This window comes from Equus caballus, chromosome 2, assembly GCF_041296265.1.
Source record: "Equus caballus isolate H_3958 breed thoroughbred chromosome 2, TB-T2T, whole genome shotgun sequence".
Lineage (NCBI taxonomy): Eukaryota > Metazoa > Chordata > Mammalia > Perissodactyla > Equidae > Equus > Equus caballus.
Genome location: NC_091685.1, coordinates 83,399,003 through 83,471,091, shown reverse-complemented (window position 1 = coordinate 83,471,091; position 72,089 = coordinate 83,399,003). Strand labels below are relative to the sequence as shown.

Genomic DNA, 72,089 nt, shown 5'->3' with positions numbered 1-72,089 from the left:
TAATCTGTTACACTCTCTCTTTGTCTTTTTCATGTCCCCTTTAGGTCTAAATATTGTACTCACTTCTTCAGTCAGCTTACTCGAGGTCAAACTACATTTTGCTCTGTCCCCAGTTAACTTATTTTTTCTTTTTAAGTATGTGTATATGTGAGTGACTGTGAAGGTATAACTATGTGTGCCTCCCTCTTTGGAGACATGAATAGTAACAAGACTTCATCCTTGAATTCCCTCCCCACCTCTCAACTCAATTTTACCCCTTACATTAAATTAGGCAGGATTTTTGTTCTATACTTCAAGGAGAAGTTCCAAAAATCACACAAAAAAATTTAATGTTGTCAAGAGATATTTGATTTCTACCTCATTCCATGCACAAAATATTAGTTTGAGATAGACGATATGCCTAAACATAATAGCCAAAGCTATAAAATTTCTAGAAGAGAATCTAGGAGAATATCTTCATGACCTTGGGTTGACACAGATTTCTTAGACAGAACACACAAAAATTCTAACAATAAATGAAAAACTGATAAATTAGACTTCATCAAAATTTATAGTTCTGTGTATTAAAAAACATCATTAGAAAATCAATAGGCAAGATAGACTCGTGAAATATTCACAATACATATATTAGAAAAAGGAATTTTGCCCAGAATATACAAATAACTTAAAAATAAGTCAAACAATATAGTAAAAATGGACAAAATACAAGAACAGAGGATATAAAAATGGAAAATAAGCATATTAAAATATGTTGAATATTATTGGTCAGTAGGGAAATGCAAATTAAAACCACCATGAGATATCTCTTCATATTCTTTAGGAATAAAATTAAGAAGACTGACAACACAAAATATTAAGATTATGAAGAAACTGGAACTCTCACATGTTACTTACTGGAAATTTGTTAGACCCAACAATTCCATTTGTAAATAAAAACTTGCCCAAAGAACTGAAAACATATGTCCAGAAAAATCCTGCCCATATGTTCATAGCATCTTTATTTATAATAGTCCAAAGTGAAAATGACCCAAATGTCCACCATCAGGAGTGTAAAACTTACTAATACAATATTGAACAAAATAAGAAAGACAAAAATAGATTCTGCGTCAAAGCAAAATTTATTGGGGTAACACATAGGCAAGGAAAAGGAGAGCAGCAAGACTGAGCAAAGAGTGTCCTCAGAGCACGATGCCTATGTGGCAAACTTTCTGCCCGCCCATTGGGGAGCTCTGGGATAAAGACTGACAAGTAGTGCAATGTCCTTTGGGTAGAAATGGTTGGGCCCTTGTGCAAGCAGCTGTGAATTAATTGCCTGAGGGCTACTCCAAGGAGATCATGTCCTTAAGTTACTGTCACATGATTTAGTCATCAGCTGAGCATCCCCCAAAATAGTGTGGCCTTGGCCCAAAAGCTTAGACAGATCATGCAAACTGGTCTGTCTCAGAGACACAGGCTGTCAGCTAACCGCGTTCCTGGCAGCTGGCAAGTGGTCCTTTCTGGAGGGCTATTTCAGCAGTTCATCTCCATGATTTTCACCCCAAGGCTGAAATCACGTAAATTTCAAAACTACCCTATAGTATGAGATGTCATGATGGTGGTTATCTTTAGGGACCAGAAAGACATTAGTGGCTAAGGAGGATTATGCGAGTGGTTCCTGTGGTGCTGGTAATGTCCCATTTCTTAACCTAAGTGCAGTTATGTGGGTGTGTTTATTTCATGATATTTCATCAGGCTATATACTTATGATTTGTGTACTTTCACATATATATGCATGTATATGGGTTTATTTAATTAAAAGAAGAGCAATTTCAGTAAGAAGAATGTAAACTACATGATGTTTTAAGGAATGAGTGAGTACTGGAAAAATTTAGGATATATATTCACACACACACATACACACATATACTGTTTTGAAAGAAGCGTGATGTATAGAAAATAGGTTCTGTTGTCCTGTACTGAAAGACAAGATACTCACGAAAATATAGATGACTACAATATCTAGATACTTATTACTAAAGTGTCAGATTAGAAGTCTAATGAGCTAAATTTAATCTAATATCTAATAGAATTTGTAATTTAATAGACTGAAATACAGAAATAGCTTATAAATGTAATCTAAATTCTTACAACGTATTCATCTTTCCTGAAGCAAATCTCATTTCTCTTTCTCGAATTTCTATTTTTAAAACTAATATGTATGACATGTTACTAATTAAATGTTACCACACAATAAATATTTGTTGAATTGAATTAAATCCATCTGAAGTAGATTGACACTAGAAATTTCATTTCTCCTGTCACTAGGAGCCATAATATGAAAGATCTGATGCTTGTCTTATTTCCAATCCATATATAATATACATGCAAAAACATATTTTGATAAGCCATCCTCTGTTAGGCACTATTCCAGTTCCTAGGGATAAAAGATGAACACAACAGAGCTCTTATCAGAAGGAACTAAAACTGTGGCATAGGAAAATATTCTCCTGTAATTAACCATCATACAATATAACGAGCACTATTCCAGTAGTAAAGGAAAGAGGATGTGGAGCCACAGAGAACAAAATACTACATTTCTTTCTTTAGTATTAGGGAAAAGGGCCTCCTGCTAAAAAGCCTGGAAAAGTTTTCCTTAATGTGTAAATAAGAATTCACCAAGCAGATAGGTAAAGCATGGACACCTCAGGCAGGAGGAAAACATAATAAAAGGCAGAAAGGAGTGAAGGTGAAATCTTGTGGTACTTTGAGAATTGCTGAAAATTGTAAAGTGGCATAATTTAGTCCCAGTGCTGGAGAAAGAAATGTATAGAGGAGAACTGGTGGACATAAGCTGTGAAGTGTAGACTGGGGACAAAGAACAAAGCTTTACCATAGGGGATGGAGTTTAGGAAAGTAATATAAAATAATGCTTGAGGACAGAGGATGGGATGCTGGACAAGAGTGGTTTATAAAGGCAGAGAAGCCAGTGAAAGAGACAGGAAGAGAAAAGCCGATAGAGAAGGGAAGGAAAACAAATGATAAACCCCGTGTGTATAACCCAAAGTCAGAGGAAGAGGAGGCTTCAAAGAAGATAACCAGCAGGGTAGAAAGTTGTACAGAAGTCATGTGGGATGAGATATGAAAAGGAAACCCTGGATTTGGCAGGTAGGAGGTGGTGTTAATAGACTGGGGTGGAATGTACTCACAATGCAGTGGACCTTGGCGTGATGAGAGGTGAGGAGTGCAGCAGGAAGCCTGTGCTTAGTTCTAGAATAGTTGTTGTTGTGCATTTGAGAAAGGGAAGAAACAGGTGATGCGTTAGTTTGAAAAGACAAGAGAATTTTTCATTTCTAAAAAATAGAAAGACAGTGGCTAGCCTGGTGGCATAGTGGTTGGGTTCGCGCACTCCACTTCAGCAGCCCGGGGTTTGCAGTTTCAGATCCAGGGCACGGACCTATATGCTGCTCATTAAGCCATGCTGTGGTGGCGTCCCACAAGCAAAGTGGAGGAAGATTGGCATAGATGATAACTCAGGGACAATCTTCCTCAAGCAAAAAGAGAAAGATTGGCAACAGATGTTAGCTCAGGGCCAATCATCCTCACCAAAAAAAAAAAGAAAGACAGACGAAAGTATAGTTGTAGGCTGAGTGGAATAAGCCTATAAAGAAGGGATAATTGAAAATATAAGAGAGGAGGTAAGAAGACTATTGGAAAGAAATATCTTTTGTTTGAAATAGGATGCAAGTAAGGAAGAATGAATACACACCTAGGTGTATTTAGAAGTAGAGGTATTGATTTAACAAGTAAACTTGGTTAAGGACTGTAATGAGACCAAAGCAGAGAGGATACACTAACATTTTGTAGGAACAGGTTATAGCTAGAGTCTCAGGAACAACACCTCCTATATTAAACCCATCAATGCCAGAACTTGACGGATGGTCCTACCTGGAAAATTTGGTCCTGCCTCGAAATATCTTACAATGACTCAATTTACCTTGTGCGCGTGTCCCATTTCTAATTCCTTCCCTTCCCTGTCTCTTCCTCCCTCTTATTCTCAAGACAAATAACACATTTTGTATTCTTCTAGAGCTGGCATATGGGCAGACTCTGCCCCAGCAGTACAGACCTGAAAGGAATCTTCTGGGAAAGGAAATCCCCTTCGCCAGCCCCCACCATCCTTTACTGCTCTTTTCTCCTTCCTGGACAATTTGCACAGGATTTGACAACTCTTATGTTTGGTCAGACTTAATATATTAATAGTTATGATAAAAAAAACGAGGAGAATATGATAATCACAGCAGCCATCTTGGAAGCTGTAATACTGAGGCACACAGAGTTTAAGTAAGTTAACTTGTACAAAGTTTCACAGGCAGTAAGTGGTACTGAAAGTGCCAAACCCAGGCACAATTATTCTGAAGTCTCCACTTTTACCGTGACCTCTTTAATCCCATCAAGAATGGGTTGAGAGACCAACCTGAAAAAATAGCGTTCATGTTTCAGATATGCTTCTCTGAGCAAAATTGAGCGAAAGGCTTTGGAGATTTAGCCCTGAATTTTCAAAAGACCTCTAGTGGGCTTGTGTTTTAAGCATTTGCAACTGAAGAGTTCATGATTAATTCTAAAACACTTCAAACTGTTCTCCAAAGAAGACTGAGTGAAGTTGAGCTGCATTCAACACCTTCCAATATGACTAAGCTCCTTTCCTCTTCAGAAATCTGCACCATTGTACACAGGATTTACTCTCTTAAACTCTCTAAATATGGAGCAAGTAACAAATGCAAGTGGAAATGAATTTTACTACTTAAGTTTATCTCTGTAAAGTTCAAGTGCATCAAAGAAAGCCAAGGATTTTACTTTAATTTTTATAGTTTTATTATATTCTTCCTTTTTTTTTGAGGAAGATTAGCCCTGAGCTAACATCCGCCACCAATCCTCCTCTTTTTGCTGAGAAAGACTGGCCCTGAGCTAACATCTGTGCCCATCTTCCTCTACTTTCTATGTGGGACACCTACCACAGCACGGCTTGCCAAGTGGTGCCATGTCCACACCCAGGTTCTGAACCAGCAAATCCTGGGCCACTGAAGCAGAACGTGTGAACTTAACCGCTGCCCCTATTATATTCTTAAACGTTGTGCATATTTTATCATTGGGGTAATTTAGAAACCTCAAACTAAAACAGAGTAGACAAAAATGAAATCTCCTTTATCAGGGAAAAATGTATGTAAATATATATGAATAATCACAGTTTTTAATTGTAATACAGAGTATAGCGGCACCAAGTATGCTCTATAAAACTATCCTGGTAGGATTTGGTTTTCATTAATAATACATCTACGGGTGGTTAGTAAGATAGTTATGCCTTCTGAAAAATCCTACACAATAACTTGCACTATGAAATAATAATAGCTAAATCCTTAGACTCTACCTCTTTTTTTTTAAGTTACCTGGCTGTTGAAAGGTTGTGTGAGATAAATCTTCCCCAAGTTCTCTAGAGTTTGAAGGAGAAGGACTTCAAGACAAGAGAGTCTTTAGGCAAAATAACTAGTTGATCAAGCAACTGTTATTCTAGAAGGCATGCATGATAGATGAGCAGCTCTCCAGTACTCTCCGCATCCAAATTGGTTCTACGATAGAAGTTTCTACCAAGTTCTGTTTATATCAACAACTCTTAAACTGTGTATCAGGCTCACATGGGAAGTTTGTTTAAAATTCAGCTTTTGTACAATATCTTAAAAATTTGTATTTCAATAAAACTAAGTAGGACACAGAAATTTGCATTTACATCTCTTCCGGTGATTCTGTTACAGCTGATTTAGGCACAGCACTTTGGAAAGTGTGTGTTTCCATCATCGATCCAGAATAAGAAAATATCACAGCTTAGAATTCTAAACCTAGCTTTTTCTTAGCTGTTTTACCAGGTCAAAACAATGATGATCTAATCAAATTTGACAAGGAATCAGAAAAAATTTGAAATTATCTATTATGATTATTATTAATGAACTTCAGCTTAAACACACATTGGGTCTTGAGATATTGGCCAATAAAGCACAGTTATGTAATTTACAAATCAATATATTTAAATGATTTGGAGGGAGGTGTTCAAAATTTCATCCTGACAAAGGTCAATGATCAAAATGCTTGGTCATTCAGCTGTTTGGTCTGTACTCTGATCAGACTGACCCTAGTAAAACACTGATCACTTCACCTTCACTTTAGTGGCATCTGGCCACCTTTAATGTAATTTACAAAGCCTTTCTACACCAGCATCTCACTAGTAGTCTCTTCTTGGGTTGCTCTCCAGACACACTGGACCTGCTTAGTTCCAAGCCTTGCCAGCCTCTCTCCAGTCTGGGCTTCCCCACACTGTCACCTCTCTGCCTGTAACTCTCTTTCTCTTACTCCTTTCTCAATTTGCTGGCGGCATTCTACTCAACAATCTCCCTTCAGATTATACCTAGAAAAAGTAATTCCTTTAGTAGAACTTTCCAACACATTTAGACTAGCTTAGACTCCTCCCCTCTTCATATGTCTTACCAGAATACTCTGCACTTTCACTATTAAAACAACCACACTTAACTGCAATTATTAGTTAAATTCTTTGTTTTCCCCAATGGTTAGTATAAACTGAGATCAGGGGTCAGCACTCTCCTTCTCACTGCTACATGCTCTCCACTGCCTAACATCTTTCCTGTTTACTTAATTCTTTCAAAACAGAAGTTTAAGAGTACCTTTTAGGCAAATACAGGCAAAAGCAAATTCATATGTCTTCAATTATCTCCCTAAAAACTTAGGTCACCAGGAAGTATGACAGAAGTGCCTGTGGTTTAAGTGGGGCCAATAATCTGGGTTACTCAGTAAAGTAACTCCTAAGACTAAATCAGTAATTTTACTTCTGGCCGTTGGGAAACATATAGATCCAATGCTCTCGGGGAGCTTTGAGAATTTTAAATTCTATATAATTATTTTTTTCCTCGAAATGCCTCTTATAAAACAAATTAAAAAGACAAACAAACAAAATCACGCTGAATTCCTTATAGAAAATGAAAGCACTGCAGAAAAAGTAATAGATTATTGTCATTTTGCCAATAAATATATTGACATTCTGACTTTCATTTGACCTTTCAAATATGCTATATAAAGAGCTGCAGGTTTGGGGATGAGCCAATTGGTTTTAAAAGAAGGAAATTATGCCAAAAATAAAGTTCCTGTGACTGAACCCTCAAAGTAAGCATTGTAGGGAGACATCAACAGGGCAAGGGCATACACTTAGGCATTTTGAACCTAAAGAAATTTCTCTGTTTCCGTAATCGACTATAGTGCTTAAATAACTAGAATGATTTTCATCCTCGTGGTGAAGTTTGTAATGATTTATTATAATTAAGACATAAGAAATAATGAACTACAACAAAAGCAAAATACCTAGATTTTGTTGAACATTCTATTTCCTATTTAGTGAATTAAGAAAGCCTACCCAATAGAATGAGGGATAGAAAAAGGTAAAAGCAAATTGTAAGGTGAGGAATCTTTAAAAAAAAAGTTAGCCTTCCTTGTCCATACATTTTCTTTCACTTATACCGATTAATCACTGTCAATAGGTACAAGTGACTTTTTCTTTAATTAAATATACTATATTCACTTTCTAGATTTTTCCTATTGATATTGTTAGCATCTGACATTCATTTTTGGGTGATTTAGTACCAAGGTATATGATGTAGTGGAATTATATTTATATAGATTTTTTAATGTACTACTGTAACAGCAGACATAGTAAAAAGAATGATTCCTCTAGCAATCATGTAATTGCTCCATTGTGAATATAATGAAAGAGCCATGCGACTTTTGTTACAATTTCATTTTCTAATATGCTTTACGAACTTTGATGTGTTTGAGACACAGCTCCTCAACAGTTACTGTAATAGATTGGTTTATGCTAACGATTTGGTCTTTTATTTTTAATGAAATTGTTCCTCGGAATTGGAAAATGCGGTTTATTTTAAGAAGGATCTTGTTTAATATTTTAGCCTAAGAAAGGTTTGAGTGAAATTAATTGTTCTGTGGTTCATGAATTATTTCTGGCCTCTATCACCATCTCTCATAAAGAATGTCAAAGGGAAAACAAGCTATAGAACCCCACTGGTGAGCACTATGAAATACAATAGGTAGCATTATTGAAATAAAAAAGACTTGCCTATTTCTCTCTCCGTCATTGCATTCTCCAATTTGTCACTAGGAACCCTGAAAAGTTGAGTGAGAGATTTATACCGGTGATGACTGGATCCCAAATGACAATACAGTCCTTTACATTTATATGGTCTATCGTCTCAGAACATCCAAACACTTTGAATATTACTGAAGTATTTTAAAGGTTTTTAGTTGACACTGCTAAGATAATAAGAAATGTAGCATGAGTATCATTATGTGTCATATTTAAGAAATAGCTTTTATAAAAACAAAAACACCCTGTATATGAGTGAAGATATGCAGAAGGGAATCAGTGTTCTCATTTCCACTTAAATGCTAGAAAGTGCACTGAAGGGTGTACTCTTACTGCTAATGGTCAGTTCTTTCTACAGCTGTGATTTATTTTACTAGAAGCTGGAACAGGTGTGGTCTATCTTTGCCAAAGTCTTCCAGAAGTTCATACCTGCCCCAGGTTTCGGGTTTCAGATCTGTTTAGTGAGATTGTTGAAAGGCATGCAATCCAAGATCTTCTATCTTATTACACAGACAGAATACTAACTTACTATGAAAGCTTTTATCTGAAAATCCAGTTTTGCATTTTGAATTTGGAGAAATTGAATTTACAGGATTGAAAGGATCTTGGTAAGGAGTCTTGTCTTAAGGAAATTTTCTTCATTGAAAAAGTTTTGACAAAATGAACATTAAAGTTCCTGCATATGCATGAACTGAATAATTTTTTTAATTGCCCCAAACAAATGTCAATGTTGGCAAAGGACCAAACATGGTACTTTTCAAAAGTTGAAATAATTATTATTAAAGTTAATAGGAAGAAAAGAAAGAGGTCAAAGGAAAATGTGTTTTTGCTGCTTGGAATACATTACTGCCATGAGCTCTATGAAAAAATAAATATAAGTAGGGCAAAGGGGGAAAAAATGAAAAGTTTCTATACTTCAATTAGATATAAAGTTTTCACCTTAGGTCAAATACCACTTACTGAAAATACCTAACTTTATAAAAGAAGCCTTATAATTGCCTTATTTCCTTTGAAAAACATACAGCATTGTGCCAGCAGGTACATTTGTGTTAATGTCCATATGACCAGTTCATCTGAGGTGCTGTTGCATGTCACGCACGCTGCTTAGGAGAAATCGCATTTTCAAGATGGCAGGAAAGTAATTGCGGCAGATCAGTTTGCTGACCCCGACTGCTATAAATGGCTACATGTAATGAGGATAGGTAGATCCACATAGCTCAAGTTTTGAAGTGAAATTTTATCTTATTTCTGGCACCACAAATGCTAACCTGATCCTTATCTGTCTAAGAAAAAACATTCCTCCTTAACAGGCCAGCATAACTCTTTACGATTTCCACATACCTCTTGAAAGTTATGAAAGGCCCATTGTATTAAACTCGGGATAAACAGAATATTTAAGGCCTGTTAGTATGCTCAGGTTAATCTGTAAATTTCACTTCGTTTTAGAAATACCTGAAGAAAAAAGATTACTCAATGTCCTTTATATTTTTCAAGTCCCCCCCACCCGCCTCCAGGCATACAAAACTATGAAATAGAACAAAAATGAAGACAATATTATTAAAACACATTTAGTCTATTTCTGTGTATTAAAAAGTCGTAGACTGGGAGTCTAGAGATTTTGTTGTTAGTCTACTTTGTGCCACTACTGAGCTGTGCATTCTTGGCCGTTGTCCTTGAGAAAGATACCGGCCTTCTCTTGGGCTTCCATTGACCACGCGATCATTGAATCCCATTTAATTCTAAACTTCCTCATAAAAACTTCTTGAAACTTTCTCCATTTTCCAGTTTTCTTAATTTAAAAAATGCTAAATATTAGCCTATTTGCAGGCACTCTAATTTCAGAGGTTTCCTGAAATCAGAAATTTCAGAAGGTTTCCCAAAATTAGAAATTCAGGGGCACTGTGTATAGTGGAAACACCATCAGCTCTGGAGTTATAAAACCCTGTCATTATACACTATATCTTGAACCAGTTATTTATCTTCTCAAAGTATATACCCACATGGAAAATGAAGATTTATGATACTTCAAAGTAGTATCCTTAGGATTACAGGAGATAAATTAAGAACTTATTTTATATTTTACATATTGCCTGATGAATAATAAAACAAACACCCCTGGACCCACCATCAGCTTAGGAAATGGGACCTTTCGAATGCCCATGAGGCCCCTGTGTGCCCTTGCACAATTACAGCACTCTCCCTCCACTACAAGGGTAGACACTACTATGAATACTTTTTTGTTTATGACTCCCTTTTGGTTATGTTTTCATTACATATATGGATCGTCAAAAATGTTTGACGTCAAAATATGTTTTTAAGTTCTGTATCTATGAGGAGTTTATATAAGCAGTATTATACCAAATGCATTCCTCTGCAACTTACTTTGCTCTGCTTTGTCTTTGAAATTTGCTTTTGCTGATCCAGTGATATAAAATAATAATGATAATAGTAATATTTCTAGTCCCTTATTGATAGATATTCAAGTTGCTTCCAGTTTGGGGCTTTTATAAATGATGCTCTTTTGAACATTCTTGTACACGTCTCCTGGCTCACAGCTACTAGGGTTTCTCTAGGAATGTACCTACCAATGGAACTGCTGGATCATTGAGCATGTGCATTTTCAGCTTTGCAAGATCTCAATATGTTTTCCAAAGTAGGCATGCAAATATATACTCCATCAGTCTCTGTAGAAAGTGAATTATTTGTTCATTCAAAAGGAGAAGAAACTTCCTTCTGGCACTTTTGGAAGTAATTCTTAACTTTTCAATTCCTCGCATGACATTCGTTAGTTATATTTATTTTTTACTTTGAGAAAATTTTGAGCATATAGAATGACAAAGAACAGCATCAATTTTGTCTAATTTTAATTTTCTTAAATAGAGTTGAAAATTAAATCCTTTTATAATAATCCAATATTTCTGGCTATTTATTAAAAGGCTGTAAGCACAACCTCATCATCACTAAAGTGGCCAGTGATGATGCACTAGAGGAGGGGGGCAGTCACTCCTCTCTTCACTCCATACTCTGTAAGCTGGCAAGTCTCAAGTTTTTGTCCGTAACTAAGACCCTTACTGATGTGGTCATACGTCCCCACTTGGAAGACACAAAGGCACCCCAGACTCAAAATATCCAAAAGTGAACTTACCATCCTTCCCTCTATTCTGGCCCTTCTCTGCTCCCTCTCTCATTCCGTTTTGCAAATCTGAGAGCTGGGGGTCATCCCTAATCCCTCCCTTTTCCCTGCTCGAAATCCAATCAGTCACAAAACCCTCTTGGTTTTATCTATGCGCAAGCCTCTGTCTCCATCTCCACTGCCATCACATTAATGATGACCTCCAGCACTTGCCAGGCACTGTGTAAGGGCTTCACATGCATTGTCTTTCTTAATTCTTATATCAGGTGGTTAGTATGGCTGTCTCCGTTATACAAATTGGGAAATGGAGACTGTGTGAAGTTAAGCAATTTGTTCAAGGTCAGACAACTAACAGAAAATAAGGCTAAAATTCAAACTCAGTCTGATTACAAATTCTCACTCCAACTGTCTTAATCATTTTGTGACAGACTGCCTCAAACTCTTACCTCGTAACTGGTCTCTTGCCTCCACTCTTATCTCCCTCCAAGATTTTCTCCACTTTGCACCAGAAGATTTTTTTCTTTTTTTTGAGGATAATTGGCCCTGAGCTAACATCTGTTGCCAATCTTCCTCTTTTTTTTTTATCCCCAAAGCCTCAGTATATAGCTGTATATCCCAGGTAAGTCCTCTAGTTGTTCTGTGTGGGGTGCCGCCACAGCATGTTTTGCTGAGCAGTGCATAGGTCTGTGCCTAGGATCCAAACTGGTGAACCCCAGGCTGCCGAAACCGGGCATGTGAACTTAATCACTAGCCACTGGGCCAGCCCTCAGAAGGTTTTTAAAAACATGAAATCTGAACTTTTCAATCTTTGGCTCAAAGCTTTTCAACAGCTTCCCATTTATCTTATTCTAAAATCAAGTCATTAGCACAATCTAACGGCACTTCCTGCCTATTTCTCCAGCCACTCTGAGTAGAATATGCCCCTTTCTGCCAAACATTCTTTGCCCGTTCCCTCTGAATAAAATCTTCCTTCCCTAATTGTTAGTAAGTAATTATTAGGGGCTTTTGTAATTCTTCATGTTTCACTCAAAGTTCAGTTCTTTCAGAATGCCTTCCTGACCCAATTGTCCAGGTCTTTTCATAACATTGACATTATCACAATAAATGGATTCAGCTTGGTTATTAAGATAAAATAGCAACAATGTAGACTGATGTTGAACATTCATAACTCTACTCTTTAAGGGAGTTAGCTCAACACCTAGATAGCAATAACAATAGTTAACATTTGTTGAGAGCTTAATACTGGTTTCCCCCGCTATCTGAAAGTAGAACGTTCCTAGGAAACCTTTCGTAAACCAAAATAGCATAAAGCAAAGAAGCAGTTACTATTAACTTAGACGAGAAAAAATTTTGAGCATTCCCGGACCCAAAATATAACCTACTAAATCATACCAAATAACGTATAAAACCTACAATAACACTAACATATAATGAAAGCAGGAGTGATAGAGCAAATACACAGCCCACATAAAGTAGAAATAATGTATATACAGCGTAGTTTCACTTACCAGCATTGGGAAGACAGCAGGCACACTGGAAGGCTGAGAGGTGGTGGTGGTGGTGATGGTGTGTTAGGCTGAGTCGATGGAGGTTGGAGTGGTAGGAGGGATGGGACACTGGGGAGCAGGGGAGAGAGGAAGAGGGCCCATCTATTAACATCTTATCCTTGTGTGAATTCATCAGGGCAGGCAGGTCACTAACATTTACACCTTCTTCTCTGTCTGCCTGCCTCAACGTTGAAGACTGAGGTTCATCATCTGCTGTGGCTGATGTGGAACACTTGAAATACGACAGTGTGCTTGACTGCTCAGCCTCTGTGACAGCTCTCTGCCAAACAAAGGCTGAACACTATTTTCACTTTTTGCCTTTTTTGTAAAACTGAAAATCCTCTTCAGATTTCTTTTGGTTAGCAAAAACAGATACTAATGTAGATCTTTTGTAAAAACAAAGTGGCATAAAGCGAACTTTCGGCTAGTGGGGGAAACCTGTATGTGTCAACCATGGTGCTGCTTTATATGTTTTTATTTCATTAGACTTTCTCTCAGAACTGTGTACACGTCCTACGTAGCACTTCCAACAATTGTAATAAACTGATTAACGGTGAAGTTAGTTACATTTGTCTCCATCTTTTTATATTCTACATCAATAAGGGTCCATCTTTTTATATTCTATATCAATAAAGGCTAAGATCATATCTTCAGTATCTTATTCAGTATATTGACAATAATAGCTTTTAAAACAAAAATATGGCTTTTCGGATATAATTGCCAAGTTAAGACATTGCTTAAATCCTCAGGGTAACCTACTCAACAAGGGTTTTCTAGATCTTATATTCTACTATCCAAATGAGGAAAAAAGATTTATTTTGGACTTTTAAGACATAGACTTAATAAGCAGACTTTCTCACCCGTAAAGTACAGAATGCATTTCTAAGTGTTTAAGATCATAGCTCTTCTACGAGGAGAGATGAAATCCAGAGTGAGAGACATAGACTTCCTCCACAGACACACAAGTATGGAGAGGAGGTCATATAAAAAGACTAAGCCATAGGTAGTGTTTGCCATCTTAGAACCGTACTAAGTAGGCCCAGGAAGGCAGCTAGTGGCTGTGCATTACAGAGGCATAAGGAATATTTGAGCTGGGCTAAAACGGAAGGAAGAGTTTCAACACCACCCAGTTCTTACAAGAGCAGAGAACTCTGTGTTACGTGTCTAGGACAAGAAGACATTTCTCTAAATTTGAGTGCTCTCCTGTAACAGCTGGATGGAAGGGATATGAATGTTAGGGAGAAGTATATTATGGTCTCCATACATGATCATCCATGTTGGCAAATCCCAGTGGTGTTTTGGTATTTCATTATTCTAGAGTGGAAAAATATACTAAGTCACAGGAATATTTAGCAATGATAACAAGAAGCTTTGATATGAGGAACGTGACCCCAAATCCAAAAGAAGTTTTAGTGAGATCTCTTTTCACTGGAGAAGCAGTATAGTGTAGGGCTCAGGAGTTTATTAGAGGTCAAATGCTTTGGCTATGGAACCAGATTGCCTGGTCTGCTACTTACCAAATCAGTACCTTAAAGACAAATACTGAAATTTTCTCCGCCTCAGTTTCTTCATCTGTAAAATGAGAACAATAATATTAACTACTTCCTAGGGGTAATATAGGCATTAAGTTACATCTAAAGCAATTGGAAAAGTACCTAACACATATAGCAAGTGTTCAAAAATGGTTATCATTATTGTCATCATCATCATCACCTTGGTACTAAGCCATCTTTCACAAATTTCAGGTTTATAGACAGCAGCGGCTCAAAATTTCAAACCATACCTCATTGTTGACACTCAACAAAACAAGCTTATTATCACACCACCATCATGTGTGGAAAGAACCCAAAGCAGAATATTATAAATTCCAATCAGACTTTACTATTGACAATCAGCTCAAACACGCAGCTTTTTCTTTCCTAAGACTTGAAAGCTGCAGAGAAAAAGGACTGAAATTTGAAAGCCCTTTACACTAATTCTAAGGACAAAAAGACTCTTTCAGCTCTCTACTTATACAGTAACTATGCACAGCAACTGCACAGAGAAAACAGGCAAGAGTCTTCAAAATTTTGTCTTATATTTATTCTTCGGGAATGGATTTAACCTGCAATTCAAAAATTTACTTTATTTCTTATACAGCACATATATGTTTTTATTTATTATTAAATTGCAAATGACGGGAGATGGTAGGTTACACTTCAAACACTGAAATTTTTAATTTTCATTGAACTGAGTTTATAAATTGTCCAAAAGCAAAGTTATATGTTTGTTTTTACTTGTTTTGTGTTTGCTTGCTTTCTTGTTTTCTCATTTCTCTAATAAATATCTACAATGCTTATACCTTGTTTTGGGGTTAGGAGGGAAATGTTATTAAGTCATTCAGGGCAGAAGCAGAGTAACCAATGTTATGAAGACTCCTCATCAGAAGGACAGACAGGAAATCCAGCTTGCAAAAGCCACAGAAATAAAATTATTCAGCCCTTCCCAATTATCCCAAATATTTTAAAGTTAATTTTAACAGAAACTTCTACATACAATATATTTTCTATGTTTTCTCAGGGTCTACTGGGGGAGCCAGAGTCTATGTAATAGGCTCAGTCCACCATCTTGAAATAATTTCAAAAAAGGTATTCTCATTTTCTAACCCCCTACAGCAATTCATCTATTCCTCTTATGGCATTGACCTCTCTGTACCTTGTACTTCAATTATCTGAGCCATTGCTTTCTCTTCCCTACTAAATCCTATGGTGGCAAGTAGAGATGGGAATGGAGATGGAAGGCAGCATTGTTGTACTTCTCAGACCCTTATGATGTTCAAGAGACAGCATGTATATTATGCAATTTAAGCCTTTTATATGCCCTTTAAGTATTAACATTATTTCTATTATATAGACAAGAAAACTGAGGCCCAGAAAAATATTACACTGTGCTTCTCTGATTTCAAAGCCCAAACCCTTTCTGTGAAGGCAAAGATTTGATTTATTTTTTAATCTCCCACAGAGCTGAGCATAGATCTTCACTCATAGAAACTCTCAAGAAATGAAAGAAAATAAATATTTACTTGAGGATACTCTTAGTCTATATATCAAATAATATTGTCATTATGTTCTCTGAAAAATTATTTTTATAACTGGTTATGCAGTGCTGAAACATGCACACACAAGCTCACACACACAATTAAAAAAAAGCTATCTAGAGTACAGGATGAATAAGTTTAAAGCACCTGAGTAATGCTTGAATATTTGAGATTGCCAAACAAAACTTTAAGCAATTCCTTTTCATTATGTATTTAACCTATATACATATGTAAACAAATAAATAGTCTTTATTTTTACAGAGTGTAATTCCCTCATTATCTAAAATATACTGAGTTCAGTCAGGATATATTGTATTAGTGAATTTAATTAATTAACAAGGGTTGATTACACAAGTGCTGTGTGGTCTATTCTGATAAAAGGTAATAAAAGACTTTTTAAACAGATAGGTTGCAGTTGAACATCAGCTTCCAACACCTTTATTTTACCAAGTAGTTGATTACACAAGACTTATAATATATAAATTGTGTTCAATGGAGTAAAAAACCAAAGAATAAAAAATTCATTTTAGTAAAACAGATCTGTCGTAAAGCAAACATTTCAAACGTGTTGTAATAAATCATACTCATGCTAGCTGACATATTGTGACATATCGTGGAGAAGCCCACATGGCAAGTACCTGAAGGAGGCCCCTGGTCAACAGCCAGTAAGGAACTGAGGCCCTCAGTACAATGGCCTTCAAGGAACGGAAGTCTGCTGGCAACCATGACAGTGAACTTGGGATCCTTCTCTAGTTGTGCCTTCTCATAAGACTGTGGCCCCCGCCAATCCTTTACTTGCAACTTTGTGAGAGACGTTGAGGCAGAGAGCCCAGCTAAGCTGTGCTCAGATGCCTGACTGATAAAAACTGAGAGATGATAAGTGTTCATTGTTTTAAGCCACTAAGTCTTAGTTGTACATTTTTTTACACACCAAAGGATAACTAATACAATCAATAACACAAAACAACTGAATTAAAAGGGACAAAAATAAATATCTTCTTTCAAACAATGACATAAAATTATTTACAAAATACACACACACACACAAAACAGAAAACAAAACAAAAAACAAACACAAGGTAGTAGTCAAGAGTGTAAATTCTGGAGCCAGAATGCAAGGTTTAAATCACAACTGTGCTGCTTATAACTGAGTGAACTGATAAAAATTTTAATCTCTGTTCTCTCTCTTTATCTGCAAAATGGAAATAATGGCAGTGATATTTTATCTGATTTGTGGTGAAGAATAATGTACTTAGAACATGACCTCCTACATTCTAATTGCAGTATAAAGATGAGATATTCTCATTATTTCAGCACCTAACATTGTGCCTGACATAGCTCAATAAACATATGTCTCCCCCACCTCCACATCTGATCCACCTGACATAATTGATTCTCTCAGAAGTAAGTAGTTCTGAAGCTAAAGCACATCCCATTGTCTAAACTCAATATATCTTTCAGCAAAACTCTGAATTGAATAGTTTCATGTTAAAAAGTCTGCTCAGGGGGGCTGGCCCCGTGGCCGAGTGGTTAAGTTCGCGCGCTCTGCTTCAGGCGGCCCAGTGTTTCGTTGGTTCGAATTCTGGGCGCGAACATGGCACTGCACATCAAACCATGCTGAGGCAGCATCCCACATACCACAACTAGAAGAATCCACAACGAAGAATATATAACTATGTACCGGGGGGCTTTGGGGAGAAAAAGGAAATAATAAAATCTTAAAAAAAAAAAAAATTAAAAAAAAAAAGTCTGCTCAGGAGTGACACGAGCATCATGGTAGAGTGAGCTCTTCCCTTAGTCTCTGCCCCCTAAGATATGACAAAAAAGACAGTCATAAATCAGAGAGGACATTCACAAAAAACAATAGATGTATGAGAGATCCTCACAGTCATGCATCTGAAGGTGTGGGTGTTGGACCTTCCTGGGACACAGTGGAAGGAGATAAGTGAATCTCCTCTCCCTCCCAAACAGCAGTGATCTAGGGCATGGGACCTCACATGGTGGCCAGCACACAACACTGAGAGGAGAACGGGGAAAAGGTAGCCCTCAGTGGGAATGCTTGCACTCTTGGGGTCACCTCCCAGCCTATGGAAACACTTCACACTGAGGCAGCTAAGCAATAGTGGGAGCATCCACATCAAGCCAAGCAGCCCACACAGGTAGACAGTGAAACCAGAGCAGGAGGATGCAGGATTGCACACACAAAAGAAAGCATCCGCCCCCCCAAATCTGGCACACCAGCTCAACTGGTTAGCCAGAGCAGGGGATGTTCACCAGAGTGCCTGTGCCTACATGTGTAAAACAGCAGCGGCCAACAGACAAATGCAAACAGGACCCACCAGCATAGCTTCTAACAGACAGGCACATTTGTCAGGGGTCACAGCAGGCTCAGAAAACACAGCGCCTGCCTGCTCCAAGTGGTGGCAGGTGGAATCTGTGGCCAGATACTACCACTATGAGATGGCAAAAGTCACGCCATCAAATAACATGAAGAAGTATATTAACACTCCAGACCAGAAGAAAAATGACAAGTACCCAGAAATCAATCCTGAAGACAGAAATTTAAGATCTAAATGACAGAGAATTAAAAATGGTTATTGTAAAGAAACTCAACAAGTTACAAGAAAATTCAGAAAGACAGTTCAATGATCTCAAGAATAAAATTAATTAACAGAGAGAATTCTTTACAAAAGAGATGTAAACCATAAGAAAAAGCTAATCAGAAATGTTGGAGATAAAAACACAATGAATGAGATGAAGAAAAATCTGGAATCCTTAAAAAAAGAGCTGGTATTATGGAAGGCAGAATTAGTAATTTAGAGGATAGAAATATATAAATGCTTCATATGGCGAGGAGAGAGAACTAAAACTAAAAAGAAATGAAGAAATTCCCAAGAAATATCCTACTCAATTAGGAAACACAACATAAGGATTATAGTTATTCCAGAGGAAGAGTGGGAGAAAGGAGCATAGAGCTTATTCAAAGAAATAACACCTGAGAACTTCCCAAACCTGGAGAAGGAGCTAGAATTACAAGTAAATTAAAATAATAGAACTCCTAATCACACCAATGTAAAAAGATTCCCTCCACGGCATATGTTAGTAATACTGGCAAACAACGACAAAGAAAAGATATTAAGGGCAGCAAGGCAGAAGAAAATAACCTACAAAGGAACCCCTATCAGGCATTCAGCAGATTTCTCAGCAGAAATTTTAAAGGCAGGGAAAGAGTGGAATGACATGTTTGAAATTCTGAAAGACAAAGACTTTCAGCCAAGAATACTCTATCCAGTGAAACTATCCTTCAGATATGATTGAGAAATAAAAAGTTTCCCAGATAAACAAAACCTGAGGAAGTTCACTGCCATAAGACACTCCCCATAAGAAATGATCAAGAAGGCCCTCATATCTGAAAAAAACAAAAGGGTTTACAAAACCTTGAGAAAAGAGATAAATCAGAAAACTGCACCTCTTTATCAGAACAGGTTAGCAAACACTTAATTGTAACATTAAAGATAAAGGGGAGAAAAACATCAAAAATAATTATAATCACTTTATTTTAATCACAAACACACAACACAAAATGGAATATGTTCTGACAATAACTTAGATGGGGAAGAGGAAAAAGATGGAAACTGCTTAGACTAAGGAAATAAGAGGCTATCAGAAAATGGACTATCTCATCTATGAAACCATTTACACAAACATCACAGTAACCACTAGACAAAAAATAAGAAAAGAGAAACAAATGATAAATAAAGAGAAAACCGAGAAACCCATCATAGAGAGACAACAAACTGAATTGTCAATTGGAAATATACAGGGCAAGAAAAAAGGGAAATACAGAACAACTGGAAAACAAGTGATAAAATGGCAGCAGTAAGCTTTCATATATCAATAAGCACTCTAAATGGATTGAATTCTCCAATCAAAAGACACAGAGTGACTGGGTAGATTAAAAAACAAGATCTAACAATACGCACCCTCTAGGAAACACATCTTAGCTCTAAAGATAAACACAGGCTCAGAGTAAAGGGACTGAAGATGATACTCTAAGCTAATGGCAAAAAAAGAAAGCAAGTGTTGCCATACTTACATCAGACAAAGTAGACTTTAAGATAAAAATAGGCAGTGAGAGAGAAGGAGGGGCATTGTATAATGATAAAAGGGACACTTCATCAAGAGGACATAACACTTATAAATACGCAAGCACCTAACACAGGAGCACCAAAGTATATAAAGCAACTATTAACAGACATAAAAGGAGAAATTAACAGAAGCACAATAGTAGTAGAGGACCTCAACACTCCAGTTGCATCAACAGAAAGATCATTCAGACAGAATGTCAACAAGGAAATAGTGGAATGAACTGAAAAAGTAGACCAGATGGACTCAATAGATATATGTAAAGAATACTCCATCCAAAATCAGCAGAATACACATTCTTCTCAAGTACACATGCAACATTCTCAAAGATAGACCATATGTTGGGAAATAAGGCAAGCCTCAGTAAATTTAAGAAGATTGAAATAATATCAAGCATCTCTCCTGACCATAATCCTATGAAACTAGAAATCAACTACAAGAAAAAAGCTGGGAAAGGAAAAATATGTGGAGACTAAACAACATGCTACTGAACAACCAATGGATCATTGAACAAATTAAAGGAGAAATCAAAAAATATCTGGAGACAAATGAAAATGAAAATGCACCATACCAATTCATATGGGATGCAGCAAAAGTAGTCCTAAGAGGGAAAGTCATAGCAATACAGGCCCACCTTAACAAACAAGAAGAATCTCAAATAAGTAATCTTAAACTACACCAAACAGAAATAGAAAATGAGAGCAAACAGAGCCCAAAGTCAGCAGAAGGAGGAAAATAATGAAAATTAGAGCAGAAATAAATTAAATACAAACCAAAAACAGTAGAAAGGATCAATGAAACTAAGAGCTAGTTCTTTGAAAAGATAAATAAAATTGACAAACCCTTAGCCAGACTCACTAAGAAAAAAAGAGATAAGGCTCAAATAAACAAAATTAGAAACAAAAGAGGAAAAATTACAACAGATACTACAGAAATGCAAAGGATTATAAGAGAATACTATGAAAAATTATATGCTAACAAATTGGATAATTTATAAGAAATGGATTAATTCTTAGACTCACACAATCTCCCAAAACTGAATCAAGAAGAAATAGAGAATCTGAATATATCAATCACAAGTAAAGAGATTGAAACAGCAATCACAAACCTCCCAAAAGATAAAAGTCCAGGACCAGATGGCTTCTCTGGAGAATTCTACCAAACATTCAAAGAAGATTTAATACTTATCCTTCTCAAACTATTTCAAAAAATTGAAGAAGATGGAATACTTCCTAATTCATTCTATGAAGCCAACATCATGCTGATCCCAAAACCAGACAAGGACAACACAAAGAAGGGAAATTACAGGCCAACATTGCTAGGAACAAAACAAAAAGCCAACCCACCAAGTGGGAGAAAATATTAACAAATTATGTATCTGACAAGGGATTAATCTCCAAAATATATAAAGAACTCATTCAGGTAAACAACAACTAAACAAACAACCTGATCAAAAAATGGGCAGAGGATATTAACAGACATTTTTCCAAAGAAGATATACAAATGGCCAATAGGCACATGAAAAGGTGTTCAACATCACTAATAATTAGGGAAATGCAAATTAAACCTGCAATGAGATATCACCTTACACCTGTTAGTATGGCTATAATCACTAAGACAAAAAGTAACAAACGTTGGAGAGAATGTGGAGAAAAGGGAGCCCTCATACACTGCTGGTGGGAATACAAACTGGTGCAGTCACTATGGAAAACAATACGGAGATTTCTCAAAAAATTAAAAATAGAAACATCATATGATCCAGCTATCCTACTACTGGGTATTTATTCAAAGAATTGAAATCAACAATTCAAAGAGACTTATTCATCCCTATGTTCACTGCAGCGTTATTCACAATAGCTAAGACGTGGAAGCAACGCAAGTGCCCATCTACTGATGAATGGATAAAGAAGATATGGTATATATATATATATACAATGAAATACTAGTTAGCCATAAAAAAAAGACAAAATCGTCCCATTTGCAACAATATAGATGGACCTCAAGGGTATTGTTAAGTGAAATACGCCAGAAGAGAAAGACAAACAGCACTGGATTTAACTCATACGTGGAAGATAAACAAACATATGGACAAAGAGAACAGATTAGTGGTTACCAGAGGAGAAGGGGGTTGGGGATGGGCATAAGGGGTTAAGAGGCACATGTATATGGTGACTGACAAATAATGTACAACTGAAATTTCACAATGTTATAAACTATAATTATCTCAACAAAATAAAAATTTCTTTTAAAAAGTCTACTCAGATCCATTCAGAGCTTAATTGTATCATTGAGACAATCTAAGCACATGACCAGTTTTTTGAAGATTTGATTTGTTGAAAGAGAGATTAGAGAGGCTTTTTTACATGATTAATGAAGCAAAAGATGGAAGAGAGAAGACTCAAGAGGAAAAAGGGATTTAGAATCTACATGCAGCAACTCTCTTCCAAAAAGGGATTATATGTAATCTCACCAGAAAGAAAAAATCAGGTCAGTGGAAGTTCTATCTATTGTATGCTGACATCTTCACCCAAATTTTTTTTAATATGCAAAAACAAGGTGTGCTTTTCATTGACTTTTTTTTCTATCACTCTCATTGTTTAACAAAAGAGTTTTAATGCCCAGATATCAGCACAGATGGAAGAGTAGACCCACCAAAAGGTGGAAATGCTTCTTAGGCCTTGGAAAATCATCCACAAGGACCAGGTTCTTGGTAGACTCTTATCAAAGCCTTGTGAGTGTGTGAATTTCAAGTCTCAAGCCTTTTGACAACAGATTGAGACACATTTCTGGTGTTCCTTCCCTGTGGGATCGGAAAGACCCAAGAAGAAAGTTTCTCATGCACTCTTTGCCAAAATATTAACTCACTCTAAACTTCCACAATGCTCTCTTCTATAATGAATTCTAATTTGCTTCAAAAAATAAATCTAGTGCATACATGGAAGAAAACTTCTCGCTGTTCAATGACACTGTCAGGCAAAATCAAAATGATGTTCAAAAATTAGTAGCCCAGAAGATAAATTCATTGGCAGTTTGATTCTTATTGGAGTAAATAGCTTCTGAGTAAAGAGAATTTTTGTTAGACTCTCTCATTGGATGCCTTCTGAAGGAAGCTGTCACAGATTTTATAGGCAACAATGATCTTATTTCTAGGTCAGCAGAGATTTCAACATCTTCTACGTACATACAGAGAAGGTCAGCGTCCAAGTTTCTCATTCACCTATCTATCCAGCACTCCTACGCTTAAAGCTACAAAGACAATAAATGACTTTCATCCTTAGAACCTAAAAGAAGCTAGAACCAGCCGAATGGAAATCAGAGTCAGCTGAAAGGAATTTCATATACTATGCTGATTCTTCCAGTGCCCTTTGCGGTGTGATTTTTTTTTTTGGAAAATAAGTATATTGGATGAAAATACTAAAAGAATTTTTGTAGGAAAATGCTTGTATTCTTTAGTCTATCAATATGAGAATCAAGAAGAAGAGGGCAAAGGGGAATGTTAACAATCGCTGATGAGGTTAACGCAAACTTGAAAGCAACAAATTGTAACCAATTTTACATTGTCTATGATTTGGAAGGCAAGTAACCAAAACAATAGGCCCTTCTCTTAGAGAACAACATCGACTTGGTTGAGTGAGACCAAACAGAATCCTGCTATCCAGTCAAATATACTCCACCGACTGGCAGGGCACTGGAAATGCCTAGTCTTGTCTTCAATTAAAGCATCCTAAGATTCCCATTTTGAAGAATTTTACTTTAAGTAGCATAGAACATCTCATCAAATTATCTTGTAAGAGTCCTGAGGAAACGGGATTAATGACAGGACAGGTCTGGTTTGCAACATCATAGGGCCTCCTCGTCCAGGTAAAGCGGACCATGTGAGAGACTGCCATAGGAATCCTTGGGCATTGAATTTCTCAGTTAAGGACAAAAGAACTTACTTTAATTGATTGCTTTAATCTCTTTGCGTATTTTTTCCATATAGCTAAGAAAAACGTAGAAACTAACTTGGTTTTAATTTCTCTTCTTCTTTTGCCCGCTATTTATAATGAGTAGTAGATTGGCCAAGATGCTTTTAGCAGAATCAAAACAAGTTGAAGAATTAAAAAACCTCTAAAATACATGAAGCGGTACCTTGAGTGCCACAAAAACAAATTATGGCTATTAGATTTTCCAAAAATTACTACTGTTGAACAAGCCTTTTCAACACTGACTTTCAACCATCTCAGAGATGAGGCCTTTCTTTGAAACTTCTACGAAAGGTAACTCTTGACACTTTAGGTTTTCCAGAAAGACTAGTTGGAGGAGAATGTGCCCAAATAGGAAAGCTTCTTGCCAAAAAGTTGAAAGACCTCTGCTTACAAAATGGGACACGGCATGCACTCTTCGCTCTGTTTCCAAGTGAATGGAGCTTCTAATCCAAATGTCATTTGGGTGGAACAAGGTCACCAAAGAATAAAATCGATGAGGTTTCTCTAAGCATACCTGGTATGTGGTATCTGAGTGAAAATGACGTTTCTTTTACACTATTGTGTTCACTGTTTATGCTGTGATTTAAGCCCAAGTCTACAATAAATTTGGAAGCTTCCTGGACGACTTCCATACTTCCTGTGTTAGTAAATGTCCTCTTTACTACACTCTCCCACATACGTACCTATAAGTGTAGCTGCTTTTAAAATGGGGAAAGCTAAAAGAAAACAACTCTTTAGAAATGACCCAGGTCAGGAGGCTTCCTGGTTTTTATTGCCACTTCAAAGCCAAACCAGATAAACTAGCTTAAGGTACTACTTTGACATTGAATGGAATTTGATACGGCTGTCTGCACAAGTTTTGAGATCCTAGGAATTTTGCTTGAAAGTCTTGCCTTTCACCCGTATATGGCAGAGTCCCCTGTGTTCTCTGTTCATTTGACGGAGAGTCCCTCTTCCGTTCCCTGCCTGCCAGACTTAGGACTTCCAGTGGTTCAGATAGGTCTATCCCTCTTCATTTCAGAAAGTCACATGAGAGTTGTTAAGTCTGATACTCAGTTTAAACTGTTTATGTTTCCTCTCCAATATACTCTGACCAGTGACGGGGACCGCAAGGGGAGCTCAGCAATTGGAAAGTTGCAAACGCCTGGATGCCACATTTTCCATCTCCTTTAGATATCCTTGACTCATACATCCTGTCTGGGCTAATGTTGGTTTTCTGATTGCAGTGTGTCTGGAGTCTCAATAAGCGCCCAAGCCACCCTCAAAGGGTCACTGCTTGTTTCAAGTAGCACTTCTGCTTCCCTTGACCTCTGTCTCTCTCTGATTCCACTTAGGAATCTACTTAGAGACATTTTTCAGAAGAAAATTTATCCTTTGCTTCAAGCCACTCTGTCACATTGGTTTGTCTGGTGTTTCAAAGATAATTTGACTGGGAAATATCTGAGTCGAGATAGGAGCAAATAATTTTCTAGGTGAGACAAGCTATGGTAGAGCTTTAAATAGAAAATTCTGATTCCTAAAGAGAATAGGAAACTCATCTGAGTTATTCATATCATACTTGGGAAATGACCCAAGTCGAAAATAAATGTTAGATGTGAAATGGAATATTTGCTGGAGTTTCTGGTTGTATCTGCAATAATATATAAGGTTTTACATTTCTCTGTTCAGCTTCAATAATAAATACAATGTTCAAGAATAATCCTCTGAGAATAAAGCAAGACATCACTTCCATCAAGAACATTAGGCAGAAGCAGGGAGCAGAAAGAAATATATTGATCATTTTCTTTTGAATGTCTAACAGTGTAATGTTAGGTTGAAAAAAGTAATAATAACTAAGGGGCTTAGTAAGAAAGATTATGCAACATCCAAATGACAAAATATTTGGGTGCCATGATCTCTACATGCCATTATTTTCTAAGCTGGTTATTTCTACAAACTGTTTTGTTCACATTTAAACTATTATTCTGAATTTTCAATAAAAATTTCTTGTATGGAAAGTATGCGCCCATAACATAAAACTGATGCTTTTAATTGATCTAATATTAACAAAATTATAAGTTAAAGAGACTTATGGCTTCCTTCAATTGAAGACATTTTCTCATATTCAGGGAAATCTTTTTAAAGAAGGTTTGGTCCATATAAACAGTCTGCCAATAACCAAATCTTGACATAAACTAAATATTTGCAAATGTTCCAGAAATTCAGACAATATTTTGTTTTTGTTTGTTCCCCCCATCTTTCCATGGTCTCCAGCACGTCCTGTCTCAACTTGTGACAGGAAAAGAAACTACTGAAATATAGCAGAAAAAAGCTGTTTCTGTGCTATGATTGAAAAATTTAGCCAGAAAATCAGGAGGAAAATCAACATTTAAAAAGTAGGAGTAGTGGACTCTTTACAATGAGAGTTTACAGGGCAAGTTGATTTTGATCACTATTAGTTGTCAAACCATGATAGTTATAACAATTGGTTGCCCCCCATGTTGAAGATGGTCCACAGAAGACATTAATCATAAATTAATAACAATTATATAATTGTTAATAATTAATTTATTAATTATTAATTGATATTGGAGAATAAATCTATTCTTCAGCTACCAAATAAAGATACTTAACTATTTAATTATTTGCTTTTAACTACAGCAAATACATTTCACTGACATATTTTCCCTTGAAACCTACATATTTAGGTATTTACTACTTTATTTTTCTTTATTCTGTCGTAATTTGAAGATATTCAAAAGAAACTCCTTCCAGAAAGATGAGCACATTTCTCAACTGTGCTTACTTCTCTCTTCTGAGTTTAGGTTTCCGCAACTAGTCTAGATGAGGAAAACTGAGATAGAGCTTGAGCACAGTAGGCTCATACTTAAGAGACCAGGTTGTATCCTTACTAAACGACTCCTGGTCACGTTACTCTCGGATCCATTCCACTGAAGTATTTCTATCTGTACCCATCTTATGGGAGAAGCCATTGCCATGAGGTGTGATGGAGGGGAGGGGTCAGAAAAGAGCTCCTGTACCCAGGTTACCAGTCATCTGCTCTGCTATCTGAAACACCACCATTTCAGAACCATTTTTCTCTGTTTCTTTCTTCAATAATCCTCCAGCAATTCCAGCAAATTAAAATGAGTCAGACAAAACCAGATCCTTCCAGGAGGGATCCAGAACTCATTCAGAGATCAAACATACTGGGAACTCAGAGAAACTAATCCTGAATAGAGCTGAAAGGGGCAGAGAAAGAAGTGAGAGTGGCTACAGACAAAATGGTTAATGTTGGAGGGCAGAATCTCCCTGCAATGCTAAATTATTTCTTCTGCTCCTTAAATTCTCTCTCCAGGTTATCTTTTCACTCTTCAATCTCTATGCCTGAAATGCTTGCCCTCAACTGTAATTGCCTCTATTCTCCTTTATGAGTCATAGTAGATTCAGCTAAGTCCACCTTGGAAAAATCTGCTGGAAAGAGAACACCTGATAATGTGATATCTCAGTGAATTATTGTTTCTCTTCCCAGCATTCCTGTCCGTATTTGGACTCTGTAGTCATGGCAGAGCCATTTTTCTTGTATTAAGAACATAGTAAAATTTTTCATGTAATACAATTATTCTATGGTTAAATCATTCCTTTCTTAGAAAAATGTCTGCTTAGAAAATGACATATTTGGTATACTACTTTGGAAAATTTAGGGGCTGTGAGAGATGATTAGCAGGCTTTTCCCTAGCTCGTCATGAAAGTGAAAGGGGGAAAAAAAAAAGCAATGAAAAAATGTGCTTGAATGAAGAATTTAACATCCCAGTGGAAATTCTGTAAAGCTCAAGACATACTGAATGATGTTTAACAGGCCCCTACCTACCTCTGCAAAGGGAAAGAGAAAAGAAAAGGGGGGCAAAAAAAGAAAGTATGCACTTGGTCTGTGATGCAATGCTTAAAAGTCCTACAAAAGGGTCTCTTGGTTTCTTTCTCCTACAGTAGTTGAGCTATGAGACAGCGCCTCTGTATTCTGCTCCTCATGGCCAAGTACATCAGCTGATGCAGGGACCAAAAAATTGGGTTCTGAGTCTAGGAAGCTAAAAGGAATCCAGGAGATTTTGAATTTTACTGATTTTTCTCATAGCTAGTGTTGGAATGTTCCACCACACTTCACATGCATTTTCCTTTATTTATGTAATTTCAGCATTTTCCTTTATTTATGTAATTTCAGGTGAGCTTTGTCTCACCTTCCAATATTATTTATGTTTTGTGGCTGCTCAGAGGGCAAGAACACTTTCACTCTTCCAAGCATGCTGCACTCTTCTTTTATCTAGTTTTAGCAGAACTGCTTCCAACAAAAAAAACTCATCAGATTTCAAACCGACACTAGAAAAACAGAGGACAGCTCAAGTTAGATTAAGGGACCTAGGAAAGAATCTTTATGGTATGAGGTTCCATTAGCTCAAGAGGGTTTAGCACAGGCGATCAGGTCAGATAGCCCTCTTTAAGACTGCAGAACACCAAAGTGATGACATTTACACATGCACGTGTGTTAACATGGTGAGAGGCAGGCATGAAGCAATTTTACCACTTCCTGTTTCACTTGATAAGCGTTAGATTCATCATTGGAGGCTGCCCAATGTCTTTGAAATATAATATCCTTATATATTGGGTTCTTCCCACATTGTGAGTCCCACCATCTTAAGGAGAAAACAGAAAGCTCCCGTCCTCGAGCTCTTTTGCTGCACAGGACCTAGGTCCTACCAATCAGACTTACCCAGGTGATACTTGCTTCATGAGTGAGATGTTGTATGGGATGTTGATCTTCCAGAAATGCTTTTGGAGATACCAAGTTCGTCCAGGTCTGCAGGGGCACAGCTTCTGGTGTCCAGACCCAGTTCTCATGGATGCAGCAGTATGGTTTCATTTGGGGATCCTCTATATCATGGTTGGGTATAATCTTGCCTGTATTTTTGAAATCTGCCTCTCTGGTCATCCTGGTAATAACCTGTAATAAAACATTTTTTCTGCTTAGATTATTTAGATTGGATTATGTTGTTTAGAATAAAGGGTATTGACCAATACACCATCCCCCAGATTTCTTCATTCCCTCTTAGCTGAATCTTACTTTATTTTGATTCATTATTTAAGTATTTCCATATCTATTCCTCCAAGTTATGGTTTTCAGCGTTTATATTTATGATGACAAGAAAAGAAATTATCATCTTCCTCCTTTAATAGAATTGACAAAGTTGTGATAAGAGCTGTACAAAGTGAGCTAACAAACATAATTATTTCTCTCTTGCTGATTACAACATGAGACAATGATGAAAGAATGATGACAATTAAATAAGCACTACTAGGTGTATGAGAGCTATAAAATAATTTATAAATAGATACAGTGACCAAGATAGCTAGGGGAACATATCTGGGGGTAGACAGGTGTTCTAAAATGGACCCCAATGACCCCCGCCTCCTAGTAGTCACACCCTTTTGTCCTTCCCTCGATTTGTGTGTGGCAGGACCTGAAGACTTGCTTCTAAGAAATAGAATATGGTAAAAATGATGAACTGTCACTTCTGAGATTAGATATAAAAGTCTGTGACTTCTGTCTTACTTGCAGTCTCTCTGTCTCTTCTCACTTGCTTGTTCTGATGAAGCAAACCGCCACACTGAGAGCTGCCCCAAAGAGAGAACTGCTTAGCAAGGAACTGAGGGAGGCCTCCAGTCAACAGTCAGTAAAGAACAGAGGCCCTGAGTCCAACAGCCTGATTCCTTCCAGTAACCCCCTGAGCAAGCTTGGAGATGGATCCTTTTCCAGTTGAACCTCGAGATCACTGCTCTCCTACCAACACCTCTACTTCAGCCTTGTGAGAGTCTGGCCACAGGCACCCAGCTAAGCTATGCCCAGATTCCTGAACCACACAAAGTGTGAGCTAATAAGTGTTTTATGCAAACTTTTGGTATAATTGTTGTGTAGTAATAGTTAACTAAAACAAAAGGAAAGAATTATCTTCTAAAAATAAACAAATTTTTAGAATTAAGACTTTCAATGGCATACTTAAAGAAAAATAAGAAGGCTTTGTTTGACTTTTGTTTTGTTGAATAATGCAGTCAAGTTCAGAGATTTGAATACTAGTATGATGTGTTATGGCTGAAATGGTTGAAGAGACTTGGGAAGAAGGAACCCCTGGGGTAAGGTGAGGGAAACTCTCCCTGGGAGAGAGACTTTTAGGAAAGAGCAGAAATGCTTAAAGATGATTTGGGGGAAGATAGTTTAGTAGACAGTGTGACATGTAAACCTCTTTCCTTCTCCATGAAACATTCAGTAAACTCTACATTATTCTTTAAAGCACGTGCTACTAAATTGGAGGTGAGGAAAAAGTAAGATAGTAAGACCTGCTTAGAGTCACTCAGAAATAGTGAACTCAGGTTAAAATAAACTAAGAACCTCCCTTTCATTAGTGAGTGATGATTCCATAAACTCAATGTCTAAGAGGTGCAAATGGGAAAGAATAATTAATCAAGGTCATCCTTTGAAAAATAAAGTAGATGTACTGGTCATTACAATGTAATCAAGAGCATTTTAGTGGCCAACTAAGCGAGATACATTACTTTGTGCTTTCAGAAGGAATTATGAGGTATGGCAGAAATACTTTAGAGGAAAACCTGCTACCATTTTAAAAGGGTATGTCATCATATAACTCATCCAGTTATTTTAATGAATGACAATTACTTCACTTGGCAATGAGGCAGTCTCAATTTTCATACCAGAAGATCAAGGCTCTAAAGAGGTAATAAATCTGGGTTTATCTCAGAAAAATAAAAGGAGGATGGCAAATACTTTTTGGAAAACACAGAGTTAGTAATGTAAATTATAAATCCTGTGTTCATATATTTATTCACAATAAAATGCTAATGGACTCAAGAGAACATCTAGTTTATTTCTCACTGTCTTGGATGAGAACATCCAATTAACCCTGATAGCTATCTAATGAAACCTCACATATCTCCATGAAAGGCAATTCTACAGAGCCAAGTATATCTAACAAAATTCTCAAACACTTTTCATCATAATTTCACCTCAGTTATTGAATATTTTACCATGCAAGACACACAATTGATCCTAGAACTGTTAACTTTCCAGAAAAGCCTGACTGGATCTCATTCCTACTCAGTAAATCTGTAAATCTCTCCTAGAACTTAAACATTCCCTTTAGTTCTAACTCTGTTCCTACCTAATTTCTAGTTAACTCCATTTTATAGGCTCCTCAGTTGCCTTTATTTTTTCATCTCCTACTAATTGATTGCTCACTTTATTGCAAGCACTCTTTTAACTGTTGGGAATTATGGAGGTGAAGTACAAGACTTGCATGAGCAGTAAAAAATTCAATATAATCAAATTCATAAATGTCTGGTGAAGGAAAGAGTTTTGAGAAGGGGAATGAGCATGATGACAGAGTCAAGATTAGCTGGATCTGAGTACACGTCCTCCCACAGAATCTGACCTAGAAGAAACTTCACCTGAAGCATGAAGCCTGAAGGTAGGGGAGGAGGTAGTTCCCCAGAGCGTAACTGAGACACTGTGCTCAATCACAAAAAAGAAAATCAATCTAAGCACCAAAAGTCAATGAATCTCCACCACACTCCTTCCAACGAAAACAGCATCACTATTGAGGCTCATGTCATTTGGCCATTTTCCACTGTGTGTTATTCTTCCCTCTCAAATTCTAAGTTTCCCTCCTATAAGAGACTTTGTCACCTAATTCACAAAATAAATTTTACCCCAACCAGAAAACGTTAGCCCCCATGAGGACAGTGCCTCCCTCACTAAGCCATGCCGTCCTCCTGGCTGTAGCAATCTCTGCTCCTATTCAAGAACTCACTGTGAAACTGTGCTGAGACAGCGCCGTTAGCAGGGTTGCTCCGCCACCAAAGTATTAAATCCTACTGTCTAACTACAGTCATGTTGAACACTCAGCTCAAAAATCATCTCTTCCGGGATGCCTTCCTTAAACCCTTAGGCTGCACTGAATTCTCTCCTCTGAGGTCCCGCATCACCACAGCCACACAGTAATATAGCATGTGTCACATTGTAGTTAAGCAGTGTCTAGAAGATCGAGGTGACTCAAGACATGTTTGTTAAACTAAACGCAATTTTCCTTATGTAACACTCTAGTGTTTCCATTACATACGTACTCAATCTTGAGAACTTTTCGTCAAACCTAGAGCTCCCTCCCAGTAATCCTTCTTTACTTCTCTTTCGTGTAAGGCATATCACTCACTCACCTTCTGTCCCCTTCAGTGACACTTCATACATGGCTTGGTGTAGTATCTCCAACTCTGCTGTGGTCTCCACATTGGCCTGTGAACTTTCCTAGTTATTAGTCAGACCATGTTCCTCTTCGCAAGAGACTTTCCCGACTCTGCTTTATTGTCTTCAGTGCTTCTGCCCAAACGGAGCTCTATTACTTTCAGTGCATACATAAATTCTTTCAGTATCCTACAATGCAAAGAAAATAGATATTCTTTTAATTTCCTATATTTTGACTCCCTCCTCCAACCATAAATGTCTTTACATTCAAGCCCTTCCTTTACAAATGGTTTACGTGTTCATTTCTTGCTGATGGTATAAAGCCTTTAGAAATGGAGGGTGGGACCAGCCCAATGGCATAGTGATTAAGTTTGTGTGTTCTGCTTTGGTGGCCCAGAGTTCATGGGTTCGGATCCCAGGCACAAACCCACACACTGCTTATCAAGCCATGCTGTGGCCATGTTCCACAGACAAAATAGAGGAAGATTGACAAAGATGTTAGCTCAGCAACAATCTTCCTCAAGTAAAAAGTGGAAGATTGGAGATAGATGTTAGCTCCGGGCCAATCTTCCACACCAAAAAAAAAGAAAAGAAAGAAAAGGAGGGTGGGAATGAGGACAAGAACTATGACATTCATGTTTGTACACTAGTGATAAAATTGTGCTTGGGACATAGCATTAATAAATATTTTTTCAATCTTTTCTTGTCATTAAAATAGAGAAGGAAAAAAAAGAGGAGAAAAAGAACCAGGAGGATAAATTGTTAACATTTATTATTAATATATGCCAACCACTGTGACAAATTTTTTTTCTTTCTAATATGTGGATACTATTAATTTCCCCTTTTAACAAAGGAGACACTACAATTTGGGGATGTTAGGTCATTATTAACCAGCTCTCATGCGGCAGGGCCGGAATTGAGCCCAGGTACCTCAATGCCAGGTACCTTAACCGCCATTTGTTAAATGCTTCCAAAGAGAACATAGGATGCTAGTGCTTCACACGCATTGTATGCAAAGCATCAAGTAGGAGTAAGAGTGGAGAACACAGGGAACAATGAGACTAGTAGATTTTCCTAATTGTAGCAAATCATCTCTGTTGAAGAAGAGAAAAAAGTAAAGTTGAAGAGGTGATTTGAGACAGGATAGACATGGCCATGAAGAACAGAATAAACTTCATTGGCAGTGGAGAGGCATTGTGAAATATTAATTCAAAAACTCAATCAAATGTATTTCATATCTATAATTTCAAGGCGTTATAAGAATTATGGAAAGAAAGCAGATTAAAATACACAAAACCTTAAGAGCTAGGAGTTTATAGGAATGATATAACTTAATCACAAGTATCTATAATAGAACACAGAATGCAATTATTGTAAAAATAAATGTTATGAGACTTCAGGAAAAAAAGAGACTTTTAAAGATGATAGGGGGACACGTTATGAAAGCTGACATTTTATAGACGTTAAAAGAAAAACAATAGATCTGGAAGGAAGCTCATTCCAGGTGAAGGAAATAGCCCAGCAAAAGGACTGAGGTGAGAAAGCAAGGGGAAAAATCAAGAGTTTACTTTGACTAAAGTGCTCAGTCTATACAGAGCAGCAGTGGAAGATACACTTAGAGAGGTAAGTTCAGGCCTCCAACTTTTTTTTTTTGAGGAAGATTAGTCCTGAGCTAACATCCACTGCCAATCCTCCTCTTTTTTGTCAAGAAAGACTGGCACTGAGCTAACATCCATGCCCATCTTTCTCTACTTTATATGTGGGATGCCTGCCCCTGCATGGCTTGACAAGCAGTGTGTAGGTCTGCACCCGGGATCTGAACCGGCAAACCCCAGACCGCTGAAGCAGAACATGTGAACTTAACGGCTGCACCACCAAGCGGAGCCCCAGGCCTCCATCTTTTTTGCATATGCCCTTTATGCATCAGGTAATGGAATGTACTCTATGTTTGTTAATTGGAAAATCATATTACCGTAATGATTGAAAAGAGTCAGCTGACAGTGCTGTGGTGGTGTGAAATACAAACATAATGACTTCATAGAACGTCCTCAGGAATAAGGTAAAATTGATGGAGCTTAACAACTAACCAGATTTATCAGGCAAAGTAGCGGGGCAGAAAGTCAAAAGTGACCCCAGCATTCCAGTGGAGTAGCCTATTGAAAGAGTGTTTCAGGAAGAGTAAACTGGAGGAGGGGTACAAACAGAATGATCATAAAAGGGCAAGCAGTGAAGACAGAAAAATGAATTAATGGAGAGATGCTAATGAACGCAAGACTTGATAAGAGTTCTGGATAGATGGGGGGCATTATGAAGAGAAGTGAGGATCTAAAATATATTTTAAAACAAGAATTGATGTTATAATGAATATAAGTCACAGAATCAAAGTCACATCTAAGGTTTTAAGCTAGAGAAATTTGTGGTCCACTGATAGCGGTAAGGAATTTACTATAAGGAAGAGCTTGTTTTAAAATGGGAGAAAGATAAATTCAAATTTGGGCATGTCAAGTTGCATAATGCAACCACAATTAACCTCAATCAAGCATTCCTAAAGTTATTTTACACTCATATACTTTCTTTTTTCAAGATTGTACAATATAGGGAGACCCATGAAAGCTTCCATTTCAGATTTTCAGCTTCTGGAAACTCTCCAGACATTTGATACTTCTAAATGTTTTGAGTAACCATTAGCTTATGTTTTTAGTCTTGCTGCATACTACTATAGCAGCAGTAGCGAGATCAAAGAATGGTATTGGTCCAATTTTTCTATGCTTTAACTCTTTCGTTATATAGGAAGCAGAAATTATAGTCACAGCTGAAACAGATCCTCAGATCAGTCCACAATATCCTATTTGGCCGTTGGTATGAAGACTCAGCAATAAGGAATCTAAAAACATCTTTGGCCGTATGAAAGTTACTTACTTCGAGAAAAACCCTCAGATGACTTTGATCTTACTGTTTCAGTAATATGAACCAACACAGACAGTCATATCAAGGGCAGACTAATTAAGGTTGTTTAATGAATAAATCAAATAAAACTATCAAATAGCAGATTATTAGAAAAATAAACAGAAAGAATGATACAGAGTTAAATAAAAATGGGAAAAACAATGCCTGCAGATTTTTCCTTTATGTAAGTTAATCCAATTCTTAAGCCATAAATTAAATGGCCTCAGAAAGTTTAAAGATGTTGTGTAGTTTATGCCTAAACTACAAAATAAACCGTACCGAAAGGCATGAAGGCAGATGCTGTCCAACAAAAGAACTTGCTTATAGAAATTACAAAGAATCAATTAGCCCAGTGATATGACTTTAATGGTAAGACAAGTAAAATAAGCAATAGAGAAGGTAGATAAGCAGTCTGTGTTCAGAAGATGGAACAATAAATACATTACCCTGTCATAGACATTCTTTCACACTGAAACCAGCTGTCTGGTGGTCCCTAACAATCTTATGTCTGAAGATATCTTAATCAAGACAAGATATTTCCCCTATAAATAAGGTTAGCAATGTTTCTCCCCTTAATAAAGACTCTAAAATTAAGATGTGTTTCAGTGTTTTAGAAGAAATATTTGTCCAACTCACTTACTATAATCTTTATATTCAAAAATTTAAGAACAGTATGTTCAAAATCGGTGAGTTCTGTATTATGTTTAATCAACAATTAAAAATGATACAATTAACAGAACAGACATAAAGAGATTGGTCAATTTTGGTCAAAAAAACAGTTTATTATTAGAAATAATATTTTTTCAACCAACAAAAGTACTTTGCCTGAGTAAAATAAATAAATCCCTATATTAAAGTCATTTTACGTGTGTATGCATGTGTGAAAACGATTCCTGAACTAAATGTTTGAAATTTTATTAGAAGAGAGAATTAGCTTAAGATTGGTATAACAATACAAACTCCGCAGAAAAAAACAGGAAACTTAACCACTGTTTCATTCATTTGGGAAATCTTTTCAGAATCTGCCTAAGGGTTGAAACAGACTCAACAGAAATGTGGTGGAGTACTCTGTCCCCAGACATACCCTTCTCGAATTACACAGAGCAACTGCTGTAGACTTCGCCGCAAAGAAAGACAGAGCACTCCGAAATGCACTGTGAAGGACAACCTGCTCGCATTCCTTCTAGATTAAACAATATGTTTCTGCATCTGACCAGATGAATTTTTTTGATAACATCAAATTCCAAATCCAAAAACTTTCAGCAGCCAGACGTTTAGTTCAAAATCTCCCCTAAGTGTTGCCAACACAGCAGCTGCCAGGAGCTCCAACCTGACCAACAGAGCATTTTCCATTCTCCTACCACAAAGAGGGTGAGGAAAGAGATCTTCCCTGGCCGTGACTATCTGATTTGGCTCAGATTTGGAGAAAAGTTGTGGGCAGGGAAAAGAACAAAATATTTTGGCTGTGCTAGGATAATGGGAAAGTCCCTAAATAGCCCTTTGAGTTCTGAAAGTTTTCTCATCTTTGTTTGGGGTAAGAGAGGTGCCAGAATATATGCAATCTTATTTTTAGACTCATTCTTTGGAAGGAGTTGTATTTCACCAACTTCAACAAGTTCAGTGAAAGGATAAAGAGTAAAGATGCAGCTTATGAGCATGCTGTCCTGCTTATTAAAAGAAATGAATTGGATGAAGTGGATGATTTATTTCCCACTGTTCCAGGGGAGAAAGGAAATATAAAGCATTGAACTCCATCAAGGCAAAAAACAGATTAAACTTAAGCCATGACTACCCAAATAATCCAGACTAGTGTATGCCAGCAGGTTTGCCTTTTATATTCTCTTCTGACTTAGTAAAAGGAAGGAGAGGCAGGGATTATGGTATTAGAACATGCTTCAGAAATATTCTAGAGTTAAAATCTCTAGCTCATGGATTTGGCTACTGCTCAGAACCTGGATTAACACAGTGAGCAGCACAATGACGGTCTAGGCCTCACATAGCTATAACTGCCTCTACGTAGAAAGACTTCACGAAACCTAAACCCCCTTCAGCTCTGCAGACAGATTTCGCCAGGACACAGGTCATTGCTAATGAGCCCTAGAGGAAAGAGGAACTCAGCAGTGTGGATGGAAACCAGATTCAACAGCAGTTTAGCAATGGGCAGCTACATGTTTTCTTTTGGTTTTGGTTCTGGGTTTCTTTTGTTAAACTTTGTGCTAGACCCTAGGAAATCTCTATCCCTTGGGCAATTGTTAAATGGACCTTTAACGATGGAGTGCAATCTAATAAGAACTGTAAGTGATAGATTTACAACATTTTGTGGGAATTGAGATATAGACCAACTCATTCAGCCTGAAGAAATGGGGTCTCGAACTATGAGAACAAGACTGCACGGGGATTTACCAAAGAACACTAAAAAGAAATCATCATCTAGAAAAGAAAATAGCACGTTCAAAGATATAGACACTTCAAAGAGACTTGGTTCAAAATTTCGAGTCGAATGAAACAAACAAAAAACATCTTATGTTGCTAAGGGAGATTGCAAAACAGGCTGCAAATTCTTCCACCCCCGTTTGCACTCCCATTTACAATCTGACTTTGCAAAAGGTAGATTCTATTTCTTTACCCGTTAAATCTGGGCTTGACCGTGTGACTTGCTTTGGTCAACAGAAAGTCACATGTGACAAAGCCGAAGTTTGAAAGTGCTTGCACTTTTCTCATAGGAATAAGCATAGGAGGGCCTACTCTAAGCACGTGCCTGAGTCCCGCCCACCATTTGCTGACAACCGGCACCAACCACCAGCCAGGTGAGTGAGACTATCAGAGACCAACCAGTCCCGAACTGACCAGCCAGGTGACTGCAGTCACACAGACGAACCTAGGCGAAACAAGAAAAAACTTATGACTCACAGAATCATGAACTAAGAAATTATTGTTCTCTTAAGACACCAGCTTTTGGGTCTGGTTGATTACACTGCAAAGCTAAGTGATAGTTGAGATGCTATAGAAGAGTGTACCAGTCAGGGTTCTTAAATAAAAAAAAAAAAAAAAAAAAGAATGCATAGCTGACTCTAGCTAGTGTAACAAGAAAGGATCCCATTAAATAAAATATTAAACAGTTCATAGACTCCCCAGGAGGGCTAGATCGTTAGACTTTGGAGCCAGAAACAAAGTCCAAATTATTCTGCAGAAACTTTCTACCGGATAAAACACTGCCTCCCCCACAGCTTTCAGCCTCACAAAATTACATCTTTCACTTTGGACCCTGAGCATTGGATGCTATTGGTAGAACCCCTGCAACTTTGGGAGAGTCAACGTAACTGCTGCCCGCCTCATCATGATAGATCCCATATGTCACCTCTTTATTTGCATCACTAGCTTCTAAATTAAAGCCTCCAGTGAGTCTGCCTGATTTGCAGAGTCAGGTAATAGGCTTGCCAGAGTAGAAGGGGAGCGACTTTGTGGAAACACAGGCTTATAAATTAAGAAATGCCCAAAGTAGAGTGTCCAAAGCTGCTGGGCAGTCAAAATGGACATATCAATGTCCATTAGAGTCTACTCCTTCATATATACACCTATCTTTCTTACTTAAACCTGTAAAGAACAAGAACAAGTACATTCCTCCTAATATAATTCAACCATCACTTCTACAAATGAAAACTTCCTTACACTCTCCCCAAAGGAAGCCATCACAAAGTTTAATCAGGACAGCAGATAATGCCATGTCTGGAATCTCTGATTGATATCATTACCCTTCTGGTTCTGTCACGATCCTGCTCAGTCTTTAACTATGGGCCAGGATGTAATGTTCCCACCATCAAAATATCCTCTATAGAAGAGAAAGAGAACAGGAGGAAAGATTTATTAGAATAGTCAAATGTATATATGACACACGAAAGAAGAAAATTTGTAGATACTGCAAGTTGTCCCAAGTCTGCGTTTAGAATGTATAACATTTCTCCTCCTTTTTCGAAACCATATTCCTTTTGTCCTCAGCTAGTTGCTTAGTTGGTTAGGGTTCTTTACCCAGTGCGATAATCCAAACCGTTATTCCTCAGAGATCTGAGTCCAGAGATCCTACCCTTATGCTAGAATCTTTTATTAATTTTTATCATTGGATGTAATAGCTCATGATATGGCCTGTGATCTAATCATACTTCTCCCCGCCCCCAGTGCATAGCAGCTGCACTAATGGCAGGTGACAGAAGGCTCTTTTAGGGGACAAATTGAGCTGGAAGTTATTAGGTAGTATAGGACAAAGCGAGTCCGCCATTCTTAGTTCCACAAATTTGGGATTCTTTTCTTTAGAGCCTAGATGAGGGATCTGCAAACTTTATCTTAAAGGAGAAGATATAAATATTTTAGACAAAGAGACAAAATCAAGAATAAAATGTGGGTTCTCATATAACCATTTAAATTGACACCATTTAAAAACACAAAAACTGATCTTAGCTTGTGGGCCATTAAAAAAGTGAAACACAAAAACAGACTACTGACCAGATTTGGCTCCCAGGGCCATAATTTGATGACCCCCTAGTCTAGATCATACCAGGTATTTTGGCACATGAAATTATTCTAGCATTGGTCACCAAAGCCAGATTTCAATCAATCAACAATGGAAACAATTAGAACCACTCCTAACTACTGGTATATGAACCTATATCAGTAAATTCAATCTAATCTAAAATTATACTTCTCTCTTCTTGATCTAATACTTACAGAATCTATTCCCACGCATTAACTCTAGGTTCCTGTTAAATAAATTAGCAAAGCTGTGCAATCCTTAAGTGGGTAAGCCTTGTCCTCGTAGGTTTTATTTTGTAGATACCCCTACACCCACTTGAGGGCACTGACTCTAATTACAGATCTGGAGATGCTGTCATAGTGTTAGGGAAATGGTATCATTGGGAGAATTGTCTTTCCCCTTTCAAAGTTATTGCTTTAGGCAAGGCCATTCTAGGTCCGTCAAACAAGGCAGAAACCGTCTCATTAGACAGAATACATACAACAACAACTTCCTGTGGCAACACCATTCTAGCTATATTAGCAGGGACGGAATCTATTAAGGGCTGTTGGTTAGCTTACCACTGTTTCAGGAAGGCATGGAATCTACACAGAAAAGCATAGACTCAAAGGCATAGAATTCACTGGAGACACTGCTCCCCTTGAGACAGCCCTCTTGCCACGAGGATGCAAACACCCAATCGTTCCTCACCTAACCCAGACCATGGATGCTATTGCTAGAACTTCTGACAGTGTATCTGGAAGCTGGCTATCCCTAACCCCACCAGTACAAGATGCTCCTACTTCTCCGTGTCACTAGCTTCCAAATCTTGGGCTTAAACAAGTAGTCAGATTGACAAACACTGGGGTATATCTTGCACCTGCAGTTAGTTAAAAAAATATAATAGAAAAATCGTTTTCTGGCTTTCACCCTAAGGAACTATAGGTTTAAGCTACTCAATGGTACTGGGAAGGTAAATAAAATAACCAAGTCTAAAGATATAAAGTGATTTTCTTATGAGCATTCAGCAAAGAAGTAGAAGCACCAGAATTCTGATCAAGCTGTCTATCCCCTGAGCTCAAGCTCCTCACCACCACACTACAGAGCTGTGGTGTACAGGTAGTAATCACACACAGGGGTCTAGGTGAAATCGCTAGGATGCTGTGTGAAAGTAAGACAAAAAGACAGCCGAGAATGAATCATTGTGATTCCATATTTTAAAATATGAGAAAAGAGACACTCTAAGGGGACTAAGTGGAGGCAGAGAGTTAAAAAGAAAATTAAAAGAGATTGGGTGTCAGAGATCTCAAGTGAAGGGAGAGACTCAAAAAAGTAGATTGGGAGAAGTGTTAACAATAACTTAGAAGTCAAGAAAGAAAAGTACATATATAGTTATATTTATATATAAATTATATTTTATTTAAATTTATTTAAATTATATTTATATATAAAAATTCATCCTTAAGAGTCAGCAATTAGGGGGATATAGGCAACCTCTACTGAAAAGTGAAGTCATAGGGGATGCCAGATTTCAGTTGGTGGGGAACAGAATGTGAAATTAATAAATGTAGTTAAATATCACACACAGTCCTATCAGAGGGTAAAATAAGAATAAAGAATAATATCTATAGACAGAGATTCCAGGAAGGTGTCTTTGTTTTTAACATGGAAGAAACCTAATCAAGTTTATATGCAATTTTCCTTGTGAAATAGAGGACAAAGTGAGCCTGTCAGATTTCTGAGGGAAGGAATGGGGTGGGTAGGGATCTTGAGGAATGACAGGAAGACTTGCAATAAGCACTACAGGAACAATCAAAAGAGCTTAACCTGGGCCATGCACAGACATTTTTCGGCCACACTGAGATCCCAGCTAAGGCTGACATCCATGAGTCTGAAGATGCTGTCAGGAGTTCTTCTATAAACTCAAAGGTAACGACCACAAGAATAAAGATGTTGGGGTTACAGTAAGAATGTGCCTTAGCGATGAGGAAGGGCAGAACTTTGAAGCAGAGGTTACAGGGGTCTTCTAAGTAGTGGACCAAGGATCTGTGCTGGGTTTGTAACAAAGTAATGTGAGAAGATTGTTAGATAATAAGGGAGTTCCAAGAGCCTGGACATTTCTATGCAAAAATGTTTGTCTGTAAATGAAAGTTTTTAATCAAGATAGCAATTGAAGAGGACAGAGTGAAAAGCATTTGGAAGAAAGAAGACAATGAGGGAAGAAAGGAGAGGGAAGAAGGGCAGATCAGATTGAAACCGAGATTTGAAAGTAGCTTGTTTGAAACAGATGATGGAAATAAACAGCCCTCCGTGATTCTTTCCCTAAGCAATGACGTTATCCCAGACTCTGAGATTACATGGTTAAACACTTTCTCCAAGGCCAATTCCTTAATAAAAAAGAAATAAATGATTCTCCAACTTCTCCAAAGCCAATGTTCAGATAAAGATCTGTCCACGTGTTGTGCCTCCCATAGACAGCAGAGTAGATTTGATGATGCCACACTCCAAGGCCTGGATGGAAGAGGGAACATGCTGTTATTATTATTTTGTATCACAAAACATATCTTTTTAATTTCTAAAGATATGTAAAATGTTAAAATATAAAAGCGAAACATTCAAAATTATTCATTTATTCACTCAACTAGTATTTATTAAACCTTTTCTAAATACCAGGAACTACACCAGGCATTTGGGAGATAATTATGAACCAAAAATATAATACCATTCCTTGTGGAGCTTACAGTTTAGTAAGTAGACTGTAGTCACCAAACAATGACATAAATATGATTACATACTGTAGTAAGTGCCAGGAAGTGTAAGATAGAAAGCCATGCTAGTGCAAACTAAGGGAGAATCGGGCCAAGTCAGAGGGTCAGTCAGTCAAGTCTTTCCAGTGAAAGTAATGCTTACACTGATATCTATAAGATGAGTTCAAGGGAGTGAGAATTTGGAGGAGTGTCAGGAAAAGTGTGTGTGGTCCAGATCAAAGACTTGAGACAGAAAGAACTATGGTGAATTCTAGGAACAGAAAAAGGCCAGAGAGTAAAGCGTAAGACGAAAAGCAATCCATGATAAAGCTAGTCAGGGGAAAGAAGGCCAGATCATATAGGTAAACAGGTCTTAGGAGCATAAAATTGAAAAAGTGCTTTCACCCAGAAAAGTTAGCAATCTATGAATGGTTTTAAACAGAAAAGACATGTCGTCAGATTTTTCATTTAATAAGTTGATCTTTCTGTTGAATGTATTGAAAGGGAAAGAATAGAGGTGGTTTCAAGAGTGGAGCCTGTTGCTTGGAGCACTTGACAGCCATGCAGATGGAGAGAAATAGAAGATTTAAGAGACATGTAAGCATATGGATCAGAAATTCCAGTTAAGGAAGAGGGAAATAACAATGGTAGTTTCCTTCGCAATTTCTAGTGTGCACAAGTGGATAGATGTTGATAACAAGCACTGAGATATGAAATCTTGGAGGAAAACCAAGTTTAATGGGGAAAATCATGAATTTTAGGCATGTTGAGTTTGAATAGCCTAAAAATGAGATATTTAAAAAGCAATTGACTCCAGTAACCCACAGGAAGATTTGGGCTAGAGATACACATTTGGAAGTCATCTGTTGAATAAAGGTTACATGAAGCCGTGAACGTGGATACGATTTACCCATGGAGAGAGACTATAGAGTGAAAAAAGAAACAGGAGGAAGCCTTAAAAATATAAAATTTAAGGGTCAGAGGAAGGAGGAGGACATCTTTCTAAAAGGATACTGAAAAAGAGCATCCAGAAAGACAAGAGAAGGTAGAATGCGTGTCAATGAAGCCAAGGAAAGAGAGGATTTCAAGAAGGAAGGAGTGCCTGAGATTTTCAAATGCTACTTAGATGTCAAGTAAGACATGGACTGAAAAATCTTCATTGTGTTTAGTGACATGGATTCCTAAGGGTTTTATAGAGATCCTTTTCATGGAGTGATGGAGTAGAAGACAGCATTGGATTTATGGTGTGAGGACTGAAAAACAGAGAAAAAGATGGATTGGAAGCAGACAACTTTTTTTAAGACGTTAGCAGGGAAGGTCAAAGAAGGAAAATGGAATAGTGCTTGGCCTATCCTAGAGAAGAAGAATCATTCAATTTTTGGGGGGGTTTTTTTAGCCTATACAATTAAAAAAAGTAAAATTTAGTAGAGCATTTAAAATTGGATGATTTCACATAAAAATCCTGCTGTCCTTGAAATGTCCACTAGTCTGGCTACACAGAGTTATATCACTCTCTCTCATTTTCCAAAAGAGAAACTGAGGTTGGAGAATTTAAATGACTTGCCAAATATTGCAGCTAGGAAGAGTCTGGGTCTTGGCTGAAACCTGTGACTGCTGACTTCAAGTCCTGTGTGCTTTGCATAATTCTATTCTGTTTCCTATGAAGTTTTCAAAATCACAGGTGTGCAATCCAACACAATTCTGGAGTGATTGGAGGCCCCCAGTTCAGACTTTTCTTCATAAAACCCTGACCTGGAACCAATTTGCACCCTCAGATGTGCAGGGTGAAATTAGAGCCCTATAGTCTAGGGTTCTCCTTCCTGCTTCAGCAGCTTTGGGGACTGAAAGAATGTTCCCTCTTGATATGTTCAAAAGAAAGCAGTGGGGATCCCTGTAGAAATTTCTCTCCGAATCAATGACGGCAGATGTGTACACACGCTGTCCGTCATGACTCACTAAAGGACGAGAATCAGATACAGTTAAGAATCCAATAAGAAATAAAATACTTGGCTCGGTTCACATTTTATACTCACCATGGCTGCCCTCCAAGTGTCTGGTCTCTGGGATGGAAATATCTTTCCTTAATTCTGGTATGGTTCTCAGCTCAAGAGGAGCTACTGTTCCAGAAATAAATAAAACGCAACACGAAGACTATTCTCTCCTCCTTTGTTAGTGAAACTCTTAGTTACAACTTTATCATTATTATTATTCAAGGAAACTATATTTCACTCTATTATTTATGTGATTCTTATTGACTACAAAGTAAATGTGTAATTAATGTAATTGATTTGAAAATAAAATGGAAATTTTCATAAGCATCAGTACTTATTTTTAGAAAGCTTTATGTTTTTCCATATTGTGAACTCTAGACACAGAGGAAAGAACTTTTAAATGTCCTTCTCCTTCAGGATTAGTCCAGCACTGCTTTAATTTTTTGTCTCTTTCCCACCCTCCCCTCACCTTTTTGCCACAAGTCTGGAAAATACAGAAAAGAAATTACTTTGTCTTCTATCTGCAGGCTCTCAGGAAACATCGTGAAAATGGTAAACATTTATTAAAAAAGCAGCTAGTTTTAAAATTTTCTGTCATCTCTACAAAAATTTAAATCAAATGATTTAAATCAATAGAGATATATTTAACCAAAAAATAAATAAATCCAACAGATGAGAAATGCCTTATTTTACCTTGAAAGCAAGAGAGAATACATATTAGTTTTGTTTCTTTGTCAAAAGACATCTAAGTATTATCATCACAAGAAACTATATCCACCAAAATGAAAAACTACATGTAAAGAATTTAAGTTAACACAATTGGTAGATGGTAAACTAATAAACCATAAACAATTTTAAGCTTTTTATTAGGTTTGTGCACTATTACATCTTTTTAAAGCAATGAAAGTAAAAATGATTTTATTTCACATGATACAGTATTAAATTTCCTGTGAAATATTTCCACATAATTTATGCCAACACAATAAAATGTGTTTCTTCCATGAACTTAAAGGAATTGTGTTTGAACATATTTAAGAAAATAAATGTAATCCTAAAAATGAGTGATCCCAAATCGTTATCGAACACACCTATGAGTCAAATAGCTGTGCTTGCCTCTTGCTTCTTTGTGAACTTCTTGAGCATAATGCAAAAACCACGATGGTTACTGTCACAGGCTGGGTCCCTGGGAGGCCAGCTCTGAGACAGAGGTTAGAGGTTAGCACGCAGGAGGTTTATGAGGGAGCGACCTCGCAATCCACACCCGATAAAGGCAAGAGAAGGAACGAGTGTGGGCAGAGGGATAGAACGGGCTGCCATGCAGTCTTAACAAAGCCCTCAGTCAGTCCTATGCAGAGCTCTAAGGCTGAGATGACCCTGACAGTTCTCCTGACTGGGGCAAGGAGCCCAGCTGTTTATAGCCCATGTCTATCGGTCATTGGACTTAGACCTCCCTACAAAGGAGATATGACCTTGAGCCCTTAAAATAGAAGCAGTGATTCAGACATGCCTACCTCCTCTACTCCTATTGATACACTTACAGTTCATCTTTGTCCTTTATCACAGCTACGCTGCCAACAATTGTGGAAAGAGAAATATAACAAGTATATGCTGATTGGAGATATTAAGAAAAAAACTCTTATTAAGGTCAGAAAACCATCTTAGTCCCACCACCGCCATTGCTCATTCAAATTCATTTTAAGGGCTGGCCCTCAACGCTGAATGAAAATTCAACCAGGCTCCATAACTATCCACTCAACCCTAGTAAAATTAAAAAGCTCTCTGGTCACTTCTAGTTACTGTTACACTTCAATTTCATTTCACTAATTAATATAGTAAGATCCAAACAATTAAAAAAACACCCTGGAATTAATGTAGGGTTGAAATTCTCCCCTTTGCAGGACTTTATCTCCTTCAGACTAGCTGCCTGAAGGAAAGGAAGCTTAGTGGGTTTCTTTTTTTTGTCCACTTGGCTGGCTTCTCCCCCACCCATACCCCAGGATGTCTGTTGCTTCTGTTTTTGGTGAAAGGGACAGGAAGTGGGGAGAAATGGGAAGCAGTTTGGTTAGTAGGGAGAAGAGTTAAACAAACAGGAAATTTTCACTTGGCTGGCAGAGAGCTAGTATTGATTTCCTCTCACTGTTGCAAATGGTTAAACCTGAACGCTGTGCATAATGCTTTGCGCTCTTCAGAGTGCCACTCCCCATCCCACAGTTGAAGTCAATTCCTATGACATGAGCACAAAATTTCTTCTGAGTTGCTAGATATACTTCTGTCTCCAGATCCCTGGGAATCCAAAGGTACATACATCTATTGACCTCATTACTCCAGTCCATCCTCTGGAAGGTTTAAAATGGCTGCAAGCGAGCTCTCTCACTCCACACAGGCTCCATCTGGTCTCAGGAAACTTTCTTAGAACGTTGACTCTGGTGTAAATGGAAGTATAACTTCTGCCCACTGAGCTAGTCTCTCTCTCAATGCTCTGCCACTTCAGGCATGTATCTGTTCAGTTAGTTCCCAAACTCTGATTAGTCTCTGTGAAGCCCTTCTCACTAGGCTTGAGATGAGGAGACATATTCCCATGGGATTTCATAGCACCCCAATAATCTCCAAAGAAAGACTTGATTTCCAGTATACTCAGCCTTTTCAACTCCAACTTGATGTACTCTAAAAATCAGTGAAGAATTAGACGCTCCAAGTCAATTTTCTTCATTTCTTTTTTAAATCTTGCATAGAGGGTCCAGCATACCATTTTGGAATGTAGTAATACTTGCCATGATGGTTTTGTTGATGATCTTTAAGGTTCATTCAACAATGAGGCCATAGGAATCCCATTTTAACAAACTGCTCTATAATGTTATATATTCAAAAAGCAGATTCAGAAGTCATACATATGAATCAGCCAGGCTCTTATGAGACACAAATTAAATATGTTCTAGCACTAATGCAAGACTCTGAGAGAGACCCTTTCTGAACTACCTCGTGGGCCATGTTTGGCTGGGATCTTTACTGACACAGTGAAACCTCTCTTTACCAATTTAGGTCATTGAACTAATTTACAGAACTTGCTTGTCAAATTAGACCCACAGGAATCAGAGATTTTATCTGGTTATCAAGCTTTACCAAATAATTTCAAGAGTGAAGGCAAGCATAAGGCTTGGACAAAACAAAGAGACATCTGGGATGTCAATGACAGCTCCCCAGATTCTGGCTCAGAACAGCTGAATTCTTTAAGTGGCTTTCATGGGGTTCTTCATACATGTGGAATGTTTAAAATATGAAACAACTTCAGGGAGTGGCATTGCCTACATTACCCAGGAAGTCATGTATTATGGATCCTGAGTTCTATTTTTCTACGAAATCCTTAGTTAAGATCATCCTAATAAAGGCAGCTCAGAGTTGGAGGTTTTCTTCCTAGTAAATAACATTAGCTTCTTACCAAGAGATCAAGTTGACAAGCAAATTAGACAGGGTTCCTACCGTCTTTTCTTTCTCCCAGGAGCATTCCTACCGTCCATAAAAGAGAGAGAGAGGATCTCAGATCATCTGCCTTAACTCCTTTCTCCCCGTCACTTAATATTAAATTGTAGAAATGGGACAAAAAGAGTTAGTTCATCTCTAGAGTATAACTTACAAACTAGTGTAATACAAGTAAAACAGAGATTCATGGGAATTATACAAATGTAATTGATTCACAGCATAAGTGCAAGGCAGAGTGTGGCTTATTGGGTGAAAATGCCGAGAGGTCATTCACCCAAGGCAAGCTGAGGTACTGTTACCACAAAGAGGTGAGGAGGTTGGGGTCTCAAAACAACAAGTGTTCACCACATCCTCAGAAAAGAATTGGAGGAAAGGTCAAAGTAAGTCAAGGTTAAGACCAACAGGTTTTTAAATTATACTGTGTGTCAGCTATATACCACAGAGTTCACCACTTATTGAGTTTCTGGGAAATTAGAAAGAAATGTTGATGAGTCAAATAAACTTGAAAAAAATCTCTTTGGCAATTTGGCAGGAAAGGTAAAAGGAATCAAAAGAGACAGCCAGGAAACCCACATTTTTCTGAGTCTCTGAGCTGAGCTCCCTCTGACATCTGTGCTTTAGAATTTCTACTTCTATGTCCTTTCTCCATCTCTTTCTACTCCTCCATCTACTACTCAATATGGTTTGAAGGCATTATCTATAGCCTAGAGACACCTGTTGGCTTTTCAAGAGGATTTTTAAAATAATTATATAAATATGCATGAAATCATTAGGCTGACCATAGATCTCTACACTCTCTCTCATCTATTTCTGAATATTTTTGAAGAGAGTAAGAATCAGAATCATATTCTGTCCTTCGTTTTCTTTCTTGTTTACTTCAATGCAATCACAGATGCATTCCTTGGAAATGTTAATGATGTTTTTTAAGAGAATTTTCCAACACAAGGTCAAAGATGGATATTTGAAAGATAAAAATCTGTTTAAGGATAAAATTTTACTCAAAGTAAATTCTGTGGAAATGCTGAATGGGAAATAATTAACTTTCTAAAAGATTTTCTCCTGCTGTGTAATCTGTAAAGAAGTTACAAAAAAAGAAAAGAAAAAAATCAGAACCGGAAAAAAATACCAGAGAGGAAAAGTAGCAGTGTACTTCAGTATTAGCAAACTAACTTTAGACCGAGCGTATGTCAGATACGGACAGTACATGGTCCAGTAGCTGATATCCTCTGAGGAGGCCCACTGATTGGCATTACTTTGGCAAATGACAGAAGGCCCAAGTCTGAGCTTCAAGGTGCTGACAAAATTGGAAAGACAATGATGAACTCAGAAAACCAAGCTCACAGAATACTGATCAATGTGATTCATGACCACTATCCCCTTAGGCAGCCTCTATTCTAACCCCGCGCCAACCTTAGAGCTAGACTCAGGAGTACTTTTACTTTAAGGATTTCCTTGCATCAATCCTGCATTATTGAAGCAGATGTTCTTGGAGATTTTAGAGCAGAGATGGACCAAGAGCCTTTACTTTGCACACCTAAAGTAATTAGTGCACAACATCTCCAGCAAACATTCAATTTCCCCAAAATTTCTCTTTACCCTGACTGGCCAAGGGGCCTCCTCATCTCTCTGACTCCTCCTCTCTCACCATCTGTGGCCTAAAATTAAGGTTCAAGATTGTGTGCTGCCTTGACAACTGTTCAAATCCAGAGAGCCTGGAATGACCTAACCACAAGTTCTCCTCCCCACTCTGCTCCAGCAGATAAGATCTCAGAGCCAAACAACCCTCCTTATCAAAGGGACCAGGTGCAGTTCCTGCTTGACCCTGAGTAGCCGGTTTCAGTTCCCTGCCAGCCTGCAGAATTATTCAAACAAGCTAATCACATCCTTCCACAGGAACCAGGGGGCGCCCACTCTCTTGATACTACAAAGCCTGCCTCCTACAGCCTCTGGTTGTTCATTCTGTTCCTGAGTGCAGGCCCATGTGGCCCTCTACGGCATGCAGAGTCATTGTCCCTGGGATATGAGGATATGTGACTAACAAACTGCCATTGGTCTTTGATCTTTTCTATCCAGGATCAGTGCCATCTGTTCAGCCATCCACCTAAGTCTAGGGCAGGAATCCCTCCCTCACCAATGGGGTGAAGTGGAGGTAAATAAAACACTGTCCCTTCAGCACATCCATCTCAAGGATTCTGACTTCCAGCCTTTCTTGAGCATGTGAATTAGAGCTCTGCTCCTTCTAATCTCCAAATGTGCATTCCACTTGTTGTACCACTTCAAGAATGGGGAAGGCCATTACAGCGAAGAAGACTTTGTGAGAAGAAGAAGAAAAGAATCCTCCAGTCACCAGACTCCATCCCGCTTTAAATGGCAGTAAAGATGTTAAACAACAATCTGTTGTTCTTTTCCTATAGGTCCATAAAACAGAAGTTCAATTTATAGTGTGAAACGTAACTGCCAGGAGACTAAGCCATTCGCACACGTTCACCAGTACGTTTTCCTCCTCTCTGCAGATCTAAATGAAAAGCCAACTTATACTCAGGATTTTTGGTAAAAGCAGAATCAGGAAAATGGAGATTGCTTGTATGAATTGAATGTTCGATAGAAATAAATGTGAACTTCTTGACAGTCTTTTTAAGTTTTTTGTGTATTGCCTCATTTAGGCTTCACAAAAACAAACTAGCTGTTGGGTAGAGTTGTTATTTCCAAAGTGCAGATGAAAAGGCTGACAGAGAGAGATTGGGTAATTTGTCCAGGATCCCTCAGTGATGAATGATGGAGCCAGAGTTTGAAACCAGGAGGGCACTTAAAGACTATTCTCCGCTTTGCCGTCTCTTCAGTAATACGTGTCAGGAACCAACTACAGCCCTGGAGATACCACAACATTCATGTTCGTTTATTATAAATTCGCTTCCACTTCTGTCTTCCTCACCATATGGTAATCTCTTTGAGGTACCCATCAGGGTCTGACTCAGAATTTGGCACATAATAGACGTCTATACATATTCTATAGAATGTATGGATTACTAAATAAGTGGGTATTCAAAAATGTCCATTCATCTCTACAACCATGCTCAAGATAGGGTTCTGAATTCAATTGATCAGACTTGTATATCAATGTGTCCCTTCAGGACGGATCCTTGATGCACACTGACAGCATTGCTCTCTTACTCTGTTCCTCCCCTAAGTCCTAGGTGTGACCCACAAGATCTGAAGATCTTCCCTGTGGGATTCAGCCAGAAGTACCCTTTGTGGGACTTGAGTTGACAGCATAACTTTACTTGACCTCTTCCCCTTGTATCCTACTTCCCTTCCCCACTCCTTTAATATTTTTCAAGGAATTTTTCCTAATAGGTAACTTGCATCCGAAGCCTCATTTCAGGGTCTGTTTTTGGGAAATCCGCTCTAAGACTCTCTTTTCTACAGAACACATTCTCTCTTTAAACACTGTAAAAAGAACCACTCTTGACCAGCTTTAAACATGCTAAATTGACCAGCATTGTCTTGCTTTTCTTAGTTCCAGCACTAGAAATATTTCATGTTTATGTTCCCTTTTGCATGCATCTAATTTTATCACCTATGTTGGCTTTCTCATTTAACTTGAAATTTTAGTGTTTCCTTGATCCTGCTCCCATACTGTCTGTAGTGAACATTCGTTTTATCCGTGTAAAAATATATAAACTCTTCTTGGCATTTACCGACTGTTTTATTATGCCTTCTAATATTCACAACAGCTTGTACTTAAGCAAGACAAGGGTTATTCTTCCCATTTTGAAAATGAGGCTGAGTAGGCTGAAAGGGAGGGTCACCCAGGCATGTCATTAGGAAGTAAGGGAGCTAGGGCCCAGAATTCATGTCTTCAGATTCCTAGATCAGTGCTCATTCATGCATTTATCAGTCATCTCTTGAGACTCTCTTCACATACTGGAAGTCATTAGGATTGTTTCTACTTGTTCTTAAAATCTCTTAACTCTGCTACTTTCTACAGTCAAGCACCAATCAAAACAACAGATCCTACATGGAACATCAGAGCAGCCTGGGACATCTAATTTCATGCATATGTGGCAAGTCATTACATACTCATACTTAATCTCTCAACTGTCATTTGTATTCTGGATGAAGTCATGAGTAACTTGCCCAACAATTGCTACATCAGTCTGCAACAAAATCCAAAACACCCCACAGCACGCGTATGAAGGTGTCTGAAGAGGAAAGCATCTTTTTGTTGGAAAAAACCAATTTGGATCTTCAAAAACATATCTTCTGTTGGATTGCTCACCTTCTGCACGAAATCGGGTTATTGTGACCTCACACCTCAGACTTATTTTATTCCTGGATTTTTCTCAGAAATTGTCCATGGCAGAGAAAAGAGAAAAAAAAATCCAAATATTTTTGGCTATAAAATATAAAAAATGTAACATACAGTTATCTTGGCTCTTACAATATTCTGATATGTTTATTCCTCTTTCTCATTTCTTATATAAAGATGGTTCTTTATGATCTTAATTTAAAACGATGTACTTGATAAAATAACCATAAATTATCTTATTAACAGGAAACTAACTCAAGAAAATAGGAATATATTGACTCTTTTTAGTATTTTAAAACATTTTATCTCAACTTCCCATCAGAGATACATTTTTGTTTTTTTGTTTTGATGTTTTGATACATTTCCTTTTTGTCTGTTGGGGAGAGGAAGAGGAATCTTTTAGAGGTCATATTGCCTCTTCCTTCTGCACAGAAAGCCTTTCTTTGCCAATTAGAACAGTGTTGATTGAATTAAGACCACTCGTCTTGTTAGAAAAAAGTCCACATCTGTTCTATCATAAAAGAGAAATTGGAAAAACTATTTATTTCTTCTTGTTCTAATAGCAATCTTGTGAATACATTTACTACTCTGTGAGACTTTACAAATGACAGAGAAATATGTTCAAGTCAACAAATATTCATTGAATGTCTATTATATGCCATGCACTCTGAAGTTATGTTAGAGAACAAAACAAATCCAGAACTTTTACTTTAGTGAAAAAATACAACCTATATAATACCAGATGGTAATACAAAAGATGTTATGAGAAGATTAAGGTTAGGTAAGAAGACAGAGCATAACAGTGGAGATGAGATAATTTAGATGGGATGGTCATAGAAAGCTTTGCTGAGTGAAAGCCCAAAGGAATGAGTAAGTTAGTCATGCATATATCTGTTCATGACTGGAATAAAGAATATTCCAGGCAGAAGGAGAGCAAGTAAAATGACTCTCAGGCAGAAATATGCCCAGCATGTTTGAGGAATAGCAAGAAGCCAAGATGACAAGAGAAGTTTTAGAAGATGAGGTTTCAGAGGAATGGAGAATGACATCATGTAGGACGGTGGAGTTCTTGGAAGTTAATATATGGTTTTAAGCTGAGGAGTGACACAATCTGCCTCAAGCTTTAAAATTCAAATTTTTCTTAAAAATCTGAGTGCTATGTTGAGATTCTACTGTAGGATGTTGAAAGGAGAAAACTCATTAGGAAGCTATTGAAATAGTCTGGGAAGCGATAGTAGTGGGATGCAAGAGCTGAGAAGTGATTTGATGCTGGATATGTTTTGATGGAAAGGGCAACAACGTTTGCTTGTGGACTGGATGAGAGGTATGAAATAAAAAAAATAAAATAAAGAATAACTCAAACTGTTTTGCCCAAGCAACTGGTAGACTGGGGTTACCTTCTTTTCCTTCTTTTTCTTTTTTTTTTTTTTTTCCATCTAGGGAAGACCATAGGATAGTGAGACAGGTGAAGAAGTGAATAGCTTGATTAGCAACATTTAGATACCCAAGAAAAAAATGTCTCACAAGCAGTTGGATAGAGAAGTTTAGAGTTTAATCTAGAGTTAAGTCTGGAGTTTAAATCCGGGGATTTCTATTCATGGAAGTTTTTTTCAGAAATTAATGGTTGGCTGTGATGAGGTCAGAGCAACAAGGAATGGTGAATGGTAAACAATGAAAAGAAGAATCACATAGTGCCAAACCAGGTAATTACCTCTGATACCCCTTCCCTATTTGATAATTACCAAAAAAAAAAAAAAAAAAATCTCTTTATCTCTGTAATTCTTCCTCATAACCAATAATTTCCTTTCACTTAAGGCGCCTTCTTTAGTTCTCACCAGATTGAACAAATTTACTTACAAATCCTACAGAATGTGTGTTTTTTAATACATTTCCATTTTGATATGAAATCTTCAAACACTCTTTTTACTGTGTTCAAAAGCATTGATTTTGTAGAAACAAAACTGTCACCAAACACACACAGCACATGGGAGACCTAATATCCCAGGTTGCTTCTTTAGGAGACATGGCATCTGGTCTAACACGGAAAGATAGAGAACAAGATAGCGAGAGAGAGAGAGAGAGAGATGGAGATAGATAGAGACTTTAAAAACAATATTAGAGCAATGTACTCAATTCATTACTTTGTATATTGTTACATACTATATTGCATATAATATATAGCATATTATATGTATTATAGTTTATATATTTTTTAAGTTCAGATTGTGATAAATTCAGGTAGGTATTATACACAAAAACTGTTCTTTCAACAAAACTGTTTTTTCTGGCACTGATTTGTCATATCAGCAACATTACATATTGAATTCTTGAATATTTGCATAATTAAACAAGAAATACTTTGTTTTGCATTTTGTAACCAAGTTTTTAGTATTACAGAAGTACTAGGAGAAAAACAGGGAATATGTTGATGAGAAACCAGTGTCAAAACCAATAAACTCAGCTTTGTATACTATGTGCAATGATCATTTATATTCCCTCCATCCCCAGGATACTTAAATGATCTGCCAACAACAGCTGTCAGGATAAATGAGTGTGTACCACTTGACATCAATATGGCAGATGTGTGTACTCATTGCAGCTGTCAGGCTACAACAGAAGGGGCAGCAAAAACTTACCAAAGCTGTGTCTACAAAAAACCAGAAATATTTTACAATATATGCATGTTAGAAAAAGAAATTCTAAATTCAAGGGACAAAACTGAAGTAAGCTGGTTGTTTTACAATGTATGGACTAAACTAACAAATAGTTCATTATGCTCCAAAAAATTGCTTTGGCATCATAAAAAATAGAGACATATCTCTTTTGTGTGTCTATCCATTGGCTTTGCATGATTCTAGGTTCTAGGCTGGTGGGCAAGAGAGATCAATTGCTTCTGTAAAAGCCATCACCACAGATCTACCTTTAAGATATTCTGAATCTTACACACAAACACACATCTACAAACACACATGCAGCAGCACTTAACAATAAAAGACAGTAAGACACCTTTGCATTTAACAGCATTATTGACAAACTACTCAAAAAATTTCCCTCATCCAGGTTTCATCCAGCAAATTTGACGGTAAATAATAAGACAATCATTTGGCAATGATGGTGTCTATTTTTGCCGCCTATTCAGGATTGCTTGCATTTAATATTTGGACTTCTTTGGTCTTTTTATAGGTATTTGTGTTCCAAAGAATTAAGTAGAATACATGCGTGGTTGTGCTGCACTTCTTTGATGATACTTTCCATCAAAGCTAAGTTTGTTCTCTGTGGCCTGTAGCCCAAATTCACATTTCTTTTCCTAATGTGGTCAAGGAACTGGCTGAAAAATGCAAGGAAAGCCATTGGTAAGCATATTAGAAGACTCCTATCTCAGCGGTAGAAAGCAGACTACAGTCAGGAAACACATCACAGCCTGAGCAGGAAGATGGAACAGTGTGAAAAAACACAAGTAAAAATGCGCACCAAAACATCTTTTCCTATAAAAGAAATTAACTCTACACTGTAACTGCCAAAAGCTTTCCAAGCCTAACCAAGCCTTTTATTGTTTCAAATGAATACAAAGAAATCAAAAAAGTTTTAGTGTTTTGAAGAAAATATAGAGATTAATACTTTATGTCTATAGAGTATAATTGGGATCCATTTAATGAAAATCCATTTTTTTCAACTTATTTTAGTCTGCATAAATGCAAAGAAGCAAACACTTTAGAAGAGTCTCCAGTCATTCCAGACATTTTTCACTGATAAAAAATCAAAGGGGACAACTTCCAAGTTTGTAAAAATTGGCTGAGACTTGGCAACTGGCAATTGTCGGCAGATTTTCATTCCCTCTCCCATATTGTGAGTCTGGTTTTTGAGTAGTAAACCCTTTGAAGTCCATGGGAGTTCTACATGCAGAAGAAATTGTGTCTGGTGACTCTGGTCTTTGCTTTTTTACTCCCCCTCCCACATATTGCAAATGTTTAGTGTTGAACTAACATGTATTCATGCTGTATCTTCTGCTTTGTTTCCTAATGTTATAAAAGTTGTATTTAAATTGTATAATCCAGAGAAAATATTGATCTGTATGCTTTCCAGAAGCAAAAATAATTATTCAACTAAAATTAGTAATATACATTATGCATTAAGCAAATAGTGCTTAAAACCACTACATAGAACTGGAAGGTAAATTTTAAAATGTATGTACGTATAAACTTCAGGGAAATGATCCAGAAAAGTATTTCAATTAACTTATAAATTAGTTTACCTCTCTCTGTCTCTGTCTGCCTCCCCCTACCCGGCTCTCTCTCTTGGTGTCTCCCTCTCTGTGTCTCTGTCTCTCGCTGTGTCTCTGTCTCTGTCTCTGTCTCTCTCTCTCTTAGTTATAAGACTTTAAAAAGTGGAATCTTTTGGCCTCAAATTTTCCACATCAGTGTCTAGTCTAAAATGGAATTTCTTTTGAGGGCTTAAGTAAAACCTGTCTAGCTATTTGTGAGTTATGTGAAAATAGAAGAAATGTACTTCTCCAGTTATAAAAAATACTGCTAAGATTTTTCTTTTTGCTCATGTAAATCAAATGGAGCCAAAGCTATAAACTTCAGACTTAGGAAGATTCGCATCCCATTGAGGAAAGAAAACGTAGCTGAATTCAGTGAAAATCTTCTAAGCATTTTTGTTCTTAATTTATGGAACGTGAAGAAAAGTAGTTTGAGCATACCCAGTAAAACATGTCTGTCTACCTGTCTGAAAGGTCACAGAATTCATTTCTTAGGGTAGTTACAGTACCTGTCTGTGTGCACGAGCTCCCTCATTCATCCTCTATCTCTCTCTCATCCTAAAGCCTAGGAAAATTAAGTGAAAAAAGCATAGTTCAATATTAAAAGGAAGATTATTAAGAATTTGAAAATCAAGAGATTGCTAAATGAATAACCGATAAATAATTTAAATATAAGTGCATGTTGTATATATATATGAAGCATTTTTAATGACAAAACACTAGGATTATGTTTGGATTACAGATTAAGTTCTCTGCTTTCTGATTTATACATATTACATGCTGTGTGTACTTCACTCTTGCTCCAGATGAATCCAGCCATGCTCCACCTTATCTCATTCCTGGTCCCATTTCCAAACACTTACCCAGTCTCTCGTTTTAGTCCAAAACTATGATTTCTGAAACCCTAGTTTATAAGCATTTTCTACTTTATTGCTTTAAGTAACCCAAGAAATGTGCTAATTTTCCCATAACTTTGAAATGGAAGCAGTGCCACCTGTAATTGTCTTCTCTCTGAGTTGTAAGTGGAAGGGTTGGCACTTTCTTCCGTCCCCACTTCCTATTTTTTTTTTTAAAATTCTTCATCACTCTCTCTCATCCTTTTGCATCCTTTTAACTATATGTCACTTCCTTACATTCCATAACATATCAAAGTCTTTCTCTTTCCTACTCTATTTTCCTAACATCTTGAGCTACATCATCATTTGGGTAGATGACCATGTCAATGCCCTGGTTTTCTGGTTCCAACACTTCTACACAATTTCACCGTGCCTGCCTCCACCTATCGGTTCGCATTACACTGCCACAGGCCAAGATGTCCATTTTCAACTCGCCTTATTGTCACTGCCTCCAAACTAACTCCTTGATTCAGGTTTCCTCCTCCTTTCTCCAATCCGTTCTCCATTTTGATTTCTAAACATAACTTTAGCTATCTACAAGCACTTTAATGTACAGTCCTTCAGGTCTTGGCTTCTCTATAACCACATAATTAGACTTCACCTCTACATCTTAGTCTATAAACTCCCAATTTTCTCTCTTGACTTATTGCTATGAAAGGTAACAATCAGACACTTTCCTGCCCCGTCCCATGCCTCTCTGTTACCAATTTTATTATTTGATGATTTTTCTCTTGGTTCCTTTTTTAACTTTATGTACAACATTTAAATCTCTATATATTAAACAGTTTTAAGGAGTATGTCTTAAACCTTAATTATATAAGAAGAGGAATATGAAACTATTACTTCTGGAGAGTAGAACAAGGTTATAAGACTTTTGCTTTTCATTCTATACCTCTCTGTACTGACTTACCTGTCCTTGAGTTGTTTGTGAAATAAAAATAAATAAAATGGAGACTTGATCATGACATTCACTTCAATGAATGCTGATTTCCTCGGAAAGATTAGCTTTTCTATACTCCCATCATGTGGCAATTCATATGAATCTCCTGTCCCCCCAGACCTCAGTATTTATGTTTGTTTTCCTGCTTTACAATGTCGTTCCTGCTCATCTTAGAGCTTATCCAAGTCCTGGCCAGCTTGCCTAGAACTATGCCTTCACACTGCAGACAGGCTTTATTACCAGATGTACGAATTGCACAGCTGCAAATTCTACCTAAAAATTCACAAATGTTCGTTATCCAGCATATTCTGAACCTGTGTTCTATATGCAATTCTTGATTTTTTAATCTAGCAAATCTGTCAGAAGGAAGATCAGAGTTGCCACATCCTTGAGTTAATACCATTGAACAAAAGTTCAACTCCCCTCCTACAGCCGGATTCCAGTTTGCTTTCCCCTGGCCTTGTCCCCGCTGTTCATGTTCTCCTCCACAAACACCATCCCGCCAGTGGAAGCAGCGGTCATGCTGGTAAGGCCCCAGGGGTCCTCAGGGTCAAACTTATACAAATTAGAACTTAATGTTCAATTTCTTTGTTCCCTCCAGCTCCTCTTGGCTAAACGATAAGTAGCTCCAAATCGAAGAGAATTTTTTGCCTCATGTAGAAATGGTTTAAACTCACATAAGGGAGCCTATAAGCATTTTTACAAGTAATAATATGATGGAACTCAAAAGCTTTCAGTATATTTTCTTTTAGCAACTTTCCCTAGCTTCATGCACAATATGCATTTATTTTTCCCCAAATTCAACCATTTCAGCAGAGCTCTCATTTGGGGGAATATATTTCCTTTTACGTTTTATTCCCATGTTTAAACAAATGAACTTTTTCTTTCACCACATGTGTTTTTCAAAAGCGAACTTTCCATTTCATATTGTGTATGACAGTAGCTAGCCCAAGTTCCATGATTCTTAGGCAGGGCTCTGAGTTCTGGTCCCCAAACCAGATGAGATGCACTCGTCACTCAGCCAAGGCAGCATTCACCAGAAGGAAACTCCTAAGGCTGCTTGAAAGAAAGAGCCAAAGAAAAAACCTCACATCCAAGAAAAGAGAATATAATATTTAAAAGCATTTCAAAAATGTCTGGAGACATTGACTACAAAATGCAAAGAAAAGACAGTCTCTAAAACTGTACAGAAGGAAAAGGTGGATTATAAAGCCACATTTTCCATTTTAGCAACTTAAAAGATTTGTTCCCAAAAGAGCATTCTCCATCAAATAAGAATATCAGATTCTTCCAGGAAACTTTATTGACTCCACAACTTCAACACAAAAAGGCATCATTTCTTTACAGCAAAATATTTGACTGTATAGCTATAATCTAACCATTTTATAATCCTGAGGTAACTTCCATTTTCATCACAAAGTCTAAAACATGGTAAGTGAATCTCATTTTTAATCACTGCAGTAAAACCGTAGAGGAAAAAAGAAAAGATGGTCTAGCTCCAGTTTCCTCTGCTTTCTATACTTCATCTACATTGAACTTCTTTTATTCCTTCCAACTCGCTATGCCTTTCCCAGCTCAGAGACAATGAACTTCCTGTTCCCCTGCCTGGAAGCCTCCCCAAGCAGCCGTCCCCATCACTTGTCTAAAGCTTACTTGTCAAGTACATCTCATGTATTCATCCATCCATTCAACAAACATTTAGGAAGAGCTTCCTAGGTACCCAGCACTGTTGGACACGTAGGTGGTCCATTAGTGAGCTCGCGGGGTTCACATTATAGGAAAGAGATAGAGGCAATCACTAAACAAATAACGTGAAGTCTGTTGGGTAGTAATAAGTACTATGGGCAGCAATAATTCATGGTGAGAGGAAGTGGAAGACCGAGATAGTGGTGGTGACTCTTATAGAGTCCAGGCAAAGGGTAGTTTTTCAAAATAGCGTTTGAGAAAACATCTGAAGAAGACGTGAGGTGAATCGTGTGTATATCTGGGGGAAGAGCATTCTAAACAGAGAGATCAGCGTCACCAAGATTATGAGGAGGAAGTATGCTTGACCTGTTTGAGGATTAGCAAGGATGCCAGAATGGCTGGAGCAGAGGCACAAGCAGGGAGCATAGGGGGTCTGTTCAGAGAGGTAACAACTCCAGATGGCCTGTGGAGCCCTGATGGCCGTTAGAAACACTGACTCTACTCTGAGCAGAGAGGAGTCTTTGGAGGGTTTTGAACTAAGAAGTGGCGTAAACTGACTCCAGATTTCATCAGGAACACTCGGGCTGCTGTGTTGGGAATAAACCGTAGGGAGGGAGGGGAGAAGAGGGGAGAGCAATGAGGAGCCTGTTGTGAAGATGATGGTCACTTGGAGGAGGGTGGTGGCGGTGGCGGTAGTGAGCCTGTGCAAGATTCTGGAAATTTTAAAAGTAGAGCCTGACAAAAGTATCAACTTAAGTGTGACATCCCCAAGGAAACCTGATGTCAGACTAGGTTAGGACCTCCTGGTATACACTCCGAGGGGTCCTAACACCTGTCCTTGTAAACACATTGCCCTCTTCCAAGGTTTGTCTTTATTTGGTTTTATCTTCTCCTGTAAACCCACATCCTAAGGTACTGCCTTTCCTGTACAGGATGCCAAATGCGTATTCTATGAAATGATTAACTGAATGAAAAATTAGAGCATTTGTACATTTCTGTCCTTCTACTTGTAATGCCCTCCTGTAACTTGTTGATTTGATGAACTCCTATCACCCATAAAAGCCTAATTCAAATATCTCCTGAATCTTTCTATTTCTCCTTTCCCAAGAGAGAGTTAATCACTACCTTCTCTCTGTTTTTCTATCTAGTAATATTGCATTTATTATCATGTATTACAGTGCACTTTTGTAGTGTAGTGGAAAAATGTTTTCAACAAGTGTGCTCTTAGCAACCAAGCATATCTAATAATCAACAGCTTTTGTTTCTGCAATGTAATAAACTCTCCCCAACACATCCAGACCTCCAGAGTATGTATTATGCACACAAATGCCAATATAAGTGACTTATAAAATGATAGCAAACAATATAGTGAGTATTTATGTCAACCTATTTGTTAAATATTTGTTTAAATGATCACATTTACTTTTCGCAAAATGCTATGAATTAAAACAATTGTTATCCCGTTTTACAAATCAGAAAACTGATTAAGGGAGTTGTCCAATTTGCATAGGTAGTAAGTGTCATAGCCCAACTTCAATTCTGAAGTTGTCACCAAGCAACCTCTGTGCTCTGCTGTCTCCATAAAAGGAAAGAGGTCGAGTTCCATGTCTAGTCCTACAGTAGACAGAATAAATACAGGAGATTAAATTCAGGTTAAATCAAGTGTTCCGCAGGAATAGGAACTCCGACCCCAAACCCAAAGCCCAGACTGACCATGTTGGCATATATCTTCCAAGAATTTTCAGAAATATAAGAGGCAGTAGATTTCCCATGGGATACGATATGAGAGGCTTGAACCCATTTAATTTCATTTCCAAAAGATAGAATATTCCTCATGAGACACATGAGCTACATTTACTTTCATGTTTACTTCCTCTAATAGACTTCAACTTCCCTGAAGGAAGCTCTCTAACTTTTCACCTTTGTGACCTGCTACTTAGTAAGTTCTTGTCTAAGTTGGTGGAACAGTCATTCAAATCTTCCTCCACTTATGGGGAAGTCAACTTAAACTTGAAGAGATTAAATGACTAGATCACAATCATAAGAGAATTTTAGCAGGGAAGATGCAGGTCCTCTGACTCCTGATCTGGAGCTAATTTATCACCCACCACATTTAGAACCATGAAACAGAGTCATATTTCAGAAAACTAGACATAGGAAGGAAGAAAGAAAGGGAGGAGTTATTTTCTTTTCTTTAAGCAAACTCAAGATGCAGGCCCAGTTACCAGTCCCATTTAGTGGAGAAGCTCCTTCTTACTAATATTGCAAAGTATGTGTCAGCTCCTGTGTGGACGTTATTTCCATCTATTACTGCTTTTGAATATGGCCTTTCTTCTGTCCATAAATTCTCTCATTCAAGTCTGGTATTGCATTTGGACAGTATAGTCACTTGTATCCCATCAAATGTCCATTTCCTAGGGTGTGATGGTAGCAATCTTCAATATAAATGACTTTATAACGGATTATCAAATATTTGGCAAGCACCCAACCTGAGGCTGACACATTAAAAAAGCAGAACCTTTTATAGCCAAGAATAGAATCAGCAACCAATGGAGTAGATATATACTGTAAATAATAATAATAACAATAAACCCACAAAATAGTAAGATTAACTGCAATGCATTCTCAGGTATGAAGGTTTTGCAAATACAGAGTTTCAAGTTCCAGCAAATTTTTGGAGCAAACATATCTTACAAGTTAGAGACCATTTTTTCCAACATCTACCCCTTCCACAAGCACAAAATCTCTTGATGCCTCTCTCCTGCCACGCTTCACACCTCACACTTCCACACACACTTGGTGAAATTGATACTGAACCTCTTAATCTCAAATTCATGTGCCAGATGTGCAGTAAGACAATCACTGAGACATCAGTGCTTGGAGGTACAGAAAGCTTTATTCCAATTGGTCAAAATGAGAAGGCAGGAGGATAGAGTCTCTCAAATGTGTTGTAATGAAAGAAGAAAGCAGAAGGTCTTTATAGAGACAAGGGACTTGTGGATTTCAGAGTTTCAGAGAAACAAAGGGGAAGTCTGCATTTCTTTCACTCCAGATAAGGCCTCGAGCAGCCATACTTCTGGGCATCAGTGGCAGCTGGGGGCAGGTTATCTGGTGGTTGTAACTTCCTTAAAGGCATTCTTTTTCTTCTGTAAAACAAGCTAATAAATTCTTGTGACCCTTGAGTCACCTCTCAGGTTAAATAAGAAAACAGCAAATTAACAAGCTTATAATGATGTGTGGATTAACTTCTTTTCAACTGTGTTTGTTTGGGGAACAAGGTCAAAGGGTAACCATGTTCTCATTGAATATTTACAGGTACCCAGTTTCAAAATTTCTTTACTTGTGTTTTTTTATTAACCAACTTGCCATTGCATTGCCCTCAACCCCAATTCTCTGCCTGAAACGGGCTAGACATTTTCTACAAATTGTTACAGGCTGAATTAAATTTAAGCATTAGTTCAGTGGACTATCACTTCTCTGAAGACTTCTTGCTTTATGTGCCCGGCCGGTCTGGTGATGATGCATTAAGTGATGAGTTTCTTTGGGTCCTCAGCTAACCTTTGAGACCTTTTTGGCTGCAACCCAGGACAATTAGTCTCAATCATGTATTCTTCAGTTGAATGTTTCATGTTTGTGTCTTCTTGTAGGACTACTTGGTGAACAATCCTGAACATCTATGTTCCTAGACTCTGAGTTTCTCTGCAGTCTGGGCTTCCTGACTGGGTAGATCAGCTGTACTATACCTGTCACCAACTTTCCCTGGAGGAAAAGAGCACTTCTGAGAAGTGATTATGGGCATGGTCATTGGTGTCCTTTTCTGGGCTAGTGCCTCCTAGGTTCACCTTACTACCACAGAGGAAATCCAGAACTACCACTCCAGGACATGTCTGAACAAGTCACTGAACCATGACTCTTTGAAGTCAGCTGCTCTCCAGTCCACTTCTTCCTCAGCTCCAAGACATGGCAGGTCCAACCAAACTTGATAACTCTATCGCCAAAACACACCAGTAGTTTTTAAACCTCAAGGACAATCAGAATCACATGGAGAAAACTGTTAAATACAGATTCCTCACACCCACCACAAGAGACATCAAATCAAATGGTTTGAAATGGTGGCAAGAATTCTAAATTTTTAACAAGTGCCCCCTCACCACATTATTTTGAGACAGGTGGTCTTTAGATTATTATACTGTGAAAACTACTGGCCTTCCATCTGTGCTGCACACCATCATGTTTTTATTAGTTTCTCATTATTATTCCTGTGAATTAAGGAGATCAATACAGATTCTATCCGTAGAGACTCACTAGAGTTTTCTTTCTCAAGTAACTACGAAGGAATGTTGAGGAGAATCCACTTTCAGGGTACATTTCTCTGCTGTTAGTCACATCAGCATATATACTGGCAATAGTTTGTTTACTGGTATTTACTTCTTAATTTTACAGTTACTGCCTAATCATGCCCATAATTAAGTCGTATTCCAGCAGGTAAATTTTTTACAGGCCATTAATTTGCATATTAAAGCCCAAAGAATTATTATAATATAAAATAAATCACAAATATAAATACATAGTAGAAATATATTTCTGGGGAACAAAAATAAGTCTAAAATCATAGGTCATTGGCCTTTCCCTTAGAAGATAACCTGGTTTCCATTTTATTCTCTTTGATTAAAACTAGGTAGCTTCTTGAAAGCTTATTTTTTGTTCTCATATTTTATCCAAGTTGCTAGGTCAAGAGATAAACACTGAGACAAAGAGGAATGGCTCCGGTACTGAGATGCGTGTCAACTCTTCCAAGAACCTCCAGAATTTACTGAGCCTGCAGGATAGCTTGTGTGATCTTTTTGTGTGAAACCCAGTACTGTGTCAGCCTCCTAGGGTCTAAAGTGCACCTTTCTTAAAAGACCTCAAGATTTATTCCCCCTTGCTTTGAATGAGTGAAAATGTGTTTTGTTGAAATTTCCCGAGACGTAACTACATTTACTATGGAATCTTGTATTGTTTATGGGCCTGATGAAAGCATTTGGCACTTAATGATTCCCAGACTATTTCAACTTAAAAAAAAAGAAAGAAAAGAAAAAATGTCGGAAGCTGAATGTTTTGAATGCTAAAACTAAAATATGTGGTTTCTAAACACCTTACAAATAAATTAATGCAATGATTTGCCTCAGATGTTATGAAAAAATTTAACGACTGTTGACTTGTTCCAATGAGGAAAATGAAACGTGAGAGAAAGTGACTGAGAACAAGATATCCAGGAGGCCCTCTGAAATTTAAGTCTGTTGCTATTAGCTCTGCTTTAATTATCTTCCACTCCCTCACAGTGTTCCCACAAATGCTAATACTCCCTATGAAATCTCAGCCTTTGCTCAAGTCTGTACTCTGAGAATCCAAGTGGTTATGTGTTCTGCTTAACCTCTAACCAATTAGACGCACTATACATAATGCACGGTAACAAATGGTAGATCTGAATGGCTATACATATTTTCTGGAATTTATTATAGTTAAGGAAAAAAGCAACTTTTATGATTTTCACCAAATTATTCTGGGGGAAAGAAACTAAGGGGTAGTATTTCCTTAGCAGATGCCACCAATTTAAAATTGGTTTCAGAAGATTTGTTATATAACAAAGGTGACAATTTATGTGAGTGTAACACTGAAATCTCTATATTACTGAGATTAGGTTATTTCTGAACTATGGGGAAAATACACACAATACCTTCTGTTGACAGATTTTTATCAGCTGAATAAGTCTTCATATGTAAGAAAACTGTCAGGCTTGAGTGCAATACTAAAAGTTCCATTTTATTCAACAGGAAAGCCAATAGAATTTACCCAATTACTTTGTCAAAACTGCTTAAGTTATAAAGTGAAGTTAAAACAACAAAAATTCTGGAGTACAGTGTTACAGTCTACATTCTTTACATTTCTGATTTTCCTCTTGCCAAAATTTGGAGAACTATAGAAATCTAAATGCACAAGCTATGAGGGCTCGTTATTTACTATTTGACAAGGCTCTAAAATACAGCGAAAGCAAAACCTGTAGGATTTCTCTGAGGCTCTTTCCAGCAACATGTTAGTTACAGCAAAGTTTGATTTTCATCCCTCTCACCCTTCCTTTCTGTACTTCTTCTCCATCTTCTGGTACCCCGAATCCAATGAGTATCTCCATATTCTACCTGAATTTCTTCAAGCTTCCCAATTCAGTGGCCTCTCCAGACATACGATCATTGGCATTAATGTATGTTCCGAAACAACCTCTCCCTTCTGTTCTTCCCATCTTTCCAATCTATACTTTTTGGATCTGAGCCAGCATTTAGCTGACTATTTGGGATAAAATATCTATAGTAGTAAGTATTCTTTTCTTTTTAAGTGGCAAATGCCCTGGTCGGCTAGTTTAGGCAAAAAGAGAATTTATTGGCTGCTTTAATTGGAAAATCCAAGTGGTTATGTAAACTTCAAGCACAACTGGATCCAGGATTTCAAATGATGTCATTAGGAATGTCTCTCTCACTCCTCTATTTTTTACATGTAACATTTTTTTCAGGAAGGTTCTGTCCATGAAGAACAAAAATGGATCTGGAAATCTGTAGCTTGATACAGTACTTAGTATCTGTGATCACAGAAGGAGAAAGACACTTTCTCTCTTAGCATACACAACATTTACCCTAAAAGAGCCTTGGTTGGTTCTGCGTGGATTATATGGCCAAGCTAGACAGTCATCAAGTTCAGTGGGACGGGAAAAACGTCAATTTCCCATTCCTGTGGCAAGAAAGAAGGTAGAGTGATTGATAACCTACCATTTCAGTAAGTGGAAGTTTACAAAAGGAAAAGAAGGGCCATCTTACAGTGTCCCACCGAGGACTGAATTCACTGTATTAAAGGTGTTTTCATTTCTTAAGGATTCTTAATACTAAACCTATTTTCTCACAGTGGTATTGCTGGTAGTATGACTGGGATGTTGAAAAAATTATTTTACTGAAGGAGTCTTCCAGGATCCCCTTAAGGATGGCTCATCTTAATTTGCTTTTTATTTTATGGCCAAGATGACCTAATTCCCAGTTTCTGCTCCCTGAAAACGCATGTGCATTTATCTCTTTCCAAAAAGCACTTGAGAAGTAACTCAGCAAAGACCCAAAATATACAGGTACTTCTAATGTAAACTGCAATCCACGCAGACAAATTTACTAAGTCTGTCTCCAGTTTCTTTCTGAAGCGTTGTTATAAACAAAATCATTCTCAATAAATGTAGAATATCATTATTATTGCAGTAATCAAGTAAAAAGGAAAAGAAATGCAGAAGACATATATTTTTTTCTCAACATATAATTCTTCAACCTCAACTCTGATACCCCTGATGAAAAATCAACTTTATTTACTTTGTTATAAATTAAAGAGAATCTTGGAATTACCTCACACAAAACCACCTTCAAGGCCTCTTTGAACCTGACACAGTTTATATGGTATTTATTTATTTGAATACCTATCTCTTCACTAAAGATAAATTCCTGACAAGAAATCATAGCTTGCAGACATATGACATCAGGTAAAATCCTGTCCAATTTTTTCCTAAAAGACTATGAAATCTGGCATGGAAGTATTCAAAATCTTAAATTTTATTTTTAAAAATACTACCTCTTCAAATGCTTGAGCATATGTGTTGAGCTTGGATTAAAAAGTGCTGTGAGTAGCTAAATAGTTTAAACTGGAGCATCCCAGAATGATGCTGCGACTGATGTATCACCATTACACAGTAAGTGGTACTAGGAATTTATTGTAAGATAATATAGTTAAAACATTTCAACAAATTAGATTATTATTTTTGTAACTTGATTTAATATAGAATGCTAAAACTTCTCAGTACTCTGCAAATTCTATGTACTGATAAATTGTCCATTTATTATTTCAAAAACTAATCTTTTTGACAGGTCAGAGTAGTGTTGAAACATCCCTAATTTATCTAGACATACACACCCTCTTTCGGCTTCTCTGTCTCCCCTCCTTCATGTTCTCTCTCTCTCCTTCAAGCTTTCTCTACCTGTCTATGAACACACACACACACACACACACACACACACGCTGATGCTTGCATATGCAAAAATATATCTCCATTGTAGTTAATGGAAAATCTCTTCAAACCATATGGGATTTAAGACACAATCCATTGAGTGACTTTGAATTAGACCTGGATCTTGATGTCACATAGGTTCAAAACTCTGTGTGAAGCTTCCCAAGGTCACGTTGTTCTTTAGTATTCCATTCTCCACATAGTTGTCAAAGAGCCCAGGTAAAAGAATGTTGCGGCAGTGTTCAGCCCTGGATTGTCCATAAAAATATTTGACCATGTGCATAGCGTAGATGAAAGCAAGGAGCCCTGGCAGCTATTGTAACACAAGTTGAAATGAGGCAGATCATAACTTTTAGAGAGTCACTGGGACATTGCCTCAAACAATGAGGCATAAAAGTGGGTGGTTGGAAACCACAGCAACCGCCAGAACATCTCCACGTAGCTTTAAGGAAACTTGTTAATCTTTTTGAGCAAAAGCATCAGGCTGCCTAAAAATCCTAAAAAGAAAAGCTTAAGTATGGTTTTCAGATGATGGGGGAAATGCTAAGTAAAGAGCATACAATAGGGGCCAGCCCGGTGCCACAGCAGTTATGTTTGCATGTTCCACTTAAGCAGCCCAGGGTTCCCCAATTCAGATCCCGGGTGCGGACCTACTCACCACTTGACAGGCCATCATGTGGCAGGCATCCCACATATAAAGTAGAGGAAGATGGGCATGGATGTTAGCTCAGGACCAGTCTTCCTTAGCAAAAAGAGGAGGATTGCCAGATATTAGCTCAGGGCTAATCTTCCTCAAAAAAAAAAAAAAAAGAGCATATTATATGTTCTCCTATTTTATTATGAGGGAGTAGTGTTATGTTTTTAACTATCTTTATAGATGGTAATTACCAGTCACATTTTCCCCAAAGCTAAAGTGTAACAACAAATGGTCTAAGGCAAATACGTATGTATGTGGAGAGAATAGATACATGCATGATAATGTCTAATATAGTGAAATATATTGAGGCACTGGTATTATTCTACTTAAGTGAAAATTTCAGATAATAAAATTGAGGTTCTTCAAGTATCAAAAATTTTTAAAATAAGTTTTCCTTTTTATAACCACAGTTTTATATACATCATCACATTTAAACAATTTTTAATATAATTAAAATTTTCTCACTGACAGATTGGTTTTAAATCCCTTTAGCTGCATAGAAATATTTTCCAATGTACTTTTGTGTTCTCTGCTGCTACTCATATTTAATTATCTTGCTGTAACATCAAAATTTTCACTATTATCACTGTGCCTACTTCTGGCCACACTCCCCACCTCCTTCCAATTAGCCCTCCTATTAGTGTCTAGGGTTATAAACAAGGTCATCAAACTAGTTCAAAGTGTCCTATAAGGAGACTTTCAAATCAAAAACATACCAGGCTAGTCATGCCAAAGGCAGCTTCTCCTAACTTCCCAATTCATTGCCTGTGAAGACTCAGAAAAATATAAAACCCCCAAATGAAAACTAGGTTGGTCAATCCAGAAGACATTCCACATACCACAAGGTAGATTGGATTGCACTGAAAACCCACTTAAAGGAAGGTAGGAAGACCCTTTAGCTACCTTTTAAACTCTGCCCACTGGATCAGCTACACACGAGATACCAACAAGAAAACACAGCAGGTGCCCCACTACTAAATAGATGTCACATTTTGATTAATCCGGTATGCTCTTCTTGCTCAACCTAAGCCAAACTCTACCCTCTACCCCTGTACGCCAACACACACACACACACACACACACACACACACAGACTCATTCATAAATACCTTCCTCAACCATTTAGACATTAAATCTTAAAGGAACCAATTAGGCAAGAAGAGAGTAAAATGTGTTGGAAAAAGAGGGATTAGAGTGCTGGATGTCATTTTGGGAAATGTAGCCCCCTAAGTTGAAGGTTGTAGATGGCAGGAAAAGCCTTAATAAATCCAAAACCCTGGCGATTATGATTTTTATATATCCCATTGGTTTGCAACTTAAAGCTATATTACAGATAAGATCTCAATATTCTGAGAATCAGGTTAGGAGTTGTGCACAAGAACACAATGAAAGTACTCGAATAAAGCCACATGACCTCAGTGAAATGAGGACAGGAGCAGTCAATACAGCCTGTCTGTGGGAAACACGAGTTCTGGAGAGAGCTCTACTCTCTCAAATGAGAGAAAGAAAGAGAAAATCATACGGGTCTTGAAACACGTTGTGGTTAAGAAAAAGAGATCCTGTTTCTGAAGATGAGGTAGCTTAGCAGCCTGGGAAATTGTTCAGAAAAGTATGGCATTCTCAGAAAAAACACAAAAAGGACAAAGGCAAGGCCCATGTGAAGCAGGTGCAAAAAGCCTTAAAAGGCTGTTGTTTTCAAAGATCTGATATTTTAAAAGATCCTCAACCTATTAAAAATGAGATAGGTTAGATGAGAAAGGATCACAATAGCATCCAAACATGTTTTAATTTAATAAAAATCAGGTTACCCCTTATTTCTTTCAAATGATAAGTGGCAGAAAAATAGCATAAATTTCTAGAATTTTGAGGCAAAAAAATTTATCCCCCAAATTGCATATTCTGCCAAGATGTCCTTTGTGGGTGTAGGCCACAGGAAGGAAGATATTTGCAAACGTGCCAGAACTCAGAATACATAATGCTAACATATGTAAGTTGGAAAACATTAATAGAAAATAGTATATTAACAACTAGAGATTAATCAAACATAATTTTAAAATAGATCACCATATGTAAAATTGACAGTAAATGTTAAATATAGCTCAACGATATATGTGTAAATTTGAAGTAGGTATTTAAACTTTTTCTAAAAATAAGATATGTAAAATACATATAATATATTCTTATATGTTACATAAAATAGATATATAATATATAAATAATATTTTAATAGTCTAGATGGAAAGCTCTAGATTAATGATCAATGTTTAAATAGACCATGGGGCCTGAGATATAAGGTCCAGCCTTAATGAATAGACGGTGGTGGGGATGATGCTGAACTCGGGAGCATATCTACTATCCGAAGACAGCAGAAGCTGCTCGACTCCCTCACTTCATTACCGCGCAACACAGGCCAGATCAACAAATTTCAAGAGAAGCCAGAAGTCTATATGTAACACTGCGATCTTTTTAATATACACAGACAATCCAACTATTGAAAAAGCACTGGAGGTTGCCAAACAAAACATGTGTTTGAGATTTGAACCTTTGCTCACCAGGTTTTAACCTAGACATTCAAAAAGAAAATGGAAAGTTTTAGAATTACAAAGATAAATAAAAAATCAGAGATAGTAGGTGGGAGGTTTGGGGAGTAGAAACGTCTTGCCTTTCTGGGGATAGAGGGGATCCAAAAAAGAGATTGGACTGAAAAATTAGAAACATATACAGTATACGTGTTATGGGAAAAAATATACTAGTAAGTTACTGGATAAGATGAAGCAAATGAAGCCTTGCTCCATAGCAACGTCCTGCTGTGCAGATGGCTGCTGATTGCAGAATTCAAAGGGACACTCAAGTGTTAAAACGATGGTCAACAAGTCGTTATACAAACACTTCTAAAAAGAAAGCAGGAAAGGACAAAATCATGAAACTAAGTAGAGCTGCAAAGTAAAATGCAGCAAATAAATCAAACTTGTTTATTTTGAAATATAATTTAGTAAACTTTCAACACAGAATAACATCCGGTTGCAAAATACAAAGTAAATAATTATCAATAAAGGGTGAATTAATAAAGATATAACTGTTGTAAGTAATTTTAATGTTTTCAAAGGTCTGTAGAAATACGTGTCCAGATAAATATTAGTCCATACAGAGCATCTCAAGACATTGCTTAAAACGTAAACTTGTAGCTCACATTCTGAACTGTTAGCTGCTTTCCATTCTCTT

The 72,089-nt window shown here is 37.4% G+C and overlaps 1 long non-coding RNA gene across 1 annotated transcript; it reads right to left on the bottom strand.

The window, feature by feature from the left end:
• Nucleotides 1–12,835: 12,835 nt before the first annotated feature.
• LOC138921860 (uncharacterized) lies at nucleotides 12,836–32,581 on the bottom strand. Its single transcript, XR_011434756.1, has 4 exons — nucleotides 32,321–32,581; nucleotides 28,809–29,039; nucleotides 14,392–14,446; nucleotides 12,836–12,943 (listed from the first exon to the last, which is right to left on the bottom strand). It is a non-coding gene; the product is annotated as an uncharacterized lncRNA (long non-coding RNA).
• Between the last annotated feature and the right edge of the window lie 39,508 nt (nucleotides 32,582–72,089).